This window comes from Zingiber officinale, chromosome 2A (assembly GCF_018446385.1).
Source record: "Zingiber officinale cultivar Zhangliang chromosome 2A, Zo_v1.1, whole genome shotgun sequence".
Classification (NCBI taxonomy): Eukaryota; Viridiplantae; Streptophyta; class Magnoliopsida; order Zingiberales; family Zingiberaceae; genus Zingiber; species Zingiber officinale.
In genome coordinates this window covers 81,477,899-81,549,987 of record NC_055988.1, presented here as the reverse complement: position 1 = coordinate 81,549,987, position 72,089 = coordinate 81,477,899, and the positions used below count along the sequence as shown (strand labels likewise).

General features: G+C 37.3%; 2 protein-coding genes across 2 annotated transcripts; both read left to right on the top strand.

The window, feature by feature from the left end:
- The first annotated feature begins 50,371 nt into the window (after window positions 1-50,371).
- Window positions 50,372-51,122, top strand: LOC122039739. The gene has a single exon (XM_042599201.1). The coding sequence runs from the start codon at window positions 50,458-50,460 to the stop codon at window positions 50,986-50,988; it is 531 nt and encodes a 176-aa protein (XP_042455135.1). The 5' UTR covers window positions 50,372-50,457; the 3' UTR covers window positions 50,989-51,122.
- A 1,294-nt stretch (window positions 51,123-52,416) lies between these two features.
- LOC122041338 (ethylene-responsive transcription factor CRF4-like) lies at window positions 52,417-54,076 on the top strand. Its single transcript, XM_042600981.1, has 2 exons — window positions 52,417-52,728; window positions 52,822-54,076. Exon 2 carries the CDS (start codon window positions 53,005-53,007, stop codon window positions 53,851-53,853), a length of 849 nt encoding a protein of 282 aa, XP_042456915.1. The 5' UTR covers window positions 52,417-52,728; window positions 52,822-53,004; the 3' UTR covers window positions 53,854-54,076.
- The last annotated feature ends 18,013 nt before the right edge of the window (window positions 54,077-72,089 follow it).

Genomic DNA, 72,089 nt, shown 5'->3' with positions numbered 1-72,089 from the left:
AAGATTATGTGATCCGATCAGGAGTTCGAGTTTAAAGAAAGCTATGACTGGTTGACAAATTAGACGTCCAAGTCAACGATAAACTTCGACGTTCATTACGTCCGAATGGCGGTTAGGAGATATAAGCCGACCAGCATCCAAGTACAAAGAGTGTCTGATCGGTGAAGGTCACCTGAGGAACTACTCGTCCAATCAGTCGGACTTGCAGTTTCCGTCGACTAGACTTGAGGGGAAGACTTGTGATACGGTGATAAAGGGGGGCTCACTAAGTGTGGATCAAAGGACGGAGATAGTAGCCGAAGTGGAGGTCAAAGTCAAGGTGGTCAAAGCCAAGATGTCAAAGGGTTGCAAAAAACAAGGACGAAATCTGGGTGTGGAATTTGAAAAGACTCCTATCATATCAACAGCGGATATCCGCCTGTCACGTCAAATGTGTGGCGGCAGAAGATAGACAGGTGGAAGTTGGCTACGAGAGGGCATTAATAAGACTTAATTAAAAGGCATGGTCGTGTGTTCAACCATAGTGATCGAGGATTTGCACAGTTTTCTAGAAATTTTGGATGACGTCAGCCACTATGAAAGACGCTCATCCGAGAAAGCGTAGAGAAAGGGAAAAATTCGCCAAGTGCAGTCGTCAACCATCCTAATCGACACATATATCTATCTAAGATGCAATGAGTGATAGATCCACTGCAAGCTTTGAAGATTATGTGATCCGATCAGGAGTTCGAGTTCAAAGAAAGCAATGGTCGGTCGACGAATTAGACCTTCGAGTCAGCGATAAACTTCGACGTAATTAGACCTTCGAGTCAGTGATAAACTTCGACGTAATTAGACCTTCGAGTCAGCGATAAACTTCGACGTTCATTACGTCCGAACAATGGTTAGGAGATATGAGCCAACCAGCATCCAAGTACAGAGAATGTCCGATCGGCGGAGGTCACCCGAGGCACTACTCGTCCAGTCAATTGGACTTGCAACCTCCTTCGACTAGACTTGAGAGAAAGGCTTTTCATGCGGTGACAAAGGGGGCCCACTAAGTGTTGGTCAAAGGACAGAGATAGTAGCCGATGTGGAGGTCAAAGCCAAGGTGGTTAACGCAGGATGTCAAAGGGCTAGCCTATGGTGGCCGAGCGGAGGTCAATTATAATGGTCAATTGGTGCGAGCAATGTCCGATAGACAAGAGGCTTGCTCGAGCCAACCCCCGTCCAGCTCGGAACAATAGGGCAAGATCGCTAGACTCTCATTGCAGATCGACAAAATGCTAAGGTCACTGAAGCGCTTGTTTGAGAGGAAGGAGATAAGCTACTATACCTAGTCACCACAAGGAAGAATAGCCGAGGCTGACTGAGCGGAGGAGTCCCAGCCAGTGGCTACCTCGCTCGGTTGAACAGTGGGATCACTGTTGTATCTCTCAATATCCTTCTAGGAGATAGTACGATGGAAACTTATACTATCTTGTCAGGGATATGCATACCCTGTTAAGGTATGATATCAGAGACACTTTCCCGACATACCCTTTCATAGGAGAAATTTGACTGAATGACTTAGATTAGATTTTTTACAGCATACATATATTGTATTAAAATCTAGATTTTTAAGTGGGTCATTCTTTACCAAATATTGTGCACCTATCATAGAGATTGTTGATTACAACCGATGAGATAGGCTAGTATACTCTATCCATGTAATAAATCTAGACTTGTGTGCACAGTTTTACAACAATCTAGTTAAGGTTGATGACCTGAGTTATTCCACTAGAGTTGATGGGAAGGACTTTCATTTCTCCCCCACCCTATTGTATGATAGCTTAGGACTCAAGAGGTCTGCCTGCCCATTTTTATGCTACCTTAGTAGAGATTTGTCATTTGGTGAACCCTACTCCCATATTACATTAGATACTATCTACATGTATTTTTTTTTTGGAGGAGAAATTATCTACTGTAACTGATTTTAGGTCACTTTCCCTTAGGGCCCAGGACTATGTTCTGTATCGAGTCCTGACTACATGTATTTTGTCAATCACATCTCGCGATGTTGTGATGATGCGACCCTCTCACTCCTTCTTCCTATATGCACTTTGTCAGCGTCTTGACATTAACATTGCATTACATATATTTTGTAATGTCATTCATGCATCTAATCTCGTCATTAGGTGTCAAGTTCATATGGCTATTGTCATATTTTGACATACATATTTTTGACTATAAGGGTAGATATGACATAGGGTGCATTCACTCCACTTAGCATATATGATGAGATTGGTCAGCGACAGTTTGCACTAGTGCATATAGGGGTCACCACTTAGGGGGGACTAGCATGGAGAGTGGGACCATGGCCAGACATACCAGGCGAGGCTGAGGATGATTTTCCACCTATCCTTCTAGCCGAGGGACAGGAGTTGCCGACATCCACGGTCGAGGAGCTCTTTGGACAGCCTCTGACTCTGACCTAGCCCTCGACCTCGACCCAAACCTCTTACCTCACTATCCATCGAGGACCAACTAGCACGACTTGAGGAGTCTTCCACACAGCTCCGGCAGTCAGTCTTGGACGGATTCAACACTCTTCGGAGAGAGATGACCACCAGATTCTCCTTGCTCTAGGAGGAGATGACCACCGGATTTCAGCAGATTCATCGAGCCTTGCGAGTACTTGAGCAGTCCCCACCCCCTCCAGCTGATAAGGACTAGACTTGATCATCTTAGTACACTATCATACTTTGTATACTTGGTTGACTTGATCTATAGTTATCCACTTTTTTTCATCTTATCTGGATAATGTAGGATTATATTTCATAGACTAGGCCTGCTATTTTCAAAATAATTTTCAAATAATTTGTAAATTCTAGGAAAAAAATTTTACTTTTACTTTCTAAAAATTCTCATTTTCTTAGTATTTCAAAATCAATTTTAGCCTTAGTCTAGATCAAATCTATAGAAAGTATGATCCTATAGATCTAAGACTTGAGCATCTCACAAATACACTAGGTTTCCTTTGATTATGTATTCAAAAAACTTAGAATGGTTTGAGATGTATAGGCAAATTGCCTGAACTTATGATACTTATATCAGTGCATCAACACAAGTCCGGGCGAGAAATACTAAATTACAGTGATTAGGTTAAGTAATTCATCTTAGTCAAATACTAACTGAATATATATACTTAACTTGACTAACCACGTGAACACTGCTATCCTCTGATAATCAGTTACTAATTAATGGTTAGACATTTAAGGATAATTCCTAGATGATTACTTTCTTTAAATAATATCAAGTTCGGGGGGAATATTGGGAAAAAAAATACTTTTTAACTTTTGGTTGTTTATGATCTCAAAATTATTTTTAAAAAGTAATAAATACTTCGAACTTACTTTAAATTGTGTTTGAGTTTTTTTTTTAGTTTCCAAAATTTATACTAACTTGGTAAAATATATTAGTAATTACAATATGTGTTAAAAATTACTTTGCTTAATCTTTGTACAAGATACTCTTAAAACTTACTTTCAAAATTTATTTTGAAAAAATATTCTTATTTTTTTTATCTTGAAAAGTGATAGTATTTCAAAATTTACATTAAAAAACTGCTTAAAAATGTTTTGAAAAATACTTTTAAAACTATCTTTTGAAAAGACTTTACTAAATTTTGAAATGTTTTATCAAAATGTTTTACAATGGTTATCCTTTATAAAATTAGAACATTGTTTTACTTGGACAATTTTCCTTGAAAATTATTTAACAAAATTTTGGAAAGATAATTTGTAAAACTGTTTCAAAAAGTTACCAACAATTGATATTCTAAAAATTACTTTATAACAAATTACTTGTTTTTGAACCGTATTTTACAATCTATCTTGACAAAACTTTTCTAACGTTAGAAAGTTAGAAACTATTTTTAATTTCATACTTTTTATTCAAACCTCTCTCTCTAAGTCTAAGATCAACTATATTTTTTGACTTTCAGTTAGTTTCTACATTCTTCATCAAAATGTAATTACTTTCCATGTTCTTTTACATATTTTTCATCTATCTACATGATTGTTTTTGATGAATGTCAAAGAAGGAGGGTTAGAGTTTAAAAGTTAAAAATTTAGAAATTCAAGAAAATCAGAAGATCTTAACTCTAAAAATGATCAAGAGAACAAAGCTAGCTTTAAACTGCTCTTAAATCATTTTATATGTTTGTGCATATTTTTCCTAACTTTAACCTAGGTTGTAATTTCATCAAAAAGGGGGATTGTTGGTATAATTTGTACTAACGGTCTAAATCTGATTTTAATAAATGACAAATAAGTTAAGTTAAGTATTGTTGTGATCTAATTGCTTAACTAAATGCAGGAGTTGACGAACCTGAAGGACTTGACACTAGACTAAAATCCAGCTAGGTTCGCAGGACCGGATAGCTGATGCAAAGTCCAGATAGGTTAACGGGCTAACCTGATATCTAGCGGGAAGTCTGGTTGGATTTGTGGGACCTAACAATCGACAGAAGTCCAGTTGGATATGTGAACCTAACAACTGGCATGAAGACTTAATGAGTCAAGAGGCTTGTCAACCGACTGCAAGTTAGTAAGTAAAGGTAAGTCACTAGAGAAGAGTGATTCAGTGAGGACGCATCCTAGTTAAGAGGCAGTAGGCGTCAACCCATTTTAGGTTCATTTCGGATCCCTAAACTGAGATCTTGACTAGATCCTGGTCTCGGAGAGATAGGATCTAATTACTACTCAATATTATTGTGCTAACACTTGTCTTGTAAATTATTATTTGGTTTATCAGACTAACATACTTTGTAGGGTAAGAAGAGAACGAAAAGCCTCGAGTGAATACTGCCTAAGGCCCCCTTCCGAGAGATGGAAGGTGCCTTAAAGCACTGAAGGCGCTTTCCATAGGATGAAGTTTAGATTTCGTCAAAGATAAGGACTGGGATGTTCGGGATCATACTTGCCACATTGGAGACGCCTTCAAGGCCTTTGAAGGCGCCTTTTATGCTCAATAAAGGGAGTGCTCACCCAAGTAACTCACTCATACAAATATCTGCGCTTTCGATTGGACTTCTGAATGTTTTGGCTTCCTGCTACAACTCTCCTGCGACACTGCTACGCTCATCTACTACTAAAAAGCCAGCTAAGCACCGAGCTCAAGTCGACCATTTTTAGAAGAGTGTTTGGTAAACTTTCATTTGTATGCTTAATTATTGCAAAAGGACAAGTACAGTGTCTTGTACTTGTTCCAACTTTGTTTGTACTGATCGATTCTCTTTTTCAGAGATATTGGAAGAGGTATTTTAATGGATTACCCATCGATAGGTCCGCGGGACCTGAGTCTTGAATTAGGAGTCACCGAAGGCTTCGAACCAAGTAAGAATCTTTATGTTATCTCTTTCGTTTTTGTCTACTTCTTTTCCGTTGCACACTTTGTTTAAAAAAAAATAAAAAAAATATTTTTTAAAACCAAATGATTCACCCTCCTCCCCCCTTTCACGTGCAACTCGATCCAACAATAAACTTTTCTCTTTTAAGTACGTTACCTTTGGTTTTTACTCTTTTCTCTATAACTTGCATATTTAAAGGTTTACTCTCATGTTAATTCTTATTCAGAAACTTTATTTAGTTATGGTCTATCAATCTTTTAGAATGCTTTATATTTATATTTTAAAATTTTCATTATAGGTTTGACTTTAGCACCACTTTTTGTGAAGGTAAATTCCAATGTCAATGTAATTTTGACAACATGTCTAACTATTTATATTTTTTGCTATCGGTCAGTCAAAGCCAACACCATCTTCAGTGAGACTTTGTCTTCTGTTAGTGGCTATATATAACTTGCTTGTAGTGTTTGTTGGATTAAATTAGTAACTATATAATATTATAACATGAAATATCTGCAGGAGACAATGTCAAATGAATATGCCATGCAATTTTCTTTTGTTGGAAGAGCAATGTAGTCATCACTGTTTCTTCTTTTCAAGTTCTTCTCCAAAGATCTAGTTAATGCAGTACTGATCACATGTTACTTCTTTGTTCTTGGGATCATGACTCTCTCGTATGTAACTACCATTTTCTTTGAGATAAGATCTGTCTTGATGATATTACTATTATTATAGCTAAGAGCACCTCAACCGTTGCTAAAACTGGTATGCATGGCAACATTCTTACCAGCAATCAAGCATTTTCTCCCGAAACATTGGAATGATAACGTCATCATTTGGCGTGCTCCATATTTCCATTGTACTCTCTCTCTAGCTATTATCTTTGGTTCAATATCATGTCAAATTAGTGTATGTGTTGTTTTATTAGCTTGATATAGCTTGAGACTTTAAAAATTGTTTTATGTTTGAAATGAAAAGTTCAATACTAAAAATCTATGTCGATAAGTATGATTGGTTGTTCACTTTTCTATATATATATTTTCCTTATCCAACAACGATCATACTTTTGGAGTTCTTGTTGGTTAATTTCATTTAGTGCATGTACATACTCTTTAAGTTACTAAAATTCGTGAGCTTTTATTCATTAGCTGTCGTTGCACAATCCATCTGGTAACTTCTCAATTTTTAAACTATGAAATTGAAATTTCTAGATGTATTAATTTACACTTATTCTGCAAAACAAGAAAAGTATGCTATTGACCGTACACTATACATGTAGAAATCCAAAGTCATGGTATCTTTCATCTCTCATGTCATAATAACCAACATATTTCTTACCTTGTGTACTTCATTTTAGAATTTTGTACTGCAAGCAAATTGCAATGACTTGTGTTTAAAGTATTTAGGGCTGTTATTCTTTTCTTGGAAGTATATATCTTGATTTCCCATGCCCTAGTGGTCAATGGTCATTTTTCTCCTAATTGTTTATTTAATATTCCTGGTTGCAGCTGCTTCTTTGGAATTCACCATCTCTCAGGTTGTCGTATCAAAACTTGGAACTTTCTTCAATATCTTGAGAATTGCATTATGCATTCAGGTTAGTTCGTTTAATATATATGCTATCATTTATGTATTGTAGCCTACATTGTGGTAAAAGATGAATACGTTCGTCCCCAGCACCCCCGTCAATCCGTCCCAGGGCTAACACGAAGGAGGTAAATCACGGACGACTACTAACCTTTGGAATAGTGACTAGCACATAAGGGAGGTATGCTACATGACCATTAGTATATGCTTGCTTATTGTGAGTAGGGAGGCTTTCTTGATCAGTAGGGTTTTAATATATATGTTCAATGTTTATTTGTATAACTACAAGAGTTAAATTAATAACAATAAGTTATATTATATGAAGTTCAACTTGAATTTCAGAAAACATTGATAAATCATCGATCACATTTCAAACATCAGAAATGGTGTGCTTATCATATTGGAGTCTACTTATCTATGCCTAATTGGTTAGCTATAAAATAATTATGAACATTCAGTTTTGTGTGGTTCTTGTAAGGTTGCTCAAATGAAAGTTTTTTAGAAACATTTTGCTAAGCTTAATTCTTTGCTCCTAGTTTTTGAAGTGAACTCAAAATTCTAAGTTTTATCATAAGAGAATCTCTAATGCCAAACTTTTAATTTAATACAGTGTTAACTATTGGGAGGTACAAGAAAGCTTGTAATGAGACCACCAACTATTGTGTTAAAGAACTTGAGAAGTTGGGCCCAAAGAGAGGTGTCATAAGAGTGAAGGATGTTTTGCAAAGAAGGGTTTTTGCTTCATACAATTCAAGAAGAGTTTTTTCTTTTGTATAGATTTAACATCAATATAAAATTAATTTATAGATTATGTGTACATACTTTCTATCTGAATTGTATGAAGTTGTATCTTTTACTAAATAATTATATTTTAAAAAAAGATTGTGGATACTTATATTTTCTGTTTGTGGATACTCATATTTTAAAAAAAAACATTTTAGCCATTTAAAAAATGTTGTCTTTACTAAAAACGATAACACTTTTTAAGCTTTACAAAAGCTTTGTCTTTGTAAAAAAAGATAACATTTTTTAAGCGTTACAAAAGCATTGTTTTTGCAAAAAAAAAAAAAATGACAATATTTTTTAAGCGTTGTCTTTGAGCGGATTTTTAACAATAGTACTTTTAACAACACTTTTTTAGTCACATAGACAACGCATAAAAAGTGTTGTCTTTCAGCATTTTTCTTATAGTGAGGATAGAAAAATTTGTAAAGATTGTAAGGTTATCCCCGGAGAAAACTTAACTACCCAACATAGGTTAGTAGTGTTGGATATACGCCTCAAATATAGTATCAATAGAAAGAAAATATATACAACTTCTATAATTAAGTGGTGGAAGTTAAAGAGTGGGAAGCAAAATATATTTAAGGAGAAAGTAAAAGTACAAGTATTAGGTGAAATATACGATGATTCTAATACGACATGAGATAAGATGATATCAAAGTTGAAAATAGTAGCTAAGAGTGTATCCGGTGAGTTAAAGGGGCATACACCACCACTAAGTAAGGAATCTTAGTGATGAAATGAGAAAATACAAGAGAAAGTAAAGGAAAAAATGAATAGCTTATCAGAAATTATATATTTGCAAGAACGAGAAAACCTTAAAAAATATATAATAGTCAAGAAAGAAGCTAAGAGAGTAGTGCATGAAGCAAAGAATGAAACTTTGGAATGATTATATTAAAAATTGGATAAAAAAAGCGGAAAGAGATATTTATAGAATAGCTAAAGAAAGAGAAAGGAAGATAAGAGATCTTATCTAAATAAAATATATTAAAGATAAATGTAATAAGGTACTAGTAGACGATGGAGAAATAAAAGAGTGATGGAAGAGGTATTTCCATCAACTTTTTAATGAAGATTTAGGTGACCAACTTACTTGGGTAATTTAAGTAGGTCAAATGAGCATAGAAATTTAAATTTTTATCGTAGAATTCAAACTTCAGAAGTAGAACAAGCTTTAAATGGGATATATAATAGAAAAGTTGTTGGACTAGATAATATTCCGATAGAGGTATGAAAATGCCTAGGAAAACAAGATATTGAATAACTTATAAAATTATTTAACATGATATTGAAAATGAAAAAAATGTATAATCAATGGAAGATAAGTACTCTAGTTTCTTTATATAAGAAAAAAGGAGACGTACACAATTGTGCAAACTATAGGAGTATTAAACTAATGAGTTATACCATGAAACTTTGAAAAAAAAAAAGTAATAGAAAAAAAGATTAAGGAAGGATACCACGGTGACTGAAAATCAATTTGGGTTCATACCTGAAAAGTCGACAATAGAAGCTATGCATCTTCTTAGATAATTAATTAAAAAATATTGGGAGTAAAAATAAGATCTACACATAGTATTCATTGACTTAGAAAAATTTTATTATAGAGTCCTAAGAGAAATTATATGGAGAAATCTAGAAAAGAGAGGTGTTAGCGTAACATATATTAAACTAATTAAAGATATATACGGAGATGTAACAATTAGAGTAAAGACTTCAGGCGAAGTAACTAAAATATGTAACGACCCAAATTTCCACATTCCGAGTCCTAATAGCACTTAAAAATATTTAGAAATGCTTTAGAAATATACTAGATATTTTTAGAAATTTTTAGAGTATTTTTATGTAATTTTTGGAGTTCGTTTGGTATTTTTACCAAAAGAAACAAGTTGCAAAAAAATAAAGAAATTAAGTCGAGGTTCGAACCGGAGACCTCTGGTCAAGCAAAGCCTTAAGTTGTCTCAGCTGACCAAGTGCCCAAACGGGTATTACTGATTAAAGGAAGAGTGAAATTTATTTAAGTAGTAGTTAATAAAAAGAAAATAAATAGGAATAAAAGGGATTCGGCCGAGCTTCGAACCCGCGACCTCCGACCCGACCCGAATCTTAAGCGGAGCGCGATAGCCAAGTGCCCAAGCAGGCGGTGCTGTTTAGAAAAGATAGCGGAAATATTTTAAATAGTAGTAGTTAAACAGAAAATATTAAGTATAAAAGAGTTACGGTCGAGATTCGAACCCGCAACCTCCGACCCGGTCCACGCCTTAAGCAAAGCGCAATGACCAAGCGCCCAAGTGGGCGGTGCTGAGCAAATATCGAGCGGAAATAATTTAAAGGATAGTTAGTTAACAGAATATGGGAATTATAAAAAGGGGATAAGTTGGGGTGATGTTGCCGTGACCTAAACCTTTTCCCAATCTTCCTCTCGCACGGCGTCGGTCCCAGCTCGGGCGAAAGCGCAAGGAGGAGTTAAGGCATCGTCTACGGTGGTCGACCAAGGTTCAATCCGAGGGATTCTTCACGCGGTTGCGACTCTTCCGGTAAGGTGAACGCGTAGGCACAAGAGGAGGCCGAAAAGCTCGAGCTAACCGGAAACCCTAGAGCTCTTCTTCTCGGTTGTGAGTCCAAGAAGCAAGGTAAGTTGCTACTCACCTGCGGTATGAGTAGTTTCGAGTTTGATTTGATGGTTTAGCATTGGAAGATCCAATTAGATCTCTAATAGCTTAATTAGATTTGCAGATTTTTGATTGTCAGCATAGCAGATTTTGAATTATAGCATTGAGGAAAGAGTTATTCATAACATTAAGGTTACAGAAGCTTTTAGATGTGTAAGTATTGAAGTTATCGCTATTACTTTTTGAACGGTTCAAAATAAATGTATGATTTGGATAACTGAGGTATTCAAGAGAAGTTAACAATTTTCTTCCAACAGTTGGAATAAGAGATCTTAGTATTTATTCATACTAATAAATTGGAATAAATATTCTTCTAGTTATAAATGGATCATGTTGATGATGAAACAGAAAGTTTAGAAAGCAGTTGTTGATACTAGATGAGTGGGGAAACTATAATAATTGAAATCAATTTGGAAGTTTTAATGTAGTTTAGATCTCCTTGTGGTGCATATTTCTTAAGAGCTTAAAATGCAGATTTCTTTAGAGCAGATTTCTTTAGAGCTTATAGTGCAGTTTTCTTTAGAGTTTATAGTGCAGATTTCTTTAGAGTTTATAGTGTAGATTTCTTAGAGCTTAAAATGTAGATTCCTTTAGAGCAGATTTCTTTAGAGCTTGTAGTGCAGATTTCTTAAGAGCTTATGGTATAGATTTCTTTAAAGTTTATACTGCAGATTTTGAATTGTTTAGCATTGCAGTTTTTATAGTTAGCATTTCATTCTACAATTCTTATAAATAGCATGCTTAGTCTTGCTTCAGTTTATATGGGACTACGGTCCAATGGGTGGGCTCCCATAGTCGCCCCTAGGTTCAGATAACCTAGCTCTAGGTTCAGATAACCTAGTAAGAGCGAGATAAGATAAATCAGCTTATGAATCAGTATTTTACTTTTATCAGTGGCACTGTGCTGGACTCTTAGTTGTCATTGGATTGGGCTCCCATAGTCGTCCCTAGGTTTAGATAACCTAGTAAACCCTACTAGATTCGGGACTAGCTACCTCGGGTCTAGTTAGGGATGCGCGCATAGCAAGTACAGTTGTCGGGCCCATCAGCAGCATGATTATTATTTTTATCTATTATGAAAATAGTTTTCAAAACTTCACAAATCGATTAGAATTATTCACATGCCTATTCGAGTTTAGCTAGTTAGATAGCTTTACTATGTTCGGTTAAACTTATTATTCTAAAGTATAAAAGTATAAGTTTTGAACAAGTGAAATAAGCTTTACATGTTTAGCATTTCAGCATGTCTTGTTTCTTTTGCTATTAGATGATCATGTGTAGTATTTCCTTTAAAGCATTCAGTTATAGATTTATTTTATTCACATGCATATTCGAGTTTTGTGAGTTAGATAGCCCTTACTAAGCAATTTTGCTTATAGATGCATTTTCCTCTTACTGCAGATAAAGGAAAGGAAAAGTTATAGCAAAGGAAGGCGATAAGGAGGTGCGGATGGATGTGTGATGCCTGGACTATAGAAGCCTTGGGATTTAGCATAAGAATTTATTAAGATTGCCATGTATTTAGAATTCTTTCATTTAAATTGTTATGCACATTAGACCTATTATCTGAGTTGTGCAATGGTTGCATGCATGTTCAGATTAATACATATATTTCAGCATGTTTAGATTGATGTATAGTTTTAGTTGTGTATACATGCTGGAGTAGAATGTAGGGATAAGTTATTCATGTTTCCGCTGTCATTAATTGCATGTTTAGATAATTTTATGTATTGATATTCACATGTGTGCAATGTTAGTTAAGATAAGTTAGTAGTCCAGTAGCACTCCGCACTCACAGACTAGTAGTGAGGAGGGTGGGGTGTTACAAAATATTTCCAATAAAAATAGGGTTACATCAAGGATCAGCTCTAAGTCCCTATTTTTTTACACTAATTATGGATAAACTCACTGCACACATTCAAGACACAATACCGTCGTGCATGTTGTTTATAGATGATATTATTTTGGTAGATGAAACATGTAAAGGAATAAATGTTCAACTAGAATCTTAGTGGAAAACACTAGAAGGGAAAGATTTTAGGCTTAGTAGAATAAAAACAGAATATATAGAATTTAAGTTTAGCAATTTTAGATATAATGAGACAATTATTAAGATAGGAGGTGACAAGTTATCTGAAACCAACAGTTTTAGATATTTAGATTGTTTTTGTAAAATGATTGAGAGATTTAGAGATATGTCTTATATAGAATATGTAACGCCCGGAAATTCTCGAAACTGCATTATAAATATTCTACGATTTTTCTGGAATTTTTAGATATTTTTCCGGAATTTTCCGAGTAGCGGAAGCAGCAAAAATAAATCGAACCGCAAAATAGCTTAGGCGGGAATCGAACCCGAGACCTATGGTTTAGGGATAATGTTAGTAACCGGTTGAACCCAGCAGGGCCGTGCTGAAAGAAAAGGGAACCAATAAAATTTATATTGGAGTTGGACGAATTAAGTCTTTAATATAAATAGGAAAATTAATCAAGTGAGGAGGTTATTTTATTTTCACCGTGACCTATCCTCTTCCAAAACCTCACCGCCACCCACACCTCTTCCCTCTTCTTCCTCTCTCGGCACACCAAGCCCCAAGGGCTCTAGGAGCACTTTCCGGCGAGATCTTCGATACGAGGACGTTCCCCTCCGCGAGAAGAACGCGTGGACGCGAACGAATAGTCGAGAAGGTCATCTCCACCGAAATTCTAGCGAATAGAATCGTAAGAAATTATGAACCGGAGGTAAGAAACCCCTCACCTGCAGTATAATAGCTACCGTGTGATTTCCTGTGCATTAGTTTAGTTATATGCGTATGTTTTCGACACATAGGGTGTATTTAACCCTCCTCGCAGGTTTAGGCATTTAGTGAGTACCTTTAGATGGGCCGGACACATCTTTTCTCTTTCAGTTGGAGGTTTAGATGCTGTTGGGTGCCTAAAGGTAGTCTTCCTAATAGAGAGGAGAGTTAAAGCACACTAGGTGTTCGATTAAATAACCAGATTAGAAAAGAATGCAACTTAGGCATTTTTATTAGCACAGTTAAATGCATTAGAAGCATCTAAATTAGTAAATCAGTTTATTCTAGCTTATATGGGACTACGGTCCAATGGGTGGGCTCCCACAGTCGCCTCTAGGTTCAGACAACCTAGCTCTAGGTTCAGACAACCTAGCTCTAGGTTCAGACAACCTAGCTCTAGGTTCAGATAACCTAGAAACAGCAATTTAGAACAGTTTAACTATACTCAGTATTTTACTTTTCAGTTGGCACTGTACTGGATTAGATATCCATTGGGCTGGGCTCCCATAGTCGGTCCCTAGGTTTAGATAACCTAGTAGCTCTACTAAATTCGGGTCTTGCAACCCCGGGTCTAGTTAGAGATGCGCGCATAGCACGTACAGTTGTCGGGCCCCTCAGCAGCATGTTTAGTATTTTCACTTACTATATGTATATGGTTTTCAACCTTTCAGAAATTAGTTCGTGAATTCAGTACAGTTCTAGCAGTAGATCAGTATTAGCGTAGCTCAGTTCTTAGTATCAGCTTAGTTTTTCCCTGTGAATATGCATGATGACTTTATGTTCAGCTTTAGATATGCCATGATTGTATGTTTATATGTCATGCCATGCTTAGTTTATTCAGTATACCCAGCATATGTTATAAACAGCATGATTTAAAATCATATTTGCATCGTTGCATGTTTTTGTGAGGTAGATGGTTTCTTACTAAGCTTTTTAGCTTATAGATACTACTTTTCTTATACTGCAGATAAAGGTAAGGGAAAAGTGGATCAGTAGCGGAGGCTGGAGGGCAATGCTATCATAATGTGTGTGGGCAGGAGTTGGTATAAAGATCTTTAGGATCTAAACAGTTTTACTTCAGTATTAGCACTTTGCGTTTTTAGTTTCATTATTCAGTTTTGGTTGTTAAGTGTTAGAAATAGTAAACCATGCACTATGTAGTATGCCAGGTTTAGTTTGTTAGTAATTATGTTAGAATGCTGGTTAATAGTTGTTAATGTATTTCCATTGATTTTAGAATTGTTGTGTGAGATTTTGGCACGCCAAAGTGCTGAAATCATAGTTCAGGGCTGAAATCAGAACTCTGATCGGTCTATAGACCGATCAGAGTGTAGATTGTGCCGCTGGATCGGTCAGCCGACCGATCCGGACAGATACAGTATGCTACTATATCCTCCTGGATCGGTCAGCCGACCGATCCAGCACGATACCTGGATCGGTCAGCAGACCGATCCAGACATACCTGGATCGGTCTGCCGACCGATCCAGACACACCTGGATCGGTCTGCCGATCGATCTAGTTGGGAACAGAACGACCGCAGCCCCGATCGGTCTGTGGATCGATCGGCAGGTCTGTAGGTAGTTGGGAAGTTTAGTTTCTAGTCCCTAGCTCAGTTGGGATGTTCAGTTTCCCCTCCTTAGTATATGTATACCAGCTAAGAAGGTATTTAGACCTTTCTTATCAGATGTATCCGTCATTAGTAGAGTAAAATTTTAATTTACCCAGCTTTCTGCACAGTATAGTTTAGCATAAATTGTAGCGACCGGCTTTACAGCCAGTACCCAGAAGGTGGGTCGTTACAGAGTGGTATCAGAGCAGTGTTCCATACTTCCTACACACACATCAGCATTGAACCTGCAACTTCCAAGTAAGAATACCTCTACTTTATTTATGCTCCTTGTTTTGTTATTACAGTTCATGTTTATATGCCTATTGCTTGTTAGTATGTGATAGTTTTTAAACATGACATTAGTAGTTATATAACTGTGATTACATTAGTTATGTTATGTTCTCTACGTCTTTAGAAATGACACGAGGTCGCCCAGCTAGAAGGTCACTAGCTACTGAGCCCCAGCAAGAGGCAGGCAGTTCAGTGCCTCCGCCAGATCTTACAGCATTAGTGGCTCAATTACAGCAGCAGCTAGCTGAACAGCAACAGGAAATAGCCACCCCCACAGTCACCCCGAAACCGAATTTGACGACTCCGGTAGTCTTAGAGGTTCCACCAGCTCAGCCTACAACACCAGCACCAGCAGCTGAGCCAAGAAATGAAGCCTATCTGATCCAGTGGCAGCGGGTCAAACCAGAGAGCTTCTCAGGCACTAGTGAACCATGGGATGCACAAGCCTGGTTCAAAACACTGGAGAGCACGATGGAGCTGGCCCGAACACGAGAAGGTGAAGTGTGCCTCCTTATGCCTGACACGACGCATGTGGTGGGAAAGAATCGAAATGAAGCGCCCAGTGAACCAGATGTCATGGGCGACTTCGAGAAAATTCTTGAGGAGTTCTTTCACATATGGGTTACAAACCACCACTATGACGAGTTCACTAGTTTCGTCAGGGCAACCTTTCGGTTGAGGAAGCCGTGAAGAAATTCAACAGGTTGGCTCGTCTATGCCCGGAGCTAGTTAGCACAGAGAAGGAACGGATCGGTTGATGCTGCTGAGCCCAGAGATAGCAGTGAACGTGGGTGGTGGCATACATAGGCCACAAACCACGAAGGAGTTAGTGAGCAGTGCCTTGACCACGAGCATTACCAAAACAGCATAAAGCAGCAAAAGCAAGTCTCCTCGAGTCCAAAGGCCAAGGAAACTCTCACACTCGAAAACAGCAACTCTAATTGGAAAGGGAACTCCAACAAGAAGCGCAAATCGGGAGTGACCCAAAAGGAGGACCATCTAGACCCAGTTATCCAAAGTGTGCTACTTGTGGGAAATTCCACCTGGGGTTTGTCGCAAGGGCACACGAGGATGCTTTGAATGTGGACAAGAAGGGCACATGGCCAAGCGGTGCCCGAACAAGACCGGTCTTCCTCAGCCAGAGCAGATTCAGTATGTAGGTTATATCGGATGCAGGCCGCACTAGAAGGTCCACTTATCGCCAGGCAGATTAGAAGCCCCTCCGGCTATGGCGAATGCGAGGATCTACTCACTCACTAGAGAGGCGTAGCCAATGCCTCGACAGTTGTCACAGTCGATTAGCATTTTTCAAGTATAATGCTACTGTTCTATTTGATCTTGGGCAACCCATTCATATATAGCCGGATGTTCTCCGAAAAATTAGAAATACCCGCAGAGGAACTCAGGTTTTGACGGCACTACCTTCGGAGAGATCATGGCATCCACGCACCGGCTCAGAGCGTGCTGGTCATTATAGCAGACAGAGCTCTTTTGTGATCCGATAGTGCTAGAGATGACCGACTATGATGTGATCTTTGGAATGGACTTTCCGATCAAGTACGGTGCTACCATAGAGTCAGTAAAGAAAGTCATCTTCCAACTGAAGGCGGTGCAATTTGAATCTGGGGAACCAAAGAGAAGGCCAAGAAGCTTCTCTCAGCTATGAAAGCACAGCTGGATTCGGGATGTACTGATTCCTAGCACATGTAGTCAACGCCAGCCAGGACAAGAACCAACAGCTAGCAGAGGTTCGAGTCTTATGTGACTACCCAGCAGTCTTACCAGGCTTAGCACTAGACAGGGAGATTGACTTTGAGATAGAGCTCATTCCGGTACAAATCCTATCTCCAGCGCCTTATCGCATGGCTCCGGGAGAATTGAAGGAAATTCAGAAGCTGCTTGACAAGGGTTTCATACGCCCAAGTCACTCACCATGGGGCGCTGTATTGTTCGTGAAGAAGAAGGATGGAAGCATGCGACTGTGCATAGACTACGGATCACCGAACCAAGTCACAATCAAGAACGGTATCCCTTCCGAATCGATGACTCTTCGACCAGGTGAAGGAGCAGCGGTGTTCTCTAAGATAGATCTCGGATCAGGTTATCATCAGGTGAAGGTTAAAGAAGGGATATACCCAAGACAGCATCAGGACCGGATACGGACACTACGAGTTCGTAGTCATGCCCTTTGGCGTGACCAATGCTCCGGCTACATTCATGGATCTCATGAACGAGTATTCAGGGAGTATTTAGATAAGTTTGTTATTGTGTTTATCGATGACATTCTTATCTATTCAGAACTCAGGAAGAACATTCAGCACCTGAAACTAGTATTGCAGACCCTTCAGCAGAACCGCTATACGCCAAGTTCACGAAATATGAATTTTGGTTAGATCGGGTGTCCTTCCCGGGTCACATCATCTCAAGGATGGTATTATGGTAGATCCAAGCAAGATAAGTAAGTAACTGGAAGAGACCTAAGAACGCCAAGAAATCGGGAGCTTTACGGGATTAGGATATTACAGAAAGTTTGTGGAGGACTTCTCGGATAGCCTCCCACCGACAACTCTTACCGTAAAGAAGAAAGTATTAGTGGACGGAGGGTGAGCAGTTTGGTGAAAAGGAGATTGACCGTTCTCCCATTTTAGCTCTACCAGACAACACCAGACTTTGACATCTATAGTGATGCCTCTAAGTTGGGACTAGGAGGCGATTTGATGCAAAGCGGCAAGGTGATCGCCTATGCCTCAGACAACTCAAGGATTATGAGAAGAATTATCCTACTCATGACCTTGAGCTTGCAGGATAGTGTTCGCTCTCAAAATTTGGAGACATTACTTGTATGGAGCTCGGTGCAGAGTGTATACAGATCATCAGTCTAAGTACTTCTTCACTCCGAAGGATCTGAATATGCGGCAGATGGTTAGAGCTGGTCAAAGACTACGATATAGACATCCTCTACCATCCGGGAAAAGCAATAAGGTAGCGGATGCAATTAGCAGAAAGTCCGATGCTACCTTATTATCTCTAGCGACCATGTCACCCCTCTAGAAGGAGATCGTAGATTTCGGTCTTGAACTCATCGTTGGACGACTCTCTACTATGACCTTAGAGTCTACCTTGCTTGGTGATATTCAGTCAGCTGAGCAGGACCCTGAAATTGAGAAAATCAAGCAAGGGCTAGCGTAATCAGAAAGTAGAGAATTGAGTGTCCGATAGAGGGGTGTTGTATTTTGGTGACACTATGTGTTCCGGATCGGGAGGAACTACGGAGCAGATTTTAGATGAGGCTCACAGGACTCCTATGCGATGCATCGAGTTCCACCAAAATGTATCAAGACACGAAGAAACGTTTGGTGGCCCGGGATGAAGCGAGACATCGCCAGATATGTTAGCATCTGCCTCACCGTCGAGGGTCAAGGCAGAACATCAGCGACCAGGAGGAGTTCTGCAGCCTATACAGATTCCAGAATGGAAGTGGAGGATATCTCTATGGATTCATAGTGGGACTGCCCAGAACCATTTTGACGCTATCTGGGTAATAGTCGACAGGTTGACTAAATCAGCCCACTTTTAGCTATCAAGATATCCTACTCCATGGAGAAGCTAGCTCGGTTGTATCTCCGGGAGATCGTCGACTTCATGGAGTCCCACGTACCATTATTTCAGACAGAGCAGATTACATCACACTTACGGGGTGTATACAACAAGATTGGGAAGTTAAAGTTCAAGACAAAGATTCCATCCGCATGAGACGGATGGTCGACGAGCGAGTAAACCGGTACTCGAAGATATGCTCGGCGTGTGCCCTAGATTTCAAGGAAGTTGGTGCAAATATCCGAGCTTAGCGAATTTGCATACAACAATAGCTATCGAGCCACTATCGGCATGGCACCTTACGAGGCTCTCTATGGGCGGAGGTGTAGATCTCAATCTGCTGGTATGAGAGTGGTGAGCAGAAGGAACTAGAGCTTGAGAGATCTAGTAGCGAGATACCACAGCCTATCTGACGGATCCGAGAGGATAGAGATGCACTCGAGCCGCTAGAAAAGCTATCTGATACAGACCCTTAGAGTTTTCAATGGGGGATTCAGTGTTCCTCAGAGTAGCTCCCATGAAGGGAGTAATGCGTTTTGGGAAGAAGGGCAAACTTAGTCCCAGATATGTGGGACCATACCTTATCAGCAGAAGAGTGGGCAAGGTAGCATATGAGTTAGAGCTACCCCAGGAAATGTCAGCTGTCCACAACGTATTTCATGTCTCTATGCTGAAGAAGCATACCCCAGATGCCACCCAGGTGATTGAGCCCTAGTCGGTACAGATCCGCGAAGACCTCAGCTATGATAGTCGGCCTATTCAGATAATAGATCGAGCAGTTAAGAAATTGCGGAACAAAGAAGTACCATTAGTCAAAGTTATTTGGCACAGTCACACAGCAGAAGAGGCAACTTGGGAGACAGAAGCCAGCATGAGACAGAAGTACCCAGAATTGTTCTAAGTTCGGGGACGAACTTTTTATAAGGTATGGGGGATTGTAACGCCCGAAAATTCTCGAACTTGCATTATAAATATTCTACGATTTTTCTGGAATTTTTAGATATTTTTCCGGAATTTTCCGAGTAGCGGAAGCAGCAAAAATAAATAGAACCGCAAAATAGCTTAGGCGGGAATCGAACCCGAGACCTATGGTTTAGGGATAATGTTAGTAACCGGTTGAACCCAGCAGGGCCGTGCTGAAAGGAAAGGGAACCAATAAAATTTATATTGGAGTTGAACGAATTAAGTCTTTAATATAAATAGGAAAATTAATCAAGTGAGGAGGTTATTTTATTTTCACCGTGACCTATCCTCTTCCAAAACCTCACCGCCGCCCACACCTCTTCCCTCTTCTTCCTCTCTCGGCACACCAAGCCCCAAGGGCTCTAGGAGCACTTTCCGGCGAGATCTTCGATACGAGGACGTTCCCCTCCGCGAGAAGAACGCGTGGACGCGAACGAATAGTCGAGAAGGTCATCTCCACCGGAATTCTAGCGAATAGAATCGTAAGAAATTACGAACCGGAGGTAAGAAACCCCTCACCTGCAGTATAATAGCTACCGTGTGATTTCCTGTGCATTAGTTTAGTTATATGCGTATGTTTTCGACACATAGGGTGTATTTAACCCTCCTCGCAGGTTTAGGGATTTAGTGAGTACCTTTAGATGGGCCGGACACATCTTTTCTCTTTCAGTTGGAGGTTTAGATGCTGTTGGGTGCCTAAAGGTAGTCTTCCTAATAGAGAGGAGAGTTAAAGCACACTAGGTGTTCGATTAAATAACCAGATTAGAAAAGAATGCAACTTAGGCATTTTTATTAGCACAGTTGAATGCATTAGAAGCATCTAAATTAGTAAATCAGTTTATTCTAGCTTATATGGGACTACGGTCCAATGGGTGGGCTCCCACAGTCGCCTCTAGGTTCAGACAACCTAGCTCTAGGTTCAGATAACCTAGAAACAGCAATTTAGAACAGTTTAGCTATACTCAGTATTTTACTTTTTAGTTGGCACTGTACTGGATTAGATATCCATTGGGCTGGGCTCCCATAGTCGGTCCCTAGGTTTAGATAACCTAGTAGCTCTACTAAATTCGGGACTTGCAACCCCGGGTCTAGTTAGAGATGCGCGCATAGCACGTACAGTTGCCGGGCCCCTCAGCAGCATGTTTAGTATTTTCACTTACTATATGTATATGGTTTTCAACCTTTCAGAAATTAGTTCGTGAATTCAGTACAGTTCTAGCAGTAGATCAGTATTAGCGTAGCTCAGTTCTTAGTATCAGCTTAGTTTTTCCCTGTGAATATGCATGATGACTTTATGTTCAGCTTTAGATATGCCATGATTGTATGTTTATATGTCATGCCATGCTTAGTTTATTCAGTATACCCAGCATATGTTTTAAACAGCATGATTTAAAATCATATTTGCATCGTTGCATGTTTTTGTGAGGTAGATGGTTTCTTACTAAGCTTTTTAGCTTATAGATACTACTTTTCTTATACTGCAGATAAAGGTAAGGGAAAAGTGGATCAGTAGCGGAGGCTGGAGGGCAATGCTATCATAATGTGTGTGGGCAGGAGTTGGAATAAAGATCTTTGGGATCTAAACAGTTTTACTTCAGTATTAGCACTTTGCGTTTTTAGTTTCATTATTCAGTTTTGGTTGTTAAGTGTTATGAAATAGTAAACCATGCACTATGTAGTATGCCAGGTTTAGTTTGTTAGTAATTATGTTAGAATGCTGGTTAATAGTTGTTAGAATGTATTTCCATTGATTTTAGAATTGTTGTGTGAGATTTTGGCACGCCAAAGTGCTGAAATCAGAGTTCGTGAAATCGAACTACGATCGGCCTATAGACCGATCGAGTGTAGATTACCTTGGATCGGCCACCGACCGATCCGGACAGATCTGATGCTATCAGATTCTCCGGATCGGCCACCGACCGATCCAAAGACGATAGCGAGTTCCGGTGTTTGGTGCTCGGATCGGCCAACCGACCGATCGGACATACTGGATCGGTCTCGGCCGATCAGACACTGGATCGGTCTGCCGACCGATCCAGTTGGGAACAGAACGACCGCAGCCCCGATCGGTCTGTGGATCGATCGGCAGGTCTGTAGGTAGTTGGGAAGTTTAGTTTCTAGTCCCTAGCTCAGTTGGGATGTTCAGTTTCCCCTCCTTAGTATATGTATACCAGCAAAGAAGGTCTTTAGACCTTTCTTATCAGTTGTATCCGTCATTAATAGAGTAAAATTTTAATTAGCTCAGCTTTCCACACAGTATAGTTTAGCATAAATTGTAGCGACCGGCCTTATAGCCAGTACCCAGAAGGTGGGTCGTTACAGAATACAAGCAAGATGATTGAAATAAATAAGAATCTCGGGTGTTCTATATGACCGTAAATCATAGTTAGACCTGCTATGTTATATTGAGCTGAATGTTGGGCTATGACTCAAGTACACGAGTAGAAGATGAGAGTTACAGAGATGAGAGTGTTAAGGTAGATGTGTGGACATACGAGAATAAATATAATAATAAATAAGAGCATTAGAGAGAAAGTCAGAGTTACATCTATTAAGGAAAAAACTCTGAGAGACATGTTTAAAATGGTACCGACATGTACTTGATGACTAATAAATACTTCAGTTAGGCGATTTGAAACTATGACAAACACGTATATCAAACGAGAAAGAGGAAGTCCAAACAAGACTTATTTAAGTATATATGATGATATAGTAGGAGATATAATTTAATATCATAAAAGGATCTATATAGTCGACCATATCTAGTAGGATAAAATTTAGTTGTTATTGTTGTAGTTATTATAATATAGATTTATCTTGTTCCATAATATTTAAGTTATAAATTTATAATTATTTTAAATCGTAGCTACTCTATATAAATTTATTTTGTTCATATAATTAGCTGATGAAATTAGATAGGAATAGTTAATAAAATGAAGTTAAAAAATTATAGGAGTTACAGATGGATGGGGTGCTTTGTATTAAAAATTTAAAAACGACCTTAAATAATTAAAAAAAAAAAGTCCTCCTGATTTTTATCCTTTTTATTAAATTGCTACGAATATTTTTATAATTAAAAAAAAGATAAAAGGAATTAAGATAGCCTGGAAGGCAGTCAACGTGTTCTTCTTCCAGCAATCGCAGATAATTTTATCGATGTTAAATTATATTATGTGTGGATAATTTTATTTGACTGAATGGTGCATTGATATATACCCTTACCTGCCAATCTTATCCAAATAAAAATAATTCTCTAATTTAATTTGTGAGAAAAAATTTGTTTTATATTTTATGGTTGAATTTATTTTGCATGTGTCTCACGAATAAATAATATAATTATAAAAAAACTTTCAAAGAAAAAATCTATATTTTTATTATCAGAATAGTTTGAATTATTTCATATTTAAAAAGGAAAAAAAATCAAAACTACACTTCTTTTTCAAAAAAAACCCCTTAATTTTATATTATTATAATAATTTTGATTAAAATTATTAAAATATAAAATAATTATGATCAAATACTATTTTGAACAATTTTAGATAAAAATCTTTCCTTATTAATTTGAAATAATATTAATTACAAATATTTCAACTTAATTAAAATTATTCTAATATTATTATATGATTAAAGATATGGAAATAAATGAGATAATATTCTTTGTGAAAATAGAAATAAAAAGAACTTTTGATTTTTATTCAAAATTATTTATGTTATTATAAGTGATTAATATGCTATAATTCAAATTAGACTACCCTAAACTTAGTTGTCTCGGCATCAAAATTAATCTAGTCAAATATAACGAACATATTGCCTACATTTTTTTTTATATAAATAAATTATATATATCAAGATAAAATCATAGTATCAAAGTGTATCAATGTGGTAAAGAAAGTATTTCGTTCATTCCAGCGCTCCTGTGAACCTATCCCTAGACTAATACGAAGTAGATAAATTATGAGTAACTACTGTTGGAGCAATTAGTGTGACCTTAGGCTTTGATATTTAAGCAAAGGTTTAAGTGAGATTATTGTTGTATTTGATATGCGCTTGTGAGGGTATAGGATGTAGGTACAATAAGACAAAATTCAAGTGTGATATTGGCAAAGGAAAGTTTAAATGTGATCTTGGCAAAGACAAAGTTCAAGTGTAAAGATTTGGCGATGTAAGTCTAAATATGTAGTTTTGACAATGTAAGTCTAAGTGTCACAGAGTGAGGAAATCTTAGCAAAGGATGAAGTCTCGGAGGCGGGGAGTCTCTTGACAATGGAAGACCTGACAACAAAGGACAAGGTCGAAGGAAGCTTTTAAAAGTAAAACGTGAAGGATGAGGAAACATCTTATAGATGCATGGTTAATGGAGAAGGCTAGAAGTTAAGGTCAAATTGTGCAGATGAGGACAAGTATTGAGTAATTGTACTCAGAGTAAAATTCTTGGTTTAGGATTTACCAGTCGACTGGTGGAAGAGAACAAAGGGCTCTGTTCGCTCAGCCGATGTGGAGTAGTCGACTGGTGACTTAACCAGTCGACTGGTATCGAGATATTGAAGTGTAACTGTCAATTTTCCATATAGATCAGTCGACTGGTAGCGAGAAAATAGCTTTTCTAATTCCCTAAGTTCTATATAATAGAACTTAGGATGACTGACTTGGATGACGAAATTAAAGGTGGTTAATCCCTAATTAGAGTCTCCAAGCTCTTGTGATCCAAGTGCGCGTGATCGAGTTTGTGGCAAGATTTCTTCATCGAGAAAGAGTCACTCATTAGCCAGAGTTACCGGGGACTAATCCACCGATAGAATAAGGAATTGTCCACCTTACGGACACGCCGTGGAGTAGGAGCATCATCTCCGAATCATGTTAAATGAACATGCATGTTAGATTTATTTTCCTTTGTGTCTTCTTAGTTTTTAGGTTTAGCTTTCGTTTATACTTGTTGTTTTGTATTCTGCTACACAAACAAGTATAGGAAAGCGAACAAAGTGAGTGACCACCTATTCACCCCTCCCCCCTCTCTAGTAGTGATCAAGGTCCCAGCAATTAGTATCAGAGCCAAGAGCACACTTGAAGGACCAACTGCCGAAAGGAGCAAGTGCTAGAGGAAGAAATGGAGTATGAGGGAGCACTAGGATGAGATATCTGAATCCCACCTCCATATGTGCAAGGAGATTTCAAGTATTGGAGGTTGCGATTGGAGTTATGGTTCCAAATAGATTGGGACCATTAGATAGCATTAGAAGATCTTTTCGAACCTTCAACGGACAAAAAAGGAAAGTGTCTCTAGCCACGGTATTGGATCGAGCAGAAAAGGCAACAATGGGAGGTGAACAATGAAGTAACTAAAATTTTATTAAATTTATTATCTTCTAATGTGTTGTCTAGTGTAGGTGAATATAAGGATGCAAGTGATCTTTAGAAGAAGGTAATTGCTTATCATGGGAACACCTCACAAACACAAGAAGTTAAAGAGCCTGAGGAGAAGGGCACATTGGTCCAAGAGGAGGAGAAATACCATCGGATGTGGACACGTGTTCAACATCCTAAGAGGTGGAAGAAGTAGAACTATCCACATCTTCGAGGGAAGAAGAAGACGAGTAATCCGAGACAAGTGAAGAAGAGGTCTTGGAAGCTCAACCCTCAACCACTTCTACCGAGAAGAGCACTAAAGTCCACATCAAGCGTTTTGAGTGCGGAGAGATGGGGCATTACAAGAGTAGGCGTCCTTCACTCAAGAAGAAAAAAGAGGTAACGCCTAAACTCAATTCAATTCATTTAGAATCTAATTTGAGTTGTAGGAAGAAGAAGGAGAAGAAACATATTAGATGCTTCACATGTAGTGAGCAAGGTCACTACTACACAAAGTGTCCAAGGAAAGAAGAGCTTAAGGAGATGGAGCAACTAAAGAAATGGAGAAGAATGAAACCATGTGGTTGCTCGTGTTAAGGGGGAGCTCCAATGGTAGGTAGAAAGGTAATCCCTAACTTGATTTTTAATTCTAATATTAATTTAAGTTTTAGGGATATGCATGCTAGAGATAACAATGTAGGTTATTTGCCCATGCATAACTTTGGATTTATATATAACGATAGGAATAGGGTTTGTAGGATCCTTGGCAGCCGACTATAGGGGGTGAATAACCCTGCAAAGAAAAGCGAACCTTCCTCGCGCTTTACAGCTTAATAATAATCAACACTTGCATAAAAGAAATAAGAGACTTAAATAAAGAAAGGAAGAAGCACAAACGATTTACTTGGTTACAAATGGGAAGGTTGTTAATCCCAGGAAGTTAAACACTTACTAAACTCTCCTTCAGATGGAGAAGCCTCTTTACAACAATTAATGCACTAGATTACATAGCAGAACTGAATAGGAATCAATCACAAGTATTGTTCTAGCCTTCTAAGACTAAAGTTGTATTTATAACCCTGGTCGGGGCACCAGGAAGGATTATAGGCACCTCTAGGGGGATAAAACTCTATCCCCATCAAAACGCAACACACCACATCATGTTTGGCTAATTATTTCGGTCTGAGCGCCCTAGACAAGTCCAAGCGCCCCGGGCTAGGTTGGGACGCCCTAGACTAAAAAATCAACTTTTTGTTGATTTTTTATTCTAATTTTCTGCTCTGCTTCCACTCGCATTGGTCTGAGTCTTTCACTCCGACTCCGCTCGCTTGGGTGATCTCGGCCATTCGAAATAGGACTCACTCTAACCCAACTTTCGGCCTTCTCGAGCAATCTTCCACTCTGGCTTCTCGTCCCTCATCCGCCTGCATACTCTTCCGCAGCACCTCGCTTCTCAGACTCACCGAGCTCATTGGCTCTCTTCTGTGCTATCCTTCTCACTAGCTGCGTCTTTCGTTCAACATCTTATGCTCCTAAGTTCCTAGACACTTAGACATAGGGGTTAAATACCAACAGAACCTAACCTGACTTGGTTGGTTATATCAAAACTACCTTGGGTACTTAGAATCTCCCCCTTTTTGATGTGAGCAAACCCAAGTTAAGTTAGGGTAAACCATAAACAAATAATAGTTATAATTTAAGTAAAAAAATTTACAAAAAAAAATTGTACTAACTACCTTCTCCCTAGACTTAATCTTTACTACTTTCCCTTTTGTGCATATTAAAAATGGGGTACTTTTAAAATGACTTTAGAAAAGCTAAATTTAAAGTCTAAGGGGAAACAAATATGAAAGGTTAAGTTAAAAACTTTGGTTTTACAAACAAAACTATTAAAAAAAACTAACAAAGATTGAACAGAAAAAATTTCACAAAAAGTTGAATCTTAAGTAAAATTTAAAAATTTATATTTTGATAACTAGTTCATAGAAAATTTTCTACCAAAAAAATTTCAAAAAATTATTTAGATTAAAGTTTAAAAAAATAACTTAAATAAATTTACTGATCAGACTTTTTCTAACAGAAATTTTGACAAGCAATCTAAAACATTAGTTAAATGCTTCACAGTAAGTCAATTAAATATTTATTTCAATAATTGGCTTCCAAGCTGTGGCAAAACACTAGGCATTCTTAGTTATTGGAGCAACAACTACTTTCTAGACAAAGCCTCTTAAAGAAATTAAATATTTAATTTTCTCTCTAAAGGCTCTTAGTTCAAAAAAAATAATCAATTTAAATATGATTTTGGAACCCAAAATAGATTCCTTCCTACAGGATTAATCAAGAATTTTTTAGGAATATATTTCTGTAATATTTTCTAATTTGACACTTATGATATTTAAGGTACCAGTTAAATATTGGGGTTGCAAGATTGTAAAAATAGTCCCACATTGAAAACACATGGGAAAGATCATGGGTTTATAAGAGAAAAGATATCTCCATTGGTTTGAGGTCTTTTGGGTAGAGCCCAACAGCAAAATCATGAGAACTTAGGCCCAAAGTGGGCAATATCATGTCATTGTGAAGATATCTAAATTCTTTTCGATTGTACAATTGGTATCAGAGCTCGGACTGCGAGAAGGTTTAACTGCTGACTGTGCACAAGAGTTATGGGCTGATTGAGCGATGTGGGTACAATATTGACCTCTAACAAAGAAAGTTGGGGCTTCTATGTTCGGATTAAGAGGACCAAATACCAGGCAGAAAGTCCTAGTTGCCCAAGAGCAAAACCATGAGGGCTTAGGCTCAAAGTGGACAATATCATACCATTGTGGAGATATCTAAATTCTTTTCGATTCTACATTAAGTTATGAAAAATTTATAAAATTAGAAGTAATAAAAGTTGAGCATGCATGACTTTTCAAATTTTCTATTTCATTTTTTAATTTTTAATTTTTTAATTTTTACTTTGTCGAAATCTTCTAATCGACAAGAACCAGCTAAGATTGATTTGAACTCCTTATTTTCTTTTTCTAACTTACACCAATTTTTTGATAATAGTATTATACACTAGAATGACTTGTCAGGAGAAAGAGATCGTACTTGACTTACCTTGTTGATCCCGCAATCTGAAGCCCCCCTGAAGTATTACTTTCTTCTGATGTCACTCCCCCTTCATCGATGCTCTCGATGTTCATTTTGGACGAGCTTGCTTTATCTTCGTTTTCTTAGTGACATGCCATTAGTGAAATTCTAGCGTAGGCCTCGATTTCGATTATGATGAGGTTTCATCCCACATTGCTTTTAGGTTCTTGTGCCTTTTCTGGGTTGGTCTCTTGTCCGTGCTTGTGTCTTTATTCTTCAATTTTGGATAGTTGTCTTTCACGTGCCCTTCTTCATTGCAGTGGTAGCACTTTATCTTTCTTTTCCTTCTTCTACCCTGTACTTGATTAAATTTATTATATTTAAATAATTTTTAAAATTTTCTTACCATTAACGTCGTTTCATCATTGTCAAGTGATGTCTCAGAATCTGGTTCATCCGTTTTAGCTTTTAAGGCAATGTTTTGCCTTGATTCCTTATTTAAACCTGCACATCTTGGCTCATGAATTTCAAAAGTTGAAAAAGATTCTTCCAAAGTGCTTACCTCTAAATCCTTAGAGATGAAATACGCATCTACTAAGGTCGACCATTTCGGAGTCCTAGGAAATGCGTTAAGTGCGTACCTTAGCGAATCTCGGTTGGTTATCTTTTCTTCAAGATTTGTGAGTCTGGTGATGAGCTCCTTGATTCTTGAGTGAAGGTGTGCGACAGTTTTGCCTTCTTCTAACCGGAGGTTGTTGATATGGTTCTGGAGTAGGTCCCGTCTTGCTAGTTTTGCCTCCAAGGTCCCTTCTTGTAGTTCTAGGAATTTCTCCTAGAACTCCTTGGCTGACTCGTAGGCTCCAATATGATTGACTTCTTGAGGTGGTAAAACGTTAAGCAGATGAAACTCTGCTTTGCCGTTTGCCAAGAAGTCGGCTTGCTCCTTCTTCGTCCACTGATATTCTTCTTTGTCTTTCGGGGCTACAAAATCATATTTCATAATGATCAATAATTCAAAATTTATTTTAAAAATTACCTTCATCTTTTTCTTCCAGCTCGCGAATTTCCCCTCGAACTTTGATGGGTTGATGCTTGGTCCGACCATCTCGTATGTTTTGTTCGGCGGTTAGTCCTTCTGAAGCGAACATGACTTTGATACCACTTGTAGGATCCTTGGCAGCTGGCTAGAGGGGGGTGAATAACTCTGCAAAGAAAAACGAACCTTCCTCGCGCTTACAGCTTAATAATAATCAACACTTATATAAAAGAATAAGATGTAGGACCGTGATCGTTCGATAGAGGGGGGGTGAATATCGATTCGAAAATTCGAGTGTAAAAGTACGTAGCGGAAAAGTAAATGAACACAGTTGATTTTACTTCGTTCGGAGCCTGTGACGACTCCTACTCGAAGGCCCCGTGGTCCTTGACCACTTTCGTTGGGCAATCACTAGCAATTCGAATATGATTACAAAAAAGCGTACAAGAAATGCTAATGAAACAAAGTGATACCGACAAGGAAATTGACCAAAGAAGAAGGAGCACTTTGTCGGAGCTTTGTTAGCGTCGTAGGAGCGTAGAGCAGCATGACTAGCAGTCGAAGAGTTCTCAGTTGTGTTCTGAAGCTCCACCCCTGGGGCTTCTTTTATATGCTGCTCCGGGTGCCTGGATCCCTTCCGGGCGCCCTGGTGCGACGTGGCAAGTCCAGTCAGGATGCTCCACGTGGCGAGGCGACGTAGAGGATAAAAGTTTCCTCCGGGCGCCCGGACCACCTTTTTCCAAAGATTCCTTCTCCTGCAAAACAAGGTTAGTCCGAGGCAAAATATATCCTGCAACACAGATTGTTAGCACAATTTATAAAGTATGAATTAACAGAAAAAGTATGACTTAGATTCCGTCTTTCCGAGACCGGAATCTAGTCACGATCTCGACTTAGATTTCCCAAATGGATCTAAGCCGGATCGACGCCTAATGTTCCCTTCCCGGGAACGAGTCCTCGCAGTCACTCCCCTCTAGTGACTTACCTTACTTACCTGCTAGACGTCCGATCAGCCCTTCGACCTGTCTGGACTTTTCGCCAGCTATCCGGTCAGCCCATCGACCTAGCTGGACTTCTCGCCAAGCGTCCGGTCAGCCCGTCGACCCGCTTGGACTTCTCGCCAGCTATCCGGTCAGCCCGTCGATCTAGCTGGGCTTCGTGCCAGATATCCGGTCAGCCCATCGACCTGTCTGGACTTCCCCTGCACACTCGATCAAAGTGTCAGACAACAACAAAACTAACTTAACTCATTTGTCATTCATCAAAACCTAGGTTAGACCGTTAGTGCTACCCGCACCAACAATCTCCCCCTTTTTTATGGAATGACAACCTGGTTAAGTTAGTGAAAACATATGCAAGAAACAACATGCATTTATGTGGTTTTAAAGTTTGTATTTTCAAGTTGGTTTAGCTAACTTAACCACGTTTAGCTAACTTAACCACCTAACCCTCCCCCTTTGGCATTCATAAAAAATAAGCATGGATTAAGTAAGCATACACATAGATTTCAGACAAAGTAAGAATTAATGTCAAGTTACTCTGGGAGAGTTTAAAACTTTTGAAGACTTGTTTAAAGCATTAGCTGTTTAGAAAAAATACTAAGTTTAGATAGTCTGATTTTCAAACATAATTTCAATATCAAGTTTAAATTTTCAAAACAAGTTTCAACTTTGAAATGCTTTTCAAACATGTGTTTTTAAAACCAAAGTTTCAAGACTGAGTTTGAATAAATTTACTTTTCAAGATTGAGTTTGCAAAAGGATTCAATTTTCAAAAACCTTAGTTTATAAAATCAAATTGAAGAATTTAGTTTTATAGAAACTAGTTTTCAAGAATAGGTTTATAAGGATAAGTTTTCAAGATTAAGGATTTTAAATCTAAGTTTGAAGAAACTTTATAAAAGATTGACTAAGTTTGTAAAAACTTTATGTTTAAGGTGGAGAAAATAATTTAGGTGCTAAGTGTTGATTTAATCCTCCCCCTAAATCTGATATCTAAAATAAAGTTTTTGAAAATATTTGCTAAAAATTTTTAATATAAGATTTTCAAAGTAATTGGGGTAGAATTTTCTAAAGAGATTTAAAGAGAAAAAAAACAACACTTAAGGAGAAAAAAAACCTCCCCCTGAATTTGATACTCCTTTAATTTATTAATTTTTCTAGGGGATTTAAAAAGAAAAAATTGAACCTTCCCCTGAATTGGTTACTCCCCTTAATTTAATATCTCCCCCTTAAGTTAATACTAAGATTTGGTTGTGTTAAATTTCAAAGCCCTAACACATTTGTCTAATTTAGTAACACTTATATTATTTACATAATTAATTGTTTATTTGAGTTTGATTAATCAATAATTTAAATTCAGGTGCTTAAGCTTCAGTTTAAGGATAAATAGGATTAACTTTTATTAGTTCAGGAACAGTTACCCATTATCAATTATTTATTGATTAATTTTACTTGATTTAATACTTAGTAAATTTCATATTAATTGATTGAGTTGGTCAGTGAAAATGTTAGTTAATAATTTTTTTTTTATTAACTTCCTTTTAAGTAGGACTAATTTAGTTTGAAGTTAGCATGAAGTTGAAATTATTAAACACAGTTAAATAAGGTGCAGGTCAATTTTAGTTTTCAAATAAAGTTAGACTTAAACAATTAAGTTCTACTTATTAAGTTTAAAATTTAAGTTAATGAAATTTAAGGTAGGTGTCTAAGTTTTAAATGAATTTAAAAGAATTTATTATTATTTTTATTTATTTATTTATTTTTAAAGGGATTTCGTAAACAGTATTTAAAAGGATTTCAAAATGATTGTCATATTAACATATGTTTAATTCAGTTTTGATTTTAGATTAATATTAGTGGTTAATTTAAGTTTAAGTTGAGTTTTTAAATATTAATTGTAATTTCAATATTAAGTTTTAATTTAAGATTTAATTTTCAGTTAAGTTAAATTAAAAAATAATTTTAAGGTTAGAATGATGTTTAAGATTTAAGAATGAGTTTAAAATCAAAATAATAATTTTTAAAGTGAAAATAACCTATAGAAATAATTTATTATTATTACTATTTTTTTTAAGTTAACAGAATTTTATTAGAGTGAAAAAAAATAAGAAGAATTTTTTAAAATAATACATAATTTTTAAAATAGGTTTAAAACGATTTTTAAAATAGATTTTTTTTTAAATGATTTTTTTTTAAGTTTTTAAAATAATTTTTGAAATGATTTTAAAGTTTAAATAATTTAAAAATATTTTTTAGGTTAATTAAAATAATTTTTATGTTAAAACAATTTTAAGTTAAAATAATTTTTATGTTTAAAATAAATTTTTAAAATAATTTTTAAAGGAGTTTTTAAATAATGAATTTTTAAAATAATTTTTAAATGAGTTTTTAAAATAATTTTAAAATGAGTTTTTTTTTAAAAAAAAAAAATTAAAAGATTTTTAAAATAATTTTTAAATGAGTTTTTAAATAACTTTTTTAAAATAGTTTTTAAAGAATTTTTAAAATAGTTTTTAAAGAAAAGAAGTTTTAAAATAGTTTTTTTAAAGAATTTTTAAAAGAGTTTTTAAAGAATTTTTAAAAAAGTTTTTAAAGAATTATTTAAAAGAATTTTTAAAAAATAATTTTTAAAGAGTTTTTAAAAGAGTTTTTAAAGAATTTTTAAAAAAGTTTTTAAAGAATTATTTAAAAGAATTTTTAAAAAATAATTTTAAAAGAGTTTTTAAAGAATTTTTTTTAAAAAAATTTTAAATAAGTTTTAAAATATTTTTTAAAGAGTTTTTAAAGAATTTTTAAAATAGTTTTTAAATAATTTTTAAAAGAATTTTTTAAAGAATTTTTAAAATAGTTTTAAAATAATTTTTAAAGAGTTTTTTTTTTTTTTGAGATTTAGAGATTAGGTTTAACATTAATTTTTAAGTTTAAAATTTTGAAATTAATTTTTAAGTTTGAAATTAAAATTTTGAAATTAGTTTTCAAGTTTAAAATTAAAATTTTGAAATTAATTTTTAAGTTTAAAATTAAAATTTTGAAATTAATTTTTAAGTTTAAAATTAAAATTTTGAAATTTATTTTTAAGTTTAAAATTTTGAAATTAATTTTTAAGTTTGAAATTAAAATTTTGAAATTAATTTTCAAGTTTAAAATTAAAATTTTGAAATTAATTTTTAAGTTTAAAATTAAAATTTTGAAATTAATTTTTAAGTTTAAAATTTTGAAATTAATTTTTAAGTTTGAAATTAAAATTTTGAAATTAATTTTTAATTTTGAAAAAATTTTTAAATTATTTTTAAGTTTGAAATTAAAATTTTGAAATTAATTTTTAAGTTTGAAATTAAAATTTTGAAATTAATTTTTAAGTTTGAAATTAAAATTTTGAAATTAATTTTTAAGTTTAAAATTAAAATTTTGAAATTAATTTTTAAGTTTGAAAAAATTTTGAAATTAAATTTTAAGTTTAAAATTAAAATTTTGAAATTAAATTTTTAGTTTAAAATTAAAATTTTGAAATTAATTTTTAAGTTTAAAAATTAAAATTTTGAAGCTTTATTCATCTCACCCATCTATATTATCAATCAGGGAATCCTATGATTTTGTGAGATGAAATTGGATTTTTAATTATGGAGTTTTGGTTTAACTTGTGTTAGATTTAGATTTAGCTTTGGTCTCCACAAATAGGCAATCTTCGGATAAACTTCTAAGCTTGGTGAGTCACATGGACGTCATTAGAAGTAACCAACCTTTCGAGGTTTTCCAAATAGTCCTATCCACGGAGCTTAGTACTAAATCGTGGTCTAACTGGTTAGGATTCATTTAAGGGTAGCTTCGGTCAGTTCCACTTGGACAAATGCACCAGATCGAAACCATATCTTTCTAGACATGCGATGCCCAAGTTTCCCTAACGTACTATCATCCAAAAACTTTACCAGTACCATGATTCAAGTTAAACTTGGTCTCTAATCCTAATTACCCTGCTGGGTTAGTTTGTTTTAGGTTACCCTGTCGGGTAAGTTACCAGCTATTCTGGAGCCTCCTCCTGAATTATTGGCCATTAATTTAAATTTTGGTTTTAGGTTTGTGTCGATTCCTTTTATAGTTATGGTTAACTTGGTGATAATTTTGTTGATTTTTAAAGTGTTTAGATTTTGAATTTGATTTAGGTTTGTATTTTGGATTTTGGTTTGGTTTATTCGATTTTATATAATGTATTTTTTCTTTAGGTATATAATATTGATTAAGTCCTATTTGCGTGGTTAAGCACGCTTTCGGAACCCAATCTAGATTGGTTGATTTGTATTGGGTTATTAATGATTTGAAGGTTTTATTTGAATTCGACTTGTATCCTAGTCCGGTTTTATTATAGCATGTTTTTTGATTATTTAGGATTAAGTCTAGATTTTTTGATCTTGTTGTGAATTTTTCTAACATTTCTTTTAAATTGTTAATCTCATTTTTTAATGATAAATTCTCCCCCTCAAGTGTTAGATCTTGAGTTGGATTTGAATTTTTTATTTGTTCCTTGAGGTTTTGATTTTCCTCAAGAAGTGATTTGTTTTCATTTTCTATTTAAATTAATTTACTATTTAAACAGGAAATAATTCTAAAAATTTTTTTGTTTAAATTGAAATATACCTCATTTGGGCCTTCGGAAACGAGTACGGACTCGTGGCTTGTTTCGGGTTCAGACCCGTCTTCATCTTCCGACTCGTCTTCTGTTTCAGCTTCGTGGGTCATCAGTGCGAGGTGGCTCTGATGTTTCTGCTCTTCTTCCTCCGATTCGTCCGAGGAGTCGTCCCACGTTGCTTTGAGTGCCTTCTTTTTGGTTGGCTTTGGTTTGTCGAACTTCAGTTTTGGGCATTCGTTCTTGTAGTGTCCCTTTTTATTGCAACCGAAGCAAGTCACGTTCCTTTGTTCTGAGGGAGAACTGATCTTTTGAAGGTCCTTTTTGCTGAAGCTCCTTTTTCTCCCGATGAACATTTTTCTTACCAAGTTCACCAGGTGTTCTTCGTCTTCGGAGTCTTGGTCAAAATCTTCTTCAAATTCAGGCTTGCTTTTCTTTTCTTTGGAGGAACCTGCAAATAAAGCTATACCTTTCTCGGCTCCAGCATTAGTTTGTTCATGTAATTCTAATTCATAGAAAAGCTCGTCTAATTTTAATTTAGAAAGATTTTTAGAAATTTTGTAGGCATCTACGATTGATGCCCACAAACTATTACGTGGAAAAGCATTTAATGCATACCTTATTAAGTCTCTATTTTCCATTTGGTGGCCTATCGCATGAAGCCCGTTGAGGATGTCCTTGATCCTCGCGTGGAGCTGATTCGCCGTTTCACCTTCCTGCATTTTTATATTAAGAATTTTATTCAAAAGCAGGTCTCGTTTTGTTACCTTGGCATCGCTCGTTCCCTCGTGCAACTCGATCAATTTGTCCCATAGCTCTTTAGCGTTTTTGTGTGGACCGACTCTATTCAGTTCTTCTCTTGTTAATCCGCACTGTAGAGTGTTGATTGCTTTATTTTCTGTTGACGCCTTTTTCTTCAAATCTGCTGTCCAGTCTTTCCCGGAAGTGTCCGCTGGAATTTTATAGGGTCTCGTAACGCTCATCCACTGGTCGAAGTCTGTTTTGAGGTAAACCTCCATGCGCTTCTTCCAGTACGGAAAATCGTCCCCGTTGAAGAGTGGAGGTCGTACTGTGCTGAATCCTTCTGTCTGAGACATTTTAGTCCTGCACACAGAAGAAAGAAAAGAGAAAAAAAATTCCAAGACTTGGTCTTGGATTAGTAGTGCGGAAGAAGAAAAATATAGAAGTATATAAATTGGTGTTGCACCAATTTAGATTTAATTGCAACGAAAAAAAGATTCGTAAAACTGAAAACCGAAAAAGAATTAATTTTTCACCCCCTGTCTGATTGGTGGTTGCACCAAATCAGAGCGGTACTTGCTCTGATACCACTTGTAGGACCGTGATCGTTCGATAGAGGGGGGGTGAATATCGATTCGAAAACTCGAGTGTAAAAGTACGCAGCGGAAAAGTAAATGAACACAGTTGATTTTACTTCGTTCGGAGCCTGTGACGACTCCTACTCGAAGGCCCGTGGTCCTTGACCACTTTCGTTGGGCAATCACTAGCAATTCGAATATGATTACAAAAAAGCGTACAAGAAATGCTAATGAAACAAAGTGATACCGACAAGGAAATTGACCAAAGAAGAAGAAGCACTTTGTCGGAGCTTTGTTAGCGTTGTAGGAGCGTAGAGCAGCAGGACTAGCAGTCGAAGAGTTCTCAGTTGTGTTCTGAAGCTCCACCCCTGGGGCTTCTTTTATATGCTGCTCCGGGCGCCCTGGTGCGACGTGGCAAGTCCAGTCAGGATGCTCCACGTGGCGAGGCGACGCAGAGGATAAAAGTTGCCTCCGGGCGCCCGGACCACCTTTTTCTAGAGATTCCTTCTCCTGCAAAACAAGGTTAGTCCGAGGCAAAATATATCCTGCAACACAGATTGTTAGCACAATTTATAAAGTATGAATTAATAGAAAAAGTATGACTTAGATTCCGTCTTTCCGAGACTGGAATCTAGTCACGATCTCGACTTAGATTTTCGAAATGGATCTAAGCCAGATCGACGCCTAATGTTCCCTTCCCGGGAACGCGTCTTCGCAGTCACTCCCCTCAAGTGACTTACCTTACTTACTTGCAAATTGTCACGCCCCCAAAGGAGTTCCTGTCAGACAAAAATCCGGCAGAACCTCCCCTGTACCGGTGACAATCTGAAGCATCACTACAAGCAAAATACATCAGCCACATGCGGCTGGAATATTTATATACACAACCACGCAGTTATAATAACAGCCCACACGGCTGGAATGAAACAATCACAACCACGCAGTTATATATAAAACAGCCCACACGGCTGTACTAAAAACCAACACAGCGGAAAAACGAAAACGGAAAGCCCAATACAACACAATCAACACACTGCTAGCCGGCTAGGCTTATACAACAAATACAACACCAAAACCATAAGATAGCCACACGGCTATACACAAATACAATGCCAAAAATAAGAAAAGAATATACAAAAGAAAACAATCACGATCTTCGGATGTGACGTAGGACCCGGCAGACAGGATACTCCGAGCGACACTCCAACCATCTACCTGAAAACATAAATATATACATGCGGTGGTGAGTATAGGTAACTCAGCGGGTAATAGAAAAGATAGTGCATGGTCTATACATAAAACATGGAGATCACAAGTATACAGTCTCAGTAGGGAATAAGAACATGATCATACCATCATAATCAATGCATCTGAACATACCTGACATAATAACCTAACATAAACTGCACAAACCACAACTAACATAATGACGAATACATACCCAATCTGGAATCGACACGTGGTACAATGTTCAGTAAACTCACCGGATCCGCAACAGATATACCCGTGACACCTGTGCAATATAAGTACGACTGCATATACATGTAAAATAAATGACATGTATGCAGCATGGCAACCAAATGCAACAATCATATCGCAAACAAATGCAACATACCACAAACACATGCAACTAGTATCTAGTAGGCATGTATGCAAATATAACCCCCAGATGCACCGTGCATCATATGCAAAAGTGCATGCATGCTCCATGGTCACCCCCGCCACCTCTCCGAACACCACGACCCCTGTATGGCCGAGAGGCTTGGGTCTGTGACGACTGTACTACCCTCCAGCCCACTATATAGTGGTCGAGGCGGACAGTCCGCTAGTAGCTATCTAACTACATAGCATCAGGGTCCCTGACTGCTCACAACGCCGGATCTCACTAAACCTCGTGACCGGGTGGCACGACAGGACTAGCAGCAACTGCTCCAACTACCACTACCCATGAGTGGCCGAGTGTGCGGTGCTATTCCCAAACCAACTGACGACTCTCTCACCACAAGGGAGACAATGGTCATCAGATGCAATGAATGATGAACATGATATATATATATATAATCATCATCCATGCAACCACCCCAAACCTCATAAATACCTCCAACATGAGTATAATCGTCATGATACCTCCACATATCCCACCAAACATATGTATACAACTACACATGTATAATCAACCAATAATCCCCAATGAACATATCAGACATACATGGACAACCCCACATATACAATCAACATGTATCCTCCAATAAAAACACATCGGACACGTGTATAAACCACAGACGTGCAATCAACACACTCCTCCAAAAGTACATAACAAATACGGATATACACACCACATGTAAATGCACGGTCAACCAGATGACTCCTCTACACATACCCACCTATGTACAGTCCACATCATATACCCAATCAGCATGATAATACCAGCCACCCGACAATCCCTACAGGACATACTCTACACGTGTAATCACCATAGAGTAGATATCAAGAGTTGAGACTGTATATGAATTAAATGGAACACCTCGAAGATCAAGCATAAGTCTCTAGCAGGAAGTCAACAAACAGATATGATATAAGGTAAAGCAGTCTAATCCATCGGATAACAACCATGCACTAAGTACAAGAAAATCTACATAGAGGTAAAGGAAGAAATACCCGCCTTAAAATGTAGATCGTGCCAAGTAATCCTGCGTCGAGACACTCATCCCGAATCCAAGTCCTGCAGCCATCAATATGTTTATATTCTATTTAGCTAAATTCATAAGAAATAAATTAGCTAAATAAAATCTCTACCCAATTAGGATAACTCCAATCAAATTTAATCTCTGATAAATCCTCCAATTAATCCTCAATCATACAACCTTATTAGCATGGGTTTATACACGATTCATCTCCAAAAAGTCACCCAAATCAATATATCACAATACTTCCAAATACGATAATCATCCAATCATATAATCCATTAAATCAACCACTAAACATCATGAATCCAACATGTATAATTCTTCCACATAATCAATCCCCAACCCCCACATATGATAATCCAACCACAATCAATCCAATGATCCTAAGAATAATCCCATAACCAACTATATCAACCAATCACCATCAACAACTAATTAACCAAAACACAACAACTTACAACTAGAAGTAAAACCCTAATCCTTCTTTCAACCTTCCATGATCACCCAAAACAAACATCCTACTATCAACCATGTTACCAACTAAAGAAGTCAATCACTAAATAACCATTATGAGTCAACCACATACCCTATAGCCAAGCCTCTCCAACCAGCCCCACCTATCCAGCAGCCACCCAAAACCTATCAATTAATCAACCAAATCAATAGGTTAATCCAACTGTTATCCCACTTATTGAAGCAATTAGGTTTTTCATAAATCCTGGAACTAGGAGACAAAGCTTACCCCAATTTCATATCGACAATAGCTGCCTCCTTGAAAAGAAAACCAAATGCAACTGTGAAAACCAAATGCAACTGTGAGAGAGAGAAGCTGCTGACCTCTACCGAAATTTGGTGGCTCTATCCTGTTGTGCATTCGTGGAGTAAACCTCCACACCACAAGGATCCCCACAGCCAAAGATCTGCAACCTAATACACCCTAATTCCAATTTAGCACTTCCACAACAGAGCACAAGATCAAGAACTAACTCTCACCTTTCGATCACATTGCCGAATCAATACTGCTTGGTCGAAGACTTCATGTCGGACCAGAGATCAGGCATCGGTCTTGGTCATTGGCGATGTCCCAGAAGAGAGGGCTACGATAATGGCAGCTAAGACAATGATCAAGAACAGAGGAGGGAATAGCGACGGCTGGCCACGACGATCGGAGCTAGCAACTGCCGACATTAGGGCTCAGTCGTCAGCACCAGCGCAAGTAAAGAGAGAGGTAGGAGAAGAGGCCTAAGAAACCTACCCTTGTCGCACGCACAACTTCCGGCGAGCACCGGATGTCCGCGATAAGGCTAGCGCTGATCTACTCGTCGGGTGGTGGCGCACAAAGGGAAATCGAGCGCTCTCACCGGAGGCCGAAGAAGAGCCATTAGTGATCGGATCTGCGCTAATGGGTGCTCCGCTGATCGACGACGAAGGTGTGACGGAGTCACGAAGGCATCTCTGTGAGAGGGAGAGGGAGGAGGAAGGCTCAGCCGGCGATGGAAGAAGTCTCTCCATCGTCGTTAGGTCGCCTGCTCGCGAGAGAGAAAGGGGAAGAGAAAGAAAAGTCGGGATCGGGGAAGGAGATAAGGAAGAAGAGGGATTAAGGATCGGAGGAAATAAAAGGGAAATTAGGGATTTGAGTTTTATACCTTAGGTTAAATTTAATTAAACTCTAAGTTAAATTCTCAATCAACTCCCATTTAAATGGGTAACCTAAATAGGCCTCCACTGTACCCCGAATCCATCCCCCTCAAAACGGGTCATACGGACTCCGTTTAAATCCCAAAAAATTTCTAAAAATCCCCGAAAAATCCAATAAGATTTTTCGTCCAATAGCATTTATTATTTAAATTTTGCGATATCTTACACAGACGTCCGGTCAGCCCTTCGAGCCGTCTGGACTTCTCGCCAGCTATCCGGTCAGCCCATCGACCTAGCTGGACTTCTCGCCAAGCGTCCGGTCAGCCCGTCGACCCGCTTGGACTTCTCGCCAGCTATCCTGGGCTTCGTGCCAGACATCCGGTCAGCCCGTCGACCTGTCTGGACTTCCCCTGCACACTCGATCAAAGTGTCAGACAACAACAAAACTAACTTAACCCATTTGTCATTCATCAAAACATAGGTTAGACCGTTAGTGCTACCCGCACCAACATAAGAGACTTAAATAACGAAAGGAATAGGCATAAACAATTTACTTGGTTATAATCGGGGAGGTTGTTAATTCAAGAAAGTTGAACACTCACTAAACTCTCCTTCAGGTGGAGAAGCCTTTTTACAGCAATTAAAGCACTAGATTACAGAGCAGAACTAAATAGGAATCAATCACAAATGTTGTTCTACCCTTTTGGGACCAGGGTTGTATTTATAGCCCTGGTTGGGGCGCCTGGAAGAATTTCAGGCGCCTTTAGAGGGATAAAACTTTATTCCCATGGTAACACAATGTGCCACATCATGATTGGCTAATATTTATGGTTCGGGCATCCGGAAGGGTTCCGGGCGTCTTGAGTCTGGGCGTTTGGAGCAAGTTCAGGCGTCCCAGACTTGGTCGGGGTGCCCCAAATCAAAAAATTAACTTTTTGTTGATTTTTGGTCCTAATCTTCTCCTTCGCTTTCGTTTGCATTGGTCTGGGTCTTCCACTCCAGTTCTGCTCGTTTGGGTGATCTCGGCCATCCGGAATAGGGCTCACCCGAACCCAACTTCCGGCATTCTCGAGCAATCTTCCGCTCTGGCTTCTCATCCCTTGGAAATGTCATGCGCCTCCTTCTCGTCCGTCCGTGTACTCTTCCGCAGCACCTCATCCCTCAAACGCACTGAGCTCATCGACTCTCTTTCGTGTCGTCCTTCTTGCTAGCTACATCTTTCGCTCGACTTCTTGTGCTCTTAAGTTCCTGCACACTTAGACACAGGGGTTAAATACCAATAGGACCTAACCTGACTTAGTTGATCACATCAAAACTATCTTGGGGTACTTACAAGGTTAACAAGGTGGATAACCCTAAGAAATCGTACTTTAAAGTTAGACCAAATAAAAAATAATCTACTTTGCCAAAGGAGAGGAAGGTGATGGAAAACTTAGGTGTTAATCACAAGAAAGGGAGACACATGCCTAGGAAGGATAGGTCTAAGAATGTCCATAGTGAACAAATTAATTCTAGGATAAGGAACCTAGAAGTGGAGAATCAAGCTTTAAGGGAAAAGCTTGATAGGTTAGAGAAATCCCTTGAGAGATTTAATTTTGGATTTAAGAGATTAAGAATGATATTGAATAGTTAAAGATCCAATGGTGATAGATCCAATTTGGGATATTGGTCTTCATTAAATAAGAGTAAGGTAAAGTTATCCATGGAGCACTTTGGCAAGTATGCCATAGTAGAGTTCCCTAAGGCCAAAAGAATGTCACATGTAATGATTGCAAATACAAATGACAAGGGGCAATCCTCTAAGACTAGAGAAGAGTCATATACTAGGGTGGTATATGACTATGACAAGGAGAGGTCAAGAAATGATAAGGAAAAGCCATTTAAGGACAAGGAGAGATCAACTAAAGACAAGGGAAAGCCTAAGGTTGAGAAGAAGAAGAAGGTCAAATGGGTAGATCAATTGTCACCTAAGGTGCATCATAGTGGTATAGCCATAGTAGATAAGTCACCTAGGAAGGTGACTAAGGTTAAGAACTTTAGAGGGAGCTCAAAGAGTCAAGTTGGGACCGATGATCAATGAATCTCATGTAGACTTTATTTAGGATTCCAGATGGGTCATGATATATGCCAAAAGGGTTAGAGATGGACCTGAGTCTCTAATCTAGTTGGTTGACACATTTGGGATATGATTCATGCATGAAAATATGAAATGAGATTCATATTGCATGAAAATTAGTTTTAGATGTATAAATGTCATATAAACTAATGCTAGGTATGTATTATGGTTTAGTAGGGCAGATACATCAAGAGGAAGTCAAAACTAGGACTTTAAGTCAAACTTCAATTGAACCATTTAGACAGTTTTAGATTTTATATCAATCTTAGAATCTGTGATAGTTAAATTTTTAAATATATTTTTCCCAAATAAGCAATAGTAAAACAAACATCTCTACAAAATTTAAGGATTTTTGGAGGTCTATAAAATTTTTAGTGTATTTCTGAAATTAGATTCAGAATGTAGTTTAGTCTGAAATAGGGTACTAGTTGATTGCATTAGTTACCAGTCGACTGGTAATACTGTTCATTAAACACAGAATGATTTTGTTAGTTTGTTTTGATGAGGGCAGACGACTGAAAACTATGGTAGTCGACTGATACAGGCTGAAACTATATTTAGCAATAGGAAATGACCAAAAGGATATATATATATATATATATATATATATATATATATATATATATATATATAATCTTATGGGAGATTAATACATGATAATTATGGTCATTAGAGGTTAAAGAGTCCAATAATTAGGATATTGTTAGAGTTCTTTTTGATATATGACAAAGGGGAAAAAATTTAGGTTTAAGTGAGAAACCTAAATACCTTTGCAGGAAATCCTAACTTAATGGGAGCTTAGGTGAAGGGGGGGCCTAGAATTAGATTCCATGATATATGCATGAGTAGATTGCATATTTATTTGCATGCTATTGCATTATATGTTTTTCTAACTTAAACAGATTATTAAACATAAAAAAGGGGAAGATTGTTGGAGCAATCGGTGTGACCCTAGATTTTGATGTTTGGATAAAGGTTTAAATTAGTTTATTATTGTATTTGATATGCGTTTGTGAGTGTGTAGGATGCAAGTACAACAAGACAAAGTCTAAGTATGATCTTAGCAAAGGAAAGTCCAAGTGTGATCTTGCCAAAGACAAAATCCAAGTGTGGAGGTTTGGCGATGCAAGTTCAAGTGTGTATTCTTAGCAACGTAAGTCTAATTATGACTTGGCGAGGATGAAGTCTCGGAGTGAGGCGCTCTTGGCAAAGGATGAAGTCCCGGAGGTGAAGAGCCTCTTAGAAATGGAAGACCTAACAATAAAAGACAAGGCCGAAGGAAACACTTAAAGACAAAGCATGAAGGATGGTGAAGTATCTGAGGGACGCAAGACTGATAGAGGAGGCTAGAAGGTAAGGTCAAGTTGTGCGGGTGAGGACAAGTGCTGAGTGATTGTACTTGGGGTAAAAGCCTTGGTTTAGGATTTACGAGTCAACTAGTGGGAGCAAATAGATGACTCTGTTCACTCAACCAATATGGAGTAGTCGACTAGTATCAAACCGTTAGAATATAACAATCGATTTTTCATAGAGGCGACTGGTGAATTTACCAGTCGGCTGGTAACGAGAAAATAGCTTGGATGTTTTCCCTCAAGCTCTATATAATGGATCTTGGGATGGCTAGCTTGAGTGACGAAATTAAAGGTGGTTAAACCCTTATTAGAGTCTCTAAGCTCTCATGATCCAAGTGTATGTGATCAAGTTTGTGGTGAGGTTTCTCCACCGAGAAGGAGTCACTCATTAGCCGAAGTCGGATTGAGGGATCATTCACTTTATGTACATGCCATGAAATAGGAGTATCATCTCTGAACCACGATAAATGAATGTGTTAGGTTTATTTTTCTTCGTATCTTCTTAGTCTTTAGGTTTAGCTTTCATTTATACTTGTTGCACTAACAAGTGTAGGAAAGCAAACGAAGGGGGTGACCACCTATTCACTCCCCTCTAGCTAGTGATCAAGGTCCCAACAACTACTAGTCATTAGTGCAGTGGCTAACGCATGGGGGAAGGCATGTTTGGATGTGCGGAGTTTGGACCTAATGACCTAATTGTTGGCCCGCATAGGTCGACAAAAGGAGGGTGAATTGCCTGAAAACAGAGTTTAAAAAAAATCTCTTGCTTTTATTAACAAGGATGCACAATTAATTTAAACAAAAATAAAGTAAATAAAAATGAACAACTAAAGGAGGAAAGTAAGAAGACTAAATTTACTTGGTTACAACCTAGATATTTATTAATCCAAGGCAATAAAATGCTCTACTAGACATACTCCTTCGTTGAAGGCGGAGCGGCCTCTTACAGACATTGAAGCTCATGAAAAAGACTATGAATGATTACAGTAGTTGTTGTTTATTTCTTAGCTCTAAGAGTAGATCCCTAGAAAATCCTATCCGTTGCTCGAAGGCGCCTCTAAGAAGGTCCAAGGAGCTTCCAACATGATAAGTTTTATCCGGTGAAGATAAAACTTTATCTTCAATGAACAACTATTGAAAGCACCTCTAATAGGCTGGAAGGCACTTTCACACTGTTCATAAGAGGCGTCTTCCAAGCCATTGAAGACGTCTTCCATGAGGCACATAAGCCTCTTAGTTGATCTTTGTTCGCGTAGGTGATACTTCAGTTAACCTGAATTGAGCTCATCCAAACCCAACTCCGACCTTCTTCTAGAGCAGACTTCATCCCTAGCTTCTCGTCCCTCGAACGTCTCGATGTCATTCTCGTACACCGGTGTACTCTTTCGTAGTTTTTCGTCTCTCGGATATACTGAGCTTGTCGACTAGATTTCCATGTCATCATTCTCGTCCGCCGTGTCTTCCGCTTGATTTCTTGTGCTCCTAAGTTCCTACACACTTAGATACAAGACATCAAACATAATAAGACCTAACTTAACTCGGTTGATCATATCAAAACTACCATGAAGTACTTACAATCTCTCCCTTTTTTATATACATCAACCTGAGTTAAATTTAGGGGTAACCCAAAATAAAGTAATTAGTACTTAGTAAATGAATTTACAATTATACCAAGAATTTGTAATTAAGTACAACAAAATCTCCCCCTTAACTTACTCTCTATCCTTTGATCACAAAAAAAAAAAAAAAAAAGGAAAAAATATAAAAAAAAATAGTTAGAAAAATTAGAAAAAATTTCTAGGGGTTTTGAACAGAATTAATAGGAAACTAGCATTTTTTTTAAATAATTTCCATTTTTTTCAATTTTACTAATTAATTATTTGTTTTGATAAAAATAATTTAAAAAATATTTACGGTTTCAAAAAAAAAAAATCCTGAAAAATTTTGTCAACATAAAAAAGAAGTAGTTAGATCAGTGTAAAAATTTTAGTGACAAAAAATATTAATTTTGACAAGAATAATATTTTTGAGCATGAATATTCAATGTAACAATTAAATAATTAAAAAATAGAATATAATTTTGAAAAATCTTGATAATTTTTCATAACATTGAAAATTTAATATTTATCCATAGAAATAAAATTAAACTTTTAATAATAAAAAATTTACTTTTGGTAAAAAAAATATGTAATAATTAAGATAATATTCAAAAAATGTCAAAAAAAATTTATTATGATAGAGAACATTATGTTTTATCACAAAAAATAAAAGATTTTAAAAATAAGTCTGCAAACTATTTTAAATTTTCAAAAATACTATTTTCATTAATAAATTTATAGAAAATAACTAATGGTCAAAATATTTCAAAATTTTTTTAGTTTGTAGATAATATTTTATTTTGAACGGATAAAATTTTGAGTAGAAAATATAACAAAGTTGATGAAATTATTAAATTTATCAAAAAAATAAATTAAGAAAATTAATTTTTTAGTATGCATAAAAATTAATTTATTGAGCTAAGCATGATTTTGATATCCAAAATAAATAATTTTCTACTAGATTAATAAAAAATTTTCATAGGGTATATGATTTCTAGGAATTTTTCTGAGTTGACCTTTGTGAGGAAGTATACATACCTCACTTATCATGTTAGTTTTGAAGTTTGACTATCCCCCTTCACTACTACTTTTCTCTGAAGTAGCTCCTCCTTCATCGATGCTCTCCTCTTGGTGACTTGCCATCAATGCTAGTCTGCCATACTCTTCAACTTTGGACTCTAATGATGACTCAACCCATGTTGTCTTTAAGGTTTTGTGCTTCGATTTGGTTGGCTCTTTCTTTTTCTCCTTTGTCTTCAACTTTGGACAATCAACCTTGATGCTCTTCTTCGTTACTGTTGTAGCATCGAACTCATCTTTTATTTTGTGTAGACTTCTTAGTTGGAGACTTATTGAATTTATTAGTTTTAAAGTTTTTTGAGAATTTTCTTACCACATAAGCCTTTTTGTCTTTGTCGAAAGAATTGTCGATGCCTGACTCGACCGTTCTCGTGTTCAGGGCAACATTGTTGTTTGGCTTCTTGTTCTTTCTGATCCCTGCACATCTAGATGTGTAGTTCAAAGGTAGAAAATAGACTTTCTAAACTATTTACTTCTATGTCCTTGGATATATAGTAGGCACCTACTTACCTCTAAATGGTAACAAATATACTTTCAATGCATACCTTATTGAGTCTCAATTTGTTACCGTTTCTCCGAGATTCGTGAGTCCGATGATCAATTCTTTGATCCTCAAGTGTAGATGTCAGACTGTTTTGCCTTCTTCTCCATCCAGAGATTACTGATTTGATTCTGGAGCAGGTCCCGTCTTGTGAGTTTTACCTTCGAGGTCCTTTTGTACAGTTTTATAAACTTCTCCCATAGCTCTTTAGCTGACTCATAGACTCTGATCTGGTTGACTTCTTGTGATGGTAAAATGCTTAGTAGATGAAATTCTGCCTTGTCGTTTGTCACGAAGTCGGCTTGCTCTTTCTTCGTCCATTGATATTCTTCTTTGTTGGTTTCTTGTTGATCCTTAGGTGCTACAAAACTATATTTCATTATTAACAATAATTCAAAATCAGTTTTGAAGAATACCTCAATCTTCTTTTTCCATATAGTGAACTCCCTCTTAAAATTTAGTGGATAAATGTTATGTCCAACCATTGTCTCGGTGCTTCAGTCGGTGGTTAGTCTTTCTGAGGCGGTTGGACTTTGATACCACTTGTTGGTCGGCATAGGCTGACAAGAGGGGAGTGAATTTCCTGAAACCAGAGTTAAAAAAATCTTTTGCTTTGCTTAGTAAGGATATACAATTAAGTTAAATAAAAATGAAGTGCATAAAAATGAACAACTAAAGAAGAAAAATAAGAAGGTTGAATTTACTTGGTTACAACTTAAGTGGTTGTTAATCCAAGGCGTTAAAAAGCTCTACTAGAAATACTCCTTCGTTGAAGGCGGAGTAGCATCTTGTAGACGTTGACAACTCAAAAAAAAAGACTATGAATGATTATAGTATTTGTTGTTTAAGTTGTTATTTATTTTTTAACTTTAGGGGTCTTTTTATATCCCTGAAAAATCTTATCCATGGCTTGGAGGAGCCTCCAAGGAGGTCCGAAGCACCTCCAACATGATAAATTTTATTTGTTGAAGATAAAACTTTATCTTAAACTTCTAGTTTATTGAAGGCGCCTTCAACAAACTAGAAGGAAGGCGCCTTCGCACTGTTCATGCATGACACTTTCTAAGCTATTGAAGACTCCTTCCATGAGGTAGATCAATCTCTTAGCTGATCTTTGTTTGTGTAGGTAATGCTTCAATTAACCGAAGTTGAGCTCACCCGAACCGAATTATGACATTCTCCTATAGCAGACTTCGTCTTTGGCTTCTCGCCCCTCGAATGTCACGCATATCCTTCTCGTCTACCGGTGTACTCTTCCGTAGTTTCTTGTCCCTCAGATGCACCAAGCTCATTGACTCGATTCTCGTGTCATCCTTCTCATCTGCCGTGTCTTCCACTCAAGTTCTTGTGCTCCTAAGTTCCTGCACACTTAGACATAATGTATTAAACAAAAAAAAAAATTAACTTAATTCGATTGACCATATCAAAATTATCATGAAGTACTTATATTAATATGATAATACCTTATACTTTAACAGATTTACTATCCCGAGGGGACAATATGAAGTGTATCAAAGTTACATTACAAGATGTACAACTTTAGTCAAGATTTAACTTTCTATGAAGAGATGTTAGAAAACACATAACATTAACATTCATCAATACATAGACATTTTTGTCCGTATATATTCTTCTCTATTATGTGCTGTCATAGCAGGACACCCAAAAAAATAGATATTTCTGTGTGTTCATTTACTACCTACAGAATATATACAGAAATAATTCTTCAAATATTTCTTTTTGTCTCTGATGAAAAGTCCCTCTGATGAGCATCCAAAGTGTAAGTGTAACATATCGATTACATTGAACAGCCGCAATGTAAAATATGTAATTTTCTTGATTAGGGATGAGATATTTAGCTTACGCTCCTGACTTTCTACGCACGATTGTATTTGATATAAAATTCAAAGTTCTAGATAAAGTTTAACTTAATTTTATCAATAATCCCACCGAAGGATCCATTACTTCAAATTGAAATATTGTGGTACTCTTAATTAAATATATTTTAGGGCGGAAATAAATTAATGCGAAATCCAAATCCGCATAATTAAATTCCTTTTGAGACATTTTTAAACAAGTAATGATAAAAATAAAAAGGCGCCTTAGTTATTATTTTCTTTCAAAGGCCGCATTTAAAAATTATTAAAACAGCTCAACAAGATTTTTTATCTAAAAAATATTTTTTTTAATTTTTTTTTAATATTACCATAACAACTATAATTGTTATAACATAATATAGTATAAATTAAAAGTGACCAACTTATCAAAATTAGAGCATTATTGTTACCAATTTAATCAAAAGATTTTAAACTTAATTAAAATTATTTTATATGTGATTTTGATCAAATTAAAGTGATCTTAATCGAATTTAAATAATTTTAATCAAATTAATAAAATATATTTTGATAGAAAAATATTTAATATATAACAATTTAATAAATTGGATTAAAAATAAATTATTGAGTTAATTTAGTTTGATATGTTGTTATAATAATAGATATTATTGGGAGGATGAAAAATATGTTGAATGTTATTTTAATTTTAAAAAATATATGATAAAGATTTTTCCCAATAATTGTCACTTTATTATATATTTTTTTGGTATGTAATTAATATTAACAATATTATACAGAAGGAGTATTTCCATAATAAAATACAAATATTAAAAAATATTCTATATTTTTAAGCTTTCTTTAATAACGCGTGCCCTGTTTATTTGAAATGCATAAAAAGAGGGTGTGCTTTGAAAATTATCCAATAAATCTTCCAATATTTCCTGAAATAACAATTTTGTATTAAAATGGTGTTTCGTTCAAATTCTGAAATCGAGGGGGCGATATTTAAGAATTGCCATAACCACCGGTCCCGTTCCATCCGCTGCAACGGCAACTCATGGAGCACGCACCACGTGGCGTCACTTGAGATCATTCTCATCTACCCGCCCGTCGATTACCGCATACAACTACCGCACAAATTGCTTTCTGTCCATCGAATCAGACAAAATTTTATTTCTTTTTCTTCTTTTTTAAAATCTAGAAGCGGACGCCAAATCCGGACTTGAAATGCCGTTCATACTCTGACGTGTATCCCATGCGTAATTTCTCTTTTTTCTCATTAAAAAAAATCTAAAAAGGGATAAAAAAAACTGAAAAAGAAAGGTAACGCTGCGCCCGTTGTGGATGACCTTTGAATTTATCCCATTTCATTTTGCAGAAAAGCACTTGTAATTTCTGAAAACTATGGAAGGGATGGACTTCCACCCCAATTTCGGTCCCTATATAAAGAGGCTCCTCCAATGCCAGTCTCTTCCACCGTGGACAAAGACCACTCGACTCCCACTGTTATTACGATTATACCCTCTGTTAGGTTTCCATGGAGTGTTCTGGGACTTCCGGCGATCTGAAGAGGCGCCGCGCGGAGGAGGAGATGCCTTCGCCGGGGACGAAGCGCCTCCGCGAGGATCTCCTCTTTGATGACGACGACGAAGGAGAGGACACCGTGGCCGGAGAGCAGGACATCGCGTCGGTGATGAAGAGCCTGGAGGAAGAAATCTCCCTACCGGAAAAGGGCAAGGGCGGCGAGGCCGGCGAGCAGCCGGACCTGGGATTCCTGCTCGAGGCCTCCGATGATGAGCTAGGCCTTCCGCCGCCCCCTGCCGCGTCGTCGTCCTCCGAAGAGGCCGCGGCGGCGCCGGCTGCTGAGGCGGAGGCGGAGGCGGAGGCGGTGTGGTTTGGTCAGATGTGGGAGTTGGCGGATGATTTCGACGAGTATTATGGGATGGGCGAGTTCGCCGGTCTCCGGCCGGAGGAGAGACCGGTGGCTGAGGCGGAGGAAGTCACGGGCTTCGACCTGTTCGATTTCGCCGATTCGCTGTGGCCGTCGGAGTCGCTGCCGGCAAACTGACGCAAAACTGGACAAATAATTTTGTTGTATTTTTTCTCCTTTTTTTTTTATAAAAATGAAAACATTCGATATTAATAATATAATTTTATTGAGTTTTAATGGCCAAAAATCAAAGAATGGCATGAAAGTTTCTGTGGAACGGTCGGTTTTTTTTTCTAAATTGTCCAAGGTGCGATTTTTTTTTTATAAAAATCAAACATCATACGTAAAATATATAATTATTCTTCAATAGGATTTTTTATTAGAGTAATGATATATTTAAGGAAAAAAATTCAAAGAAAAATTCAAGGATAAACACATAAAGTTATGATCCATCATTTCATTTTTTGTGGGCTCCATCATTTTATGTATCTATCTTTTCCTTGAATTTTTTTTTGTTGAACATATCATTTTTCTTTTTATTATTATAAAGTCTATAAGTTTTTTACCTAAATTTTGAGTTGAGTAATTACTCTATAACAAATATAAAATTAATAAAAAAGATTAATATTCTTGAAAACCTTCGAAACAATTTTAAATGACGTTTTGAGTTACACCCGATAATAGAATTATGAACTCTCAATATTATCTAACAGTTATATAAAGGTTGTTTTGAATTTTTGTCCATTTTAATTTCTCACAAAATTTTCTTAAAATTAAAATCATCCATTTTAATTTATAACTTTTAAACTCCTAATATTATAAATCTTAACATTTTTAAATATGACCGGCCAAGATTTTGACCGGATTGTTTCGCGAACTGTGCCACGTGCTAGGGCAGGACGTGATCACGTGACTACGTAAGTAATGCATTAAATATAAACGAAGAGAGATTACACTGAGAATCTACTACGATACAACTGACGACGTGCTTAGTCCGTGCGGATTAATTATGCGCATAAACTACTACCGTATTATTTTAGCATTGCTGTGGGAGCCTGCACGTGCATGTGGTCGTGCGTAAAATTTATAATCGATTCGTTTAATTAATCAAAAATTTGATGAAAATCAAGTTAATACAACCAATTAAGTAATTCCAATTTTTAAAAATAAAATGGAAATAATCTTTAATTAGAATTTTAAGTCATATTCGTCAAGAAAAAAAAAAGAAGGCAATTTGATTAATTATCCACTTTCCAAATATTTGCAAATTTACTTCCTTTATTTTAAAAAATATATCGCAAGAATTAAATTGGAGATCCTTGATAAAACAAAAACATTTATCTCAACTCTTTTATTTTTTTAAAATTCTATGTTTTTAGTAACGAATCAAAATTTACCATTAATATTTAAATTGACTTTTTAAAGAAATATATGTGTATATATATATATATATTGCTCTTTATCCTTTTGCTTCATCGCGACCGTATGCCCATAAACGCCCCCCGCGAGGCAAGTTTGAACCGTTGGATGGTCATAGGCTTCATTTCCTTTCTTATTAATTAGCCCGACGCCATCTTTTTCTCTCTCTCTTTCACTCCTCTTCCTTCCTCTTCGCTTCGGGGTTTAGCGGCGATCAGATCGAGAAAGCGAAGAGAGGTCGAGGAGTCGCCGGTGGGGAAGGCGAGCGAACGGATCAGGTTTGGCTTCATCCTTTATGTCGTCTGGAGCCACCGAACTATTCTCGTTCGCCTCCGGAAAGCTCGAAGCGTTGGATCGGTATCATCTCGTTGCCTGTTGGATCACCGGAGTTTTCGCCATTTTATTCTTCCTCGTCTGTTCTCTTGAGGCGAAGAAAATAGACTCGATGCGATATTCCAGGTTTGATCGATCTGCAATTTTTTTGTTAGGAATGTTGTGAAGATTGATTTTTGGTTGAAGATGGTTGATTTGGTGAGGATTTTGTGGATGCAGGGTAGGATTTGGAGTGAAGTACTTTGGATTTCAGCATTTAGATCGGTGTCTTTTTTTGTTAATCTTCTCCAGAGGAGCTTTCACTTGACTAAGAGATCGCCTTACCATTTTGATCGGATTTTTCTATTTTTTATTTCTGTTTTTTTTTTAGTTTTGATTCAGTTTTGGTTGAGAGATTAAAAGATGAGTGCGATGGAAGAAGATAAAATCATTAAGAGGAGGATAAGGAAGAAGCAAGTTCGCCGATCTGATTCCACTTCGCTGCTGGATGCCAAAAACTCGGCGAAAAGAGTCCGCGTCGTGTTCGATGATCCTGAAGTGACCGAATCGAGCGAGGACGAAGCAATCGCCCCCAAGAGGAAGAGGGCGATTTACGAATTCCCTGTTCCGGTGCCTTCATCTTTCCACGCCGGCCGTCTGCCTGAGGGAGGCAGGAGGCACCGCAATACCCCTGACAAAGTCCTGCCCAAGGCGAAGGTCAAAGCGGCAAACACTGCGTCCGCATCCAGATTTAAAGGCGTCAGGCAACGGCCGTGGGGGAGATGGGCGGCGGAGATCCGCAACCCCTGCGGCGTCAGGATCTGGCTTGGCACCTTCGACACCGCGGAGGCTGCGGCCGCCGCATACACAGCCGCCGCCGTCCGCTTCAGAGCTGAAAAGGAGAGCCCCTCCGCCGCCGCCGCTTCATCCGCCCTCTGCCTACAATCCGAGGAGAACTTGTCTGTCACCGCCTCATCCTCTGCCTCAGTCAACGTTCCAGTCAAGGAGCCACCATCCCCCTCCTCCGTCCTCGACGTCTCCTCCAGCCACAGCACTCCGGCGAAACTCGCCGCCGAGGAGCCGGAGCAGGAGATGTCCTTTGCGGATCTCTTCAAAGCGTTGCCTTTGGAAGCGGAGCTCGTACTGGGCCCTGACGACCTTTTCTTCACGAACCAAATGGACTACGATCTTTCCTTGAACGACCTCGCCGGCATCGAAGACATCCATGCCACCGATAATGAGATCCACAACTGGCTGGACTTCGACCTCTAACGGAGTTCAAAAATTTTGCAGAATAGTTCGTAGCGATCAAGTTCTTCTGCCACAATCGCGTATCCCATCACTAGTAAATTAAATCATAGATTATCATCTGCCATAGATCGGAGTTTAGTAAGTTCCAAAGCTTCAATTTTGCTGTGTTTGAGACTATTGCTTGGGTTTTTCCGTAGTTGCATGAACCGCCTTCTAAGAAATTTAAGACCTTTTCCTTTGGCAACTAATCATTTTGTTCTGGTCTGTTCTTCTTCCTAATTTGTTATGGAATGCCTTTTGTGTCTGATTCTATTTGGTTGTTGTGTTGGATCCAGATGTTTTACTCGGAATTGTTTTAAAAATTATGATTTTGTTTTGTTGGTTTCGAGTTAGTAAGTGCATTTAATTGGGATACGATCAAATGAATAAAACGTGAGGCAGTTGGGTGCTGCAGGTTGTAAATGCTTTGTACTAACCTTGCTCAATTGTTCAGAGTACTGTTCTGCTCTGCAGCAATGGCAGCGAGATTCACCAGCCAAATTGCTTCATTAATTAGGGGAAGGAAATATAAACATCTTGTTTACTGTCTTTGTAAATGGGCTTGGGCAATGCCACTATATAGTCCACAACAAACACTTCCATGTCTAGTAAATTATGACTATCTAAAAGAAGCACTCATTGATCTAATTAAATTTTGACCACCACAGCATGAAATTAAGTGTATCAAAAGTATGCACATGATGTTTGTAAATATCATTTGAACAAGAAAAAAAAAAGTGTCGTCAGTATTTAGTTGGATTTTGTTGAATTAATTCCTTAAGCATTTGCATTAGAGAGAATTCAAACAATCAATTACAAACCCTAGCCATGGAAATCTCTATTAACTCCCTCTTACAAGTTCAGAATTAAGTATTTCAAAAGTACGCACATGATGTTTCTAAATATCATTTGAACAAACAAAGAAGCATTAATTACCTAGAGTGAGTTAGTACCTTAAGCATTTGCATTAGAAATAATTGAAACAATCGATCACAAACCTTATTAATTTCCTCTTACAGGACTAGAAATAAGTATATCAAAAGTACACACATGATGCTGTAAATATCATTTGAACAAGTAAAAAAGTGTCAGGGAGTTACATGGAAGAATAAGATGTTTGGATTTGGTAGAGCTAGTTCCTTATTACATTAGAGATCATTAGAACAATTAATGACAAACCTTAAGCGTGGAAATCTCTATTAACTCACCATACAGGACCAAAATTAAGAATATAAAAAAGATGCACATGATGTTTCTAACTATCATTTGAACCAACCAGCAAAAAGGGTTTTCTTTAGGGTGTGTCTGATTTGTTTATATTTTCATTTTATTTTCTAGAAAATAGTATTTTTTTTTTCATTTTTCAAAAATTGGTTTTTCTGTATTTTCGTTTTCTTAAAAAATGCTCTCTTTTTTTCTTGAAAATAAAGATGTAAAATGCAAATTAAACATGTTTTCCATTTTCTTAGAAAATAGAAATAGAAAATAACATGGAAAATATAAATCTAACGCCCCCTTAGTTATCCGAAGCATAAGATGTTTGGATTCTGTAGAATTAATTCCTTATTAAGCATCTTTAAAATGCAAGAGTTTCTTCAGATATCAATTAGGACATTAGAAAAAAAAATACAGAGGTTATAAAGGTGTAAAAGATGTAGAAGTAATAGTAGTTTCAAACTAAAATAGGCATAATTTACAATTTATTAGGAAGAACACTATCCACAATTTAGAAAGGGGAATTTGATCCTCTTCGTGAGGGAGCCCTACAGGACTTCAACTATCATCTAGGGCAACATTTAATATAGCTCATGTAAATGTGTTCCCGTTGCATCTCAAAATGAAAGAGTTCAATATGAAAAAAAGACGGAACAAGAATTAAAAGATATGAAAATATGCTGATGAACTACTAGAAATTAAGAAACCAAAAAAATGTTAAGAGATTTGAAATAATTAATTTGATCCACTAGAGTGGAAGAAGAGGATGGTAGTGATTTAGTTCTGGCACGCTCTAACCCTACATTCCGCGGCACCTATGGAAAGGAAAAGAAGAAATGATCGCTTACCCTTGAAAGAGGATAGATCTCGCAGTCGCGGAAGAGAAGAACCATCGGCAAATCCCATGTCCCGCGACACCGCTTGGTCTTGCGGACCGCTTGGCTGTGACAGTCAGCTTGATGCTTTCGCAACAAAACCCGTGGTTTGTCAGGGGCGGAAGGGAGCTTCCAATGATCGGATCGCCCTCGTCCTCATTACCAATTGTAGAATGTCGGCGACGTTTCTACGATCTTCTCCTCTCTCTTTCTCCTCGGCGCCTAAGATTTGGCAGTTGCCGCTCGTTTTTTATGTTATTTATACACAAACAAGTTAAATATCTCAACTGTATGGTCTGCTTCTAGGTCTTCGGCCCAATTTGTACTTTTAGGCAGAACTAAAAGTATAAGTTATTGGGCTGACGGTGTTTTCACACGATGGCTGATGCTCACGCCTCCGGCCCAAATCCATTCGTAATTTGACAAAAATTGAAGAAAAAAAAAATATCAAATCCTGTTGTATTTGTGATATTCATAATATTACATCTATTTTTGTCAGAACTTATTTTTAATAAAATAATCCATACTTTTGTGAAGCCAAAACTAAAACTGGGATGGGACAAACTATACCATATAACAATTGATAATGTTAGGGCGGTAAATGAAACAAATGTTTATGAACAAATTTGGTGTTCGACTTACAAGAGTTTATTTATATTTGTTTAATATACACAAGATCAATTAAATAAACAAGCTTGAATAGCTCATTAAACTAAATAAATAAGTTTGAACACATATATATTTAGTTCCTTAATATTCGTGAACAATGTTCGTGAACAATATTTACGAACCATATCTATTAATAAAACTCTTATTATTATGTTAAATAAATAATAAAATAAAATAAATAAATAAGTTTAAATTATCAAATTTAATAACTAATTAAACAACTAAGGTGACGTTTGATTTAGAGATTTGGGAATGAGGGAATAGTTTCATTCCCAAATCTTGTGTTTGGTTGATGAGAATGGAATCAAGATTTTGGAATGAAACCTAAAAATTTGGGTATGGATAAAACTCACCTCCTCCCTTGGGTTTTGATGGAATGAGAATAAGAATTAAGTTTTGAACGAAAATACTCATAGTATATTTGTTCAATTTTTCTTTCATTTCACTCTCTCTCCTTGCTCTCTCTCATCATACTTTCTCTTTCCTCATTCTATCATCACATTTTCTCTTTCAACATACTTTCTCTCTCACCACACATTCTTTACTATTTTCTCTTTGTATTCTCTCTCATCACACATACTCTTTCATTTTTTCTCTCTCTCCATTCTCTCCTCATTTTTTCATCATACTTTCTCTCTCCTCAATCTCTCTTATCATACTCTCTCTCTCCATATTTTATCTCATCACACTTTCTCTCTCTTCATTCTCTTCCATCACACTCTCTATCCTCATTCTCTCTCAACACACATTCTCTACAATTTTCTCTATATATTCTCTCTCATCACGCACTCTCTCTCATTATTTTCTCTCTTCATTCTCTCCTCATTTTTTCATCATACTTTCTCTCTCCTTAATCTCTCTTACCATACTCTCTCTCCATATTTTCTCTCATCATACTTTCTCTCTCTTCATTCTTTTTCATCACACACTCTCTCCTCATTTTCTCTTATCACAGTTTCCCTCTCTTCATTTTTTCCCATCACATTTTCTCATCATACTTTCTCTCCTCAATCTCTCATTTCTCTCATCATATTTTCTTTCTCTTCTTTTTTTCCCATCACTCTTTCTCTCTCAACACACTTTCTCTCTCATCATACTTTTTCTCTTCTCAATTTCCTATCACGCTCTCTCTCCTCATTTTCTCTCATCACACTTTCCCTCTCTTATTTTTTTCCATCACACCTTCTCTCTCTTCACACTTTTTCTCTTATCATATGTTTCTCTCACATTCAACTTTATCTTCCATCTAATTTTTTCTCTAAGGGTAAAAACGGAAATTTAGGTTTACTCCGATTGAAAATATTCAACTAAACAAACATTATTTTTAAGAATGATACTCAAGATCATACCCATTCTCATTCCATAATACTATGATATTCATTCACATTCCGATTTTTAGGAGAGAATCAAACACCTCCTAAAAGTTCCAAACAATTGAACAAGCTTGAATTGAGAGTTCGATAACATCTAAACGAACTAAGTTTGAACCAAGCTTGAATTGAGAGCTCGATAATATCTAAACGAACCAAATTCAAATCAACTTTCAAACAATCTCAAACTAATAAAAAATAAATCAAGTCAAGCTTGAACAATGGCTTGATTCATTTTTAAGCTTGGCTTGGCTTGGCTTGGTTACCTTATCAAACAAATTTGCACATCCCAAAGTTCAGCTCAGCTCGACTCGGCTCATTTACAGCCCTAGAATTGCCCAAGGATTAAGAGTTTCTTCATCATGAATGCAACGAATTGTACATTTTGATATAAAGCCACACAACACTTAATTAGACGAGAAGTTTTGCCCCAAAATTTTAGATCAGGTACGCATTAAAGCCTTGTTCCTAGATATTCATATGAGAATGAAAACAAGAAAGTGAACAATAACGAAACATATTCATCTCCATTCAACTTCAGATAAGTATAGAGAGCATGAAGAAAAACACATTGAATTGAGTTCAAAATCAAATGCTTTACAAGAAATTGACAGTAATGGTCTTTAGATCATTCTGGAGACCATTAATGTCAATTTCTTGTTAAACATCTGATTTTGAACTCAATTCAAAGTGTTTTGCTTAATGCTCACTACACTTTGTTAAAAGAAGAATAGAAAGAAGATAAAATAGGAGAGTAATAATTAATCTTATTGTTTTGTTGATACTTGCCCTCAAGACAATACAATATATAGGGTTTAAACAAGTACTCGGTCAATTAACCAATTAATAAATAACAGAATAATTCTAAAAATTATTCTGAGAATTATTCTAATAATTATAACAGAATTATTAGAATAATCCTAAAACTAATTTGATTTGATTTGATGATTTGATCCGGTCAATTCTGGTAATTCTCTTTTATCTCTTTTACCCCCCGACAAACTTAACAGGAGATCTTTGACGTTGAGTTTGCTTGCTAACTTGTTGAAACGTTGTCTGGATAATGACTTAGTAAAGATATCAGCAATTTGATCCTCAGCGGATATATAAGAGAGGGATAATTGTTGAGTTGCCACACGTTCACGAACAAAATGAAAATCAATCTCCACATGTTTTGTACGAGCATGAAAGATTGGATTTGCTGTGAGATATGTTGCTCCAATATTGTCGCACCAAATTTTTGGTGCAATATTTGATGCAAGATGAAGTTCAGAGAGAAGTGATTGAAGCCAAATAATTTCTGACGTTGTATTTGCTATAGCTTTATATTCTGCCTCAGTACTTGAACGAGATACCGTAAGTTGCGTCTTCGAATTCCATGAGATAAGATTTCGTCCAAGAAATATTGTGTTGGTGCAGTTAGCACTAACGATTTAACCCAGGTTTTGATGAATGACAAATAGGTTAAGTTAGTTTTGTTGTTGTCTGACACTTTGATCGAGTGTGCAGGAGAAGTCCAGACATGTCGACGGGCTGACCGGATGTCTGGCACGAAGTCCAAGTGGGTCGACGGGCTGACCGGACGCTTGGCGAGAAGTCCAGCTAGGTCGACGGGCTGACCGGATAGTTGGCGAGAAGTCCAAGCGGGTCGACGGGCTGACCGGACACTTGGCGAGAAGTCCAGACGGGTCGACGGGCTGACCGGACGTCTGGCAGGTAAGTGAGGTAAGTCACTGGAGGGGAGTGACTGTGAGGACGCGTTCCCGGAAAGGGGACATTAGGCGTCGATCCGGCTTAGATCCATTTCGGATGTCTAAGTCGAGATCGTGACTAGATTCCGGTCTCGGAAAGACGGAATCTAAGTCATACTCTTTTTATCCATCTGTTGAACTTTAACTGTGCTAACAATCTGTTTTACAGGATACATATTTGCCTCGGACTAACTTTGTTTTGCAGGAAAAGGGAGTTTTCTGAAACAAGGTGGTCCGGGCGCCCGGAGGGGATCCGGGCGCCCGGAAGGCGAATTCTATCCAGCCGAGTCGTCGCCACGTGGAGCATCATGGTTTGTGCAGCTACGTCACATTCCAGGCGCCCGGAAGGGATCCAGGCGCCTGGAACAGCATATAAAAGAAGCCCCAGACAGGAGCTTCAGAAGAATTGAATTTAAGCTGAGAACTCTTCTACTGCTGGTCTTGCTGCTCGACGTTCAGTGCGACGCCAACAAAGTTCCAACAAAGTGCTACTTTGATTTTTATTTAATTTCCTTGTCGGTATTGCTTTATTTTCAATTGCATTTCCTGTACTCATTCTGTAATCATATTTCGACTTGTTAGTGATTGCCCAACGAAAGTGGTCAAGGACCACGGGCCTTCGAGTAGGAGTCGTCACAGGCTCCGAACGAAGTAAAAACATCTGTGTCTATTTTATTTTTCCGCTGCGTTTATACTCGTCTTTTTCGAATCGATATTCACCCCCCCTCTATCGACTCTAACGGTCCTACAAGTGGTATCAGAGCGGGTACCGCTCTGATTTGGTGCAACCACCAATCAGACAGGGGGTGAATTTTCTTTTATTTTTTTAATTAATTTTAAAACTGGTGTTTCGTTAACTTAATATTTCTCTAATCAATTTAAATTAGTGCAACACGAATCTAGTTTTTTTTCTCTCTCTTCCCGCACTACTAATCCAAGACCAAGTCTTGGGATATTTTTTGGTTATTTACCTGTGCACAGAATGTCCCAACAAGAAGGATTCAGCACAGTGCGACCTCCACTCTTCAACGGGGACGACTTCCCTTACTGGAAGAAGCGCATGGAGGTCTACCTCAAAACTGACTTTGACCAGTGGATGAGCATTACGAGACCTTACAAAATTCCGGCAGACACCTCCGGGAATATACTGGATCCTGAAGAATGGACAGTTGACTTGAAGAAGAAAGCGTCAACAGAAAACAAAGCGATCAACACTCTACAGTGCGGACTAACAAGAGAAGAGCTAAACAGAGTCGGTCCACACAAAAACGCTAAAGAATTGTGGGACAAACTGATCGAGCTGCACGAAGGAACAAGCGACGCTAAGGTAACAAAACGAGACCTGCTTTTAAATAAAATTTTTAATATAAAAATACAGGAAGGAGAAACAGCGAATCAACTCCACGCGAGGATCAAGGACATCCTCAACGGGCTCCATGCGATAGGCCACCAGATGGAGAACAGAGACTTGATAAGGTACGCATTAAACGCCTTTCCACGTAATAGTTTGTGAGCATCAATAGTGGATGCCTACAAAATTTCTAAGAATCTTTCTAAATTAAAATTGGATGAGCTTTTCTGTGAATTAGAATTACACGAACAAACTAATGCTGGAGCCGAGAAAGGTGTAGCTTTATTTGCAGGTTCCTCCAAGAAAAGCAAGCCTGAATTTGAAGAAGACGCCGACCAAGACTCCGAAGATGAAGAACACCTGGTGAACTTGGTAAGAAAAATGTTCACCAGGAGAAAGAGGAGCTTCAGCAAAAAGGACCTTCAAAAGATCAACTCTCCCTCATAACAAAAGAACGTCACTTGCTACGGCTGCAATAAAAAGGGTCACTACAAGAACGAATGCCCAAAACTGAAGTTTGACAAATCAAAGCCAACCAAAAAGAAGGCACTCAAAGCAACGTGGGACGACTCCTCCGACGAATCGGAGGAAGAAGAGCAGAAACATCAGAGCCACCTCGCACTGATGGCCCGCGAAGACGAATCGGAAGACGGGTCTGAACCCGAAACAAGACACGAGTCCGTACTCGTTTCCGAAGGCCCGAATGAGGTATACTTTAATTTAAACAAAAAATTTTTTAGAATCATTTCCTGCTTAAATAGTAAATTAACTAAATTAGAAAATGAAAACAAATCACTTCTTGAGGAAAATCAAAACCTCAAGGAACAAATCATAAATTCAAATCCAACTCAAGATCTAACACTTGAGGAAGAAAATTTATTACTAAAAAATGAGATTAACAATTTAAAAGAAATGTTAGAAAAATTCACAACAAGATCAAAAAATCTAGACTTAATCCTAAATAATCAAAAAGCATGTTATAATAAAACCGAACTAGGATATAAGTCGAATTCAAATAAAACCTTCAAATCATTAATAACCCAATATAAATCAACCAATCTAGCTTGGGTTCCGAAAGCGTGTCTGACCACGCAAGTAGGACTTAATCAATATTATATACCTAAAGAAAAAATACATTATATAAAATCGAATAAACCAAACCAAAATCTAAAATACAAACCTAAATCAAATTCAAAATCTAAACATTTTAAAAATCAACAAAATTATTACCAAGTTAACCATAACTATAAAAAGAATCGACACAAACCTAAAACCAAAATCTAAATTAATGGCCAATAATTCAGGGGGAGGCTCCAGAATAGCTGGCACCTCCAAAACTAACCTACCCGACAGAGTAACCCAAAACAAACTAACCCGGCAGGGTAATTAGGATTAGTTAAAAAGAGACCAAGTTTAACTTGACTCATGGTACTGGTGAAGTTTTTGGATGATAGTACGTTAGGGAAGCTTGGGCATCGCATGTCTAGAAAGATATGGCTTCGATCTGGTGCATTTGGCCAAGTGGAACTGACCGAAGCTACCCTTAAACGAATCCTAACCAGTTAGACCAAGATTTAGTACTAAGTTCCGTGGATAGGACTATTCGGAAAACCTCGAAAGGTTGGTTACTTCTAATGATGTCCATGTGACTCACCAAACTTAGAAGTTTATCCGAAGAATGCCTATTTGTGGAAACCAAAGCTAAGTCTGAATCTAACACAAGTTAAACCAAAACTCGGTAATCAAACCAATTTCATCTCAGAAAATCATAGGATTCCCTGATTGATAATATAGATCGGGTGAGATGAATAAGGCATAAATTTTAAAGTTAAAATTTATAATTTTAACTTAAAAATTAATTTCAAAATTTTAATTTTAACTTAAAAATTAATTTCAAAATTTTAATTTTAAACTTAAAAATTAATTTCAAAATTTTAATTTTAAACTTAAAAAATTAATTTCAAAATTATAGTTTTAAACTTAAAAAAATTAATTTCAAAATTTTAATTTTAACTTAAAAATTAATTTCAAAATTTTAATTTTAAACTTAAAAATTAATTTCAAAATTTTAATTTTAAACTTAAAAATTAATTTCAAAATTTTAATTTTAAACTTTCAAAATTAATTTCAAAATTTTAATTTTAAACTTAAAAATTAATTTCAAAATTTTAATTTTAACTTAAAAATTAATTTCAAAATTTTAATTTTAAACTTAAAAATTAATTTCAAAATTTTAATTTTAAACTTAAAAAATTAATTTCAAAATTTTAGTTTTAAACTTAAAAAAATTAATTTCAAAATTTTAATTTTAACTTAAAAATTAATTTTAAAATTTTAAAACTTAACTCCAAAACCTAAAACTCTAACACACAAAAAAAAAAATGCAGTAAAAAACCAGGGGCGGGCGCCCCTGGTATTCCCCTCCGGGGCGCCCGGATGGGGATCCGGGCGCCCCGCCCTAAATCAACCCCGGGCGCCCGGAAGGGATCCGGGCGCCCGGAGTCCCCTATAAATAAGGGGCAGCAGGCGCCCCCAATCTTTGCAACACTCACTCTCACTTTTGCCAAGGTTCACTTCGAACCTCAGCGCGAAAGTACTTTTAACTAAAATTTTCTTACGGTGAAGACGCTGTCACGATTCAACCGAGGTCGTCAGATCTATATTTATCGATGGCTCCTCGGTAAAACTTCTTCCCCTATCTGAAATTTTATTTGAAATTATCTTTGCAAACTTTCTTAGAATATTTTTTTTAACAGTAAGAAATGAACAAATACTGGTGCTGGACCCTCCAATGCTAGTACAGACCCTAGGTTTCCCACAGACGAACTTAGGATTAAGTTTGAGTCTACTATTTATAAGGCCATTAGGACTACCTGCATAGATAGATCGTTCTTTCTAAGGTCATGTCCCTCCTCTTTAGAGGTTATAGGCCACTATAACTTAAGGAACCTTGTCGAATGTACTAGTCCAATAAACATAAGTCTGTGTGCCGAATTTTGCAATAACCTAGTGAGAGTGGACGATCTCACATATACCACTAGGGCAGCAGGCATTGATATCACATTTTCCCCTACGACCATCCGAGAGTTCTTAGAGTTGCGTCCATCTACCTGTTCCTTTTTGTGCTATCCTCCGAGGGATCTACCATTCGGAGATCCCTACTCACATATTACTCTCGATACAATTTACTCGTATTTTTTTGGGGGAGAGAGAGATCCCACTGTGACACAATTTAGGTCAGTAGAACTTCGGGTCCAGGACTACGCTCTTTATAGGGTTGTAGTCCTTTGCATTTTACCACTGACTACTCGGGACATCGCTGTGATGCGCCCATTCCATTCATTCTTACTTTATGCCCTGATTCATAGGTTAGATATTGACATCAGCCTACACATTTTCTCCACCATTATCTACTCGGCTGGATTCGTGACTGATAGACGAGTCCACATACCATTCGGTCACATTCTGACATCCTATATGTCCTCGTTGCGTATTGATGTCACTAGAGGAGACATTGCCCATATGACCAAGTTCGATGTTATAGCAGCACGGAACTTCTCCCTAGCCGGTATCCAGATAGATAGAGATGACGGGACTATGTCTTGGCGGAGGGGGGCACAACACCAGCCCGATCCAGATGCACAGGTGGATGAGTTCATGCTCGCACTATTTCCGGAGGAAGCCGCACCGGCTCCACCACCTCCCCTAGCTCGAGCACCACGTCACGCTCCCCCCTCTCTATCCGACCGTATGACCGGACTAGAGAGAGCTATGGCGAGTCTCCAGTAGGAGAACTCTGATTTTCATCGAGACATTCGACGAGAGGTAGCCGAGTTACGAGCTGCCGGGGATACCCAACACACTGAGCTGATGACGCTTCTCCGATCCTTGGGATCAGGACCACCCCCTTCATCATCTCAGTAGATCTAGTTATGACTCACTTCTGTATCTACACTACTTGTAAAATACTTTGGATGTATCTAGTGATAGTTCAGACTCACATTGGTTATGTTCCAACTTGATAGACTAGGATTTTTCAAAAAAAAAAAAAACTTTCAAAAATGGTTTTATCAAAGTATAAGTCAAATTTATTTGTTTTCAAAACTTGCCATTTTTAGATTTTCAAAAACAGTTTTGGCCTTAGACTAGTTTTGAATCCTTAGAAAGCATGTACCCATAGGACTAGTTTTTGAGCATCTCACCAACACCTTAGGCTTACCTTGCTTGTGTTTGACAAACATAGAAAGGGGTGAGATGCATAGGCCAACTGTCTGGACTTAAGATGCTTATTTCAGTGCATCAGCATAAGTCTGGACGTTAAATACAAATCAGACAGTAATCAGATTAAAGATAATCAGTCAAGTCATACACTGACCTTAATCTGACTAACCAAGTGAAAGCTACTATCTTCTGATAGTTAGTTAGTACCTAATTGGTTAGACAGCTGTTTAATTTTAAGATATCAAGTTCAGGGGGAGAAATTAATAGCAAAACTTGAAAGTTTAAATCCCATCTAATTTTTTTAAACTTGTGTTTAAAAGTTGAATATAGCATATTTAAACTTATTCAGTTCTTGTAAAATATGCTTGGAAATCTTTACACACTTGAAAAGTGAAACTTGATTAACTTTATATTTTTCAAAAATTCAACTTGTCTCCCACAAGTCATTTTGACTATTTTTTTGGTGTTAAAAAAATTAAACCAAACTTAAATATATTGCAAAATCTAGTTACTTTTTGCAGAAACTCAACACTTTGATTATTTACCCTTGCTTATTTTTTTTAATGAATGCCAAAGGGGGAGGGTTAGGTGGTTAAGTTAGCTAAACCAATTTGAAAATACAAACTAACTTTTAAAACCACATAAAATGCATGTTGTTTCTTGCATATGTTAACACTAACTTAACCAGGTTGTCATTCCATCAAAAAGGGGGAGATTGTTGGTGCAGTTAGCACTAACGATTTAACCCAGGTTTTGATGAATGACAAATAGGTTAAGTTAGTTTTGTTGTTGTCTGACACTTTGATCGAGTGTGCAGGAGAAGTCCAGACAGGTCGACGGGCTGACCGGATGTCTGGCACGAAGTCCAAGTGGGTCGACGGGCTGACCGGACGCTTGGCGAGAAGTCCAGCTAGGTCGACGGGCTGACCGGATAGTTGGCGAGAAGTCCAAGCGGGTCGACGGGCTGACCGGACGCTTGGCGAGAAGTCCAGACGGGTCGACGGGCTGACCGAACGTAAGTCACTGGAGGGGAGTGACTGTGAGGACGCGTTCCCGGAAAGGGGACATTAGGCGTCGATCCGGCTTAGATCCATTTCGGATGTCTAAGTCGAGATCGTGACTAGATTCCGGTCTCGGAAAGACGGAATCTAAGTCATACTCCTTTTTATCCATCTGTTGAACTTTAACTGTGCTAACAATCTATTTTACAGGATACATATTTGCCTCGGACTAACTTTGTTTTGCAGGAAAAGGAAGTTTTCTGAAACAAGGTGGTCCGGGCGCCCGGAGGGGATCCGGGCGCCCAAAGGTCCGGGCGCCCAGAAGGGATCCGGGCGCCCGGAGGGCGAATTCTATCCAGCCGAGTCGTCGCCACGTGGAGCATCATGGTTTGTGCAGCTACGTCACATTCCAGGCGCCCGGAAGGGATCCAGGCGCCTGGAACAGCATATAAAAGAAGCCCCAGACAGGAGCTTCAGAAGAATTGAATTTAAGCTGAGAACTCTTCTACTGCTGGTCTTGCTGCTCGACGTTCAGTGCGACGCCAACAAAGTTCCGACAAAGTGCTACTTCGGTTTTTATTTAATTTCCTTGTCGGTATTGCTTTATTTTCACTTGCATTTCCTGTACTCATTCTGTAATCATATTTCGACTTGTTAGTGATTGCCCAACGAAAGTGGTCAAGGACCACGGGCCTTCGAGTAGGAGTCGTCACAGGCTCCGAACGAAGTAAAAACATCTGTGTCTATTTTATTTTTCCGCTGCGTTTATACTCGTCTTTTTCGAATCGATATTCACCCCCCCCCCCCTCTATTGACTCTAACGGTCCTACATATTGCATATCCACTAGTAGAGCGTCTATCTTCAGGAGAACTTGCCCAATCCACATCACTATAGACATGTAAATCTCGAGACGATTGACGATATAAAAGAAGACCATGTAGAATAGTACCTTTGAGATAGCGAAGTATTCTTTTTACATTATCCCAATTTTGTTCAGTTGGAGCATGCATGAATTGACAAGCACGATTTACTACAAAAGTAATATCAGGGCGTGTGATAGTGACATATTGTAAGGCTCCAACAATGTTTCGATAAATCTGTGGATCGGAAAGAGCAGGAGAGGATGAAGATGAAGAGTTGTTTATAGCAATTGGTGTAGAGACCGGACGTGCTCCATCCATTTTGGCTCTTTGAAGAAGTCCAGTAATGTATTTGCTCTGAGAGAGAAGATAGCCATCCTCATGTGGAATAAGCTCAATACCAAGAAAAAAAAAACGAGCAATGCCCAAATCTCAGGTAGGAAATTCTTGATTGAGAAGACTTAATAAAGTTATGATGCCCTTGTGATCATTACCGGTTATCAGGATGTCATCCACATAAATAAGAAAAAATATCATAGACCCATCATTATATTTGTGAAATAGAGACGAGTCAGTCTTTGATCCAGAAAATTCTTGAGATTGTAACCAATTGGATAGTCGATGAAACCATGCACGAGAGCTTGTCGAAGACCATATAAGGATTTCTTAACTTGACAAACATGAGATGAAAATTGTGGATGAATGAACCCAGGTGGTTGCTCCATAAATACAGTTTCCTCAAGATGACCATGGAGAAACGCATTTGAGATGTCCAATTGACGTACAGACCAACTGGAACTAACAGCTATCGATAATAATAGTCTGACAGATGTAATCTTGATGACTGGACTAAAACCTTTGGCTACAAGTCGAGCTTTGTATCATTCAAGAGATCCATCAGCTCGATACTTAAGACGGAATACCCATTTAGAGCCCACAACATTCATTGAGGAAGTGCGTGGAACTAGACTCCATGTTCCATTACGAAGAAGTGCATCAAATTCCATAGCCATTGCACTACGCCAATTTGGATCCTTATTTGCTTGCGTAAAAAAAATTGGTTCAATAGATTTTGAAGAAACCACTAGAGCCCGTGGAAGAGGATATCGAGTCGCATTTGGTGGGCAACGTTCATAAATGTACACTAATGGGAAGCATGCGACGAGGAGCATTATCATCTGAATCACTTGTTGATGGTGATGAGGAAGTAGGCTGACATGGTGATGTAGATGACGGACTTGCATTATCCGAGGATTCAGAACTAGAGAGCATATTATCTTCGACTGGCGAGGCTTCCAAGATTGGAGCAGCATCCTGAGGTGATTCTAATGGTATAGGGGAGTTATTAGAGAGCGGAGCAGGACCTAGGATGCCATCATTTCTGACAATATTAGGTGGTATTAAGAAGGTGCCACCTGTATCTGGAGGAGAGATCGAAGAAGATACTGAAAAAGGGAATAGAGTCTCATCAAAAGTAACATGTCGTGAAATATAAATTCGACCTGTTGGTATATGTAAGCAACGATAACCATGGTGCAAATTACTATAACCAAGGAAAACACATTGTAGTGAACGAGAGTCAAGTTTGTGTTTAGAGTAGGGGCGTAACCATGGATAACATGCGCAATCAAAAATTCGAAGGATAGTGTAATTAGGAGTTTGATTATAAAGTGTTTCAAAAGGACATTTATGATTGAGCAATGGAGTAGGGAGTCGATTTATGAGATATACAGCAGTGGTAACAGCTTCATCCCAAAATTTACGTGGAACTGATGCATGATGAAGAAGAGCTAAGGCAGTTTCGACTATGTGTCTATGTTTTCTCTCAGCAGAGCCATTTTGTTCTAGAGTGTGAGGACAAGAGACTCGATGAACAATTCCACAAGAGACAAGATGACGATGGAGATCTTGATATTCACCTCCCCAATCAGAATGAAAAGAAAGTATTTTATGATTAAAATATCGTTCAACTTGATTTTGAAATTTACAGAATATATCCAATAAATCAGATTTTCTTTTCATAGGATAGAGCCAAGTATATTTACTAAAATGATCAATAAAGGTAACATAATATTGGAAACCTTGGTTAGATAAAACAAGTGCAGGGCCCCAAACATCAGAATGAATTAATTCAAGTGGGAAATTAGAAACATAATCGGATGAATAGAAAGATAGCTTATGACTTTTAGATTCCATGCAGGCCCTACATGAATGAGATGGAGAGGAGGTAATGGAAGTAGGTAAACCATACCTATTGATGATTGACTGGACAATATGAAGAGAAGGATGACCAAGTCGAGCATGCCAAGCTAGTTTATTTGTGCGTTCACCAACAAAAGCATTGATTGAAGAACTTTGAAGATAATAGAGGCCATTTTTTATTCTCCCATGAAACACAATAGCATTTGTTCCTTTATCTTTTATAAGATAATGATTATGATGAAACTCAAAAATGACATTGTTATCAAGACAAAACTGACGGGTAGAAAGTAAATTTTAGTGATAGATGGAACATGAAAGATATTGCGCATGTGAAAAGTTCGATTAGATAAATGAATATATGTGTTTCCAAGATTAGCAATTTGCAAACCTGAGCCATCGCCTACTTGAACCGTATCTGAGCCATAATATGACATTACGTCTATAAGGATATTATAATCCAATGTGACATGATGAGTTGCTCCAGTGTCAATATACCAATCAGTAGATGAAAACTCTGAGGTTTTACCGCAAGTAGGCACAGATGAGAGAGCTTTAGGATATGCTTGTGAAATAGACGGTTGTCTTGAGACTGTAGAACCACCAATGAAATTTGAGGCAAATCTTTGAGGGCATAGATTTCCAGGATAACCAATGATGTGACAAATTTGACATTTTACCCGAGAGTAATCAAATCTTTTAGGGCATAGATTTCCAATATGACCAATGATGCGACAAATTTGACATCGGACTGGATTTTGTTTTTGGCCTCCTTGATAGTGTTGAGTATTTGACATCTAAAGTAAAATAACTTATCTTGTAGAGAGATTGGATCGCCGGAAAGGGGGTCTTTCGCCTGGAGAAACTCCCCTTGGAGGAAATAGAAGCCTTCGCTGGAGCAACCACTTGTTGTCGACGTCGAGGTTTGGTCGGCGTTCAGTGGACAGCGGCGGTAGCACAAAAGGAGAAGCCCTTTTTGTCGTCTTGTTTTGCGGTTTCAAAAAAAAGAAACTCCTCTTTTGTCTTGGGCGGCGACAGAAAAAGGAAGGGAAGAGGATTTGTGAGGGAGAATTAAGTGAAAGAGAAGGAACGAAGGATCATGGCTCTGATACCATGTTAAAAGAAGAATAGAAAGAAGATAAAATAGGAGAGTAATAATTAATCTTATTGTTTTGTTGATACTTGCCCTCAAGACAATACAATATATAGGGTTTAAACAAGTACTCGGTCAATTAACCAATTAATAAATAATAGAATAATTCTAAAAATTATTCTGAGAATTATTCTAATAATTATAACAGAATTATTAGAATAATCCTAAAACTAATTTGATTTGATTTGATGATTTGAGCCGGTCAATTCTGGTAATTCTCTTTTATCTCTTTTACACTTAACGGATGTTGAATGGAGATGAACATGCTTCCTATTGTTCGTTTTCCTGTTTTCATTCTCACACGAGTATCTGTGAACAAGACTTCGATGCATGCTTTCAAGGTTTTGCAAAAGATCTTTATAGCCTGCAACTATCTCAGTGAGAACTGGCTTAAGGGCTCAAATAGGCACCTTTGATCTCTTCTTTGTCACCCATTTGATGGGACCAAATGTCAACATGAAATCTGAGGTTTGTAAATCACCCGATGGTACCAGATTTTGTTCATCTATAAAGCTACATGATTTGGAGACTCGTGTCATTTGACCAAATTCCACATTGTGCATTAGCATGGTTCTCCTCCTTTTAGATTCCAGTGGAAATTGTGGAATATTGCTGGCGTGTGTCTGCGTAGAGCCTTTATCACCTGAAATTAGATATATGCAACCTCTTCGGGCAGTGTCAACATGATTATAACAACTTTTAGCTTGTTCATTCTCCATTTCCCCTTGCACTAAAGTCATCACTGTATCACCATCTAACTTTAGATGACTTTGAATGCTATTCTGTTTTAATGGCTTAATAATGTGAGTTTTTTTATCTATACTATTAGCCTTGCCAGCCATTCTAGTCAGATGCTTCCAAGTTTTCTTCACTAATTATCTTCTAGAATGATGAATCAGAGTTGGATATCTGGTACTTGGTTGTTGGAATGAGTCAGATCGAATGCAATATCTGCTTTTGATTAATCAACTTCAACCCTGGAGTAATGGTGCAGCAGTTTGGGTTTTCAAGTGGTTAACAAGACATCCAAGTGTTGAATACAAGCTGTGGCACATTATAGGAATTTTCCATCGGGACAACAATCCTAAAACGCTGGCCACTTGGATGGGTCTCTATTTTCTGATATATATTGGAGATCGGTAGAAAATTTTCATAGAATTGAATCGATCAACTTCGTAATTTGTTGGTTCCAAGAACTGAATTTCTAGATTATCAAACAAAAATATGTATTTGTTGGGTTTGTAAGGTTGCAAATATAATCCCATATTGTAAAACACATGGGAAAAATCATGGGTTTATAAAGAGAAAAGATATCTCCATTGACATGAGACCCTTTGGGGAGAGCCCAAGAGCAAAATCATGAGAACTTAGACCCAAAGTGAACAATATCATGCAAATGTGGAGATATCTAAATTCATTACGATCCTACAAGTGGTATCAGAGCTCGGATTGTCAGAAGGTTTAACATTAAGCCATGTGGGTACAATATTGCCTAGAACAAAGAAAGTGGGGGCTCCTATGTTCGAATTAATAGGACCAGATACCAGATAAG

Bases quoted from the DNA above. Each gene is read 5' to 3' on its own strand.
- LOC122039739 (XM_042599201.1), top strand. From the start codon at position 50,458: ATGGAGTGTTCTGGGACTTCCGGCGATCTGAAGAGGCGCCGCGCGGAG.
- LOC122041338 (XM_042600981.1), top strand. From the start codon at position 53,005: ATGAGTGCGATGGAAGAAGATAAAATCATTAAGAGGAGGATAAGGAAG.